The 72,089-nt window shown below is 36.5% G+C and overlaps 6 protein-coding genes, 2 long non-coding RNA genes and 2 pseudogenes across 8 annotated transcripts in view; 4 read left to right on the top strand and 6 right to left on the bottom strand.

Annotated features, from left to right (window-relative positions):
• LOC125195164 overlaps window positions 1-1,577 on the bottom strand; it is a 2,851-nt gene extending 1,274 nt beyond the window's left edge. Inside the window, exon 1 of the mRNA XM_048093353.1 lies at window positions 510-1,577. Within this exon, the coding sequence (XP_047949310.1) occupies window positions 510-1,577 (1,068 nt within the window). The remainder of the gene's footprint in view (window positions 1-509) is intronic.
• A 349-nt stretch (window positions 1,578-1,926) lies between these two features.
• LOC125195163 lies at window positions 1,927-3,066 on the top strand. Its single transcript, XM_048093352.1, has one exon. It carries the CDS (start codon window positions 1,927-1,929, stop codon window positions 3,064-3,066), a length of 1,140 nt encoding a protein of 379 aa, XP_047949309.1.
• An 803-nt stretch (window positions 3,067-3,869) lies between these two features.
• On the bottom strand, window positions 3,870-13,217 carry LOC125195162 (annotated as a pseudogene).
• Window positions 13,218-29,349: 16,132 nt separating this feature from the next.
• LOC125192452 lies at window positions 29,350-31,650 on the top strand (annotated as a pseudogene).
• Window positions 31,651-35,045: 3,395 nt separating this feature from the next.
• On the bottom strand, window positions 35,046-39,604 carry LOC125197517 (mitochondrial import inner membrane translocase subunit TIM50-like). The gene is made up of 10 exons (XM_048096271.1): window positions 39,219-39,604; window positions 38,965-39,053; window positions 38,110-38,146; window positions 37,893-37,954; window positions 37,676-37,789; window positions 36,956-37,060; window positions 36,738-36,836; window positions 35,971-36,127; window positions 35,792-35,894; window positions 35,046-35,338 (listed from the first exon to the last, which is right to left on the bottom strand). Exons 1-10 carry the CDS (start codon window positions 39,481-39,483, stop codon window positions 35,293-35,295), a joined length of 1,077 nt encoding a protein of 358 aa, XP_047952228.1. The 5' UTR covers window positions 39,484-39,604; the 3' UTR covers window positions 35,046-35,292.
• A 1,741-nt stretch (window positions 39,605-41,345) lies between these two features.
• LOC125195161 lies at window positions 41,346-41,789 on the top strand. The gene has a single exon (XM_048093351.1). The coding sequence runs from the start codon at window positions 41,346-41,348 to the stop codon at window positions 41,787-41,789; it is 444 nt and encodes a 147-aa protein (XP_047949308.1).
• Window positions 41,790-44,079: 2,290 nt separating this feature from the next.
• LOC125193313 lies at window positions 44,080-46,152 on the bottom strand. Its single transcript, XR_007171562.1, has 3 exons — window positions 45,917-46,152; window positions 45,187-45,255; window positions 44,080-44,318 (listed from the first exon to the last, which is right to left on the bottom strand). It is a non-coding gene; the product is annotated as an uncharacterized LOC125193313 (long non-coding RNA).
• Window positions 46,153-58,656: 12,504 nt separating this feature from the next.
• On the bottom strand, window positions 58,657-60,729 carry LOC125193312. The gene is made up of 3 exons (XR_007171561.1): window positions 60,494-60,729; window positions 59,764-59,832; window positions 58,657-58,895 (listed from the first exon to the last, which is right to left on the bottom strand). It is a non-coding gene; the product is annotated as an uncharacterized LOC125193312 (long non-coding RNA).
• A 4,039-nt stretch (window positions 60,730-64,768) lies between these two features.
• LOC125195160 lies at window positions 64,769-65,542 on the top strand. Its single transcript, XM_048093350.1, has one exon. It carries the CDS (start codon window positions 64,769-64,771, stop codon window positions 65,540-65,542), a length of 774 nt encoding a protein of 257 aa, XP_047949307.1.
• Window positions 65,543-71,179: 5,637 nt separating this feature from the next.
• The window catches only part of LOC125191639 (two-pore potassium channel 1), a 2,147-nt gene continuing 1,237 nt past the window's right edge, over window positions 71,180-72,089 (bottom strand). Inside the window, exons 2-3 of the mRNA XM_048089036.1 lie at window positions 71,895-72,089; window positions 71,180-71,544 (exon numbers count right to left, since the gene is read on the bottom strand). The exon at window positions 71,895-72,089 is cut by the window's right edge and continues 759 nt beyond it. Coding sequence (XP_047944993.1) covers window positions 71,382-71,544; window positions 71,895-72,089 — 358 coding nt within the window. The 3' untranslated portion in view covers window positions 71,180-71,381. The remainder of the gene's footprint in view (window positions 71,545-71,894) is intronic.

The following is a 72,089-nucleotide window of genomic DNA, read 5'->3' as shown; positions in this document are numbered from 1 at the left end:
TCATCCCTTTGATTTTCCTTAATCTTTAATTGATTTTTCATCCCCTTGGCCTAGGGAGGTTTGTACACAGATAACCGATGGGAGATAAGGGCAGATAAGAAAGGGAAGAGAAGAAATTTTTTTTAAAAAAAAAACAAACTTACTTATAAGAGAACAAAACAGAGAGGAATAAGCTACAATACATCCCTATGCTATGATATGGATGAGGAGGGCAGCCGACCATGGCCATAGCAAAGCGTGTCACTGGCTACTAGGGCCGGTGAAATGGCTACAGCGCCAGCAAGAGACGCTGTGCTCGACCAACCCTCACCAACTTGTCGAAATAGAGCTCTACTTGTTGCCAGAGTATTCTAATTGTAATTTCCAAACTAACAATAGTGAAATACTACTTAAAATCATAGTGCAAAACGTACACAATAAAAAACCAAAACTAGTGCATAAATCGTAGGTAGCTAGTGTTAATGTGGAGTTGGAGTGAACCAAAAGGTTGGTACAAGCCCCCTGGATACCTGAGAGGGATGAGAGGGATAATAGACGGAAGATAGTTTGGTATCCACATAATTAAAGATGCCAATATCATGGCCACCGTGCATAATCTCTCCATAATTTATTTCATTGAAATGTTCGACAAAATAAATAGAATCAGGGGTCAAGTTGAAGTCCGCCGCGGGCAGAGCGAATGAGTGGTTGGCTCCAACAAACATTGCCAAACCATCCAATGACGCTTCCATGTAGGTGAGTGTCCCTTTGTTGGGATCAATTTCATAGACGTCGAAACTAAGGGTTTTGTATGGGTAGTCGTTACCAAGACTGTAGATGGATTTCATGTGGGATCCGTCGCGCCCGACATGTCCCAAGACATCACGTATCACTAGAAATAGGCGGTCGGAATGCTCATCCATCACCAGATACTTGGGGTAAGAGAATCCGATGTCAATCATGTCATCCTCCTCGGAGTCAGAGTCGTCAAACAAGGGAACCTTCCACACAAAGGAGGGAGATTGGAGGTCCCAGCACTCGACCACCGAGTCACACGTTAGGCAGAAGAGGCGTTTGTGGCGGATGGAGTAGGCGATATCAAGGTAGTGGAGTTGGTTGCACACGGGGAGCCAGTTGGCGGTGCTGTGGCCGGGGAAGCAGAGGGCAATGCGGCCGGTTTGGTAGTAGGTGATGATGGCGCGGCAGTCGTGGGCATCGGGAGAGTAGGTAAGGATAATTCTGTCGGGCGAAGTGGGTACGGGCAAGGCAGGAAGCCTCATATGGCGAGCGGTGATGGGATTGGAGAGGAAAGTGTGTTGATTGTCTCTATTGAATGATGCCATCCAGCCGTGGGTACATCCCAAGTGTATTACACGCTCACCCTGTGCCCACGCCGGTGGCGGCGCTTCCTTCTTCTTGATGCTAATCACTTTCTTCTCTCCAAGGCTGTACAACTTATGATCATCCCAGGATTTGGATTTCGGTGCTGCTAGCATCAGCCATGGCTCCATGATGGTGCTGGTGCTCATCATCCTAATCCTACAGGAGTAATTCCTATTCATATTCCTACCACTACGGAATATAAGTTGGAGACTCATTGTCATCGGCATCTCAATCTCACTTCAATATGGTATCCCTCAAGCTCTAATTTATATAGGAAGATTAAATTGAATTTCAAGATTTTATTTGAGATATACTCCACTATGTAATTAGGGCTAAGATTTTATTTGAGATATACTAGTATATAATGAATATATTTATCCCAATCTTTTAAAACTTGCGCCTCAAGTTTTACTATTTGAGACCTACATAATTAATTAATATTAATATAGGAGGATTAATTTCAAGATTTATCCCAATCTAATGAAATACTAATTTATCGAAGATACGAATTAAGAGTATCTATATATATACCCTAGCTAACCCTATAATCAACCAATTACGCAAATGAAAATGCTAGTATTTGGAGGTGCGGCTGCCAGATTATGTGGGCGTGGGCGTAGGATGATGAGCACGAGCACTAATCCAAATCCATGGCTGATGCTGCCGCCCACATTCGACAGAAGGCGCGGTGGCATGGTGTACAACTTCTACAGGCTGGCCGACGAGGAGGTTGTGGTGATCAAGAAGTACGGCCAGGGACCGGAGCCTCCCGAGATCCCGGACGACAACGCCCGGGTGGTGGGGTCATCCCATGGGTGGCTAGCATTGATGAACGACCGCAACGACGAGCTGTTCCTCTCCAACCCCATCACCCGGCGCCACATCAGGCTCCCCCCAATCCAGTCCCTTCCTGACCCCGTGCTCAACCTCGACCACGTCAGCGGCAAAGCCATGGTGTCGAAGCTAATCCTGTCTGCAGCCTCCCCAGGCTCGGAGGAGTGCCGGGCCATGGTGTCGTACGGGCAGGACGATCGGCTGGCCTTCTGCTGCCCGGGGCACAGCCACGAGTGGGTCCCCATAGGGAAGCCATACATGGATCGAGAGAACAAGACTTTGAACGTGGTCTATCCCAAGTCCTACGATGACTTTGTGTATTCAAGCAAGAGCAATGTGTTCAGTTGCTTGACCAGGTCGGAGCTCCACGAATCGGGGCTGGAGGACTGGGACTTGACGGACATGGATTCTCCCAAATTAGCTTGGATTCGGACGGACAATGATAGCCCGTTGGGGCTGAGTGATGATGCTCTCTTGAGAGAGCAGCACCTGGCGTATGCGGAGCAGACGGATGAGCTGTTCCTGCTGTCACGTTTTATCCACAAACGCCGACACAAAACTCAGTTTTTCAATACATATAGAGTTAAAAAGGAGGAGGATGGATGGATGAAGACGTACCCATCTTCGGCTTCGGATCTCGCCTTGTTTCTTGGGACCAACCACTCCTTTGCCATCTCCCATTTCAACTCCAATTCTATTTACTTCACCAACCATAAACAACATCATCAACATCAACATCATCATCAACCAGATGTCGGAATATACCATTGCGGCCACCGTAATCTCTCAAATTGCTACTATCCCTTGCATCACACCAATACTACTAATGCTGTCCCTGCACCCATTTGGTTTACTCCAACACTTGCTTGATTCTAGTTTTTTTTTTATTTGATTATACTAAATTGGGCTGCAACATATTATTAAGTACATGAGTTAGCATATTTATAATGAACAATATATATTGCATTTATGCTAGTTATTGTGATGGTATGCTAACATATGTACGTACATTTTCCTCCCTGTAAATTTAAAGAGCAAGAATGATTGATGATGCATTAATGGGCAGCAAGAATTTGCTTCAATTGAATTTCTTGCTCACATTCCTCAATTTTTACCACCATTTTCAATTGAATAGTCATATCATATTTGATGTCATAGTATGTATTTCAAACAAAATTTTATTTATCAAGCTATGATCAGTCTCTATGGCATTTATAGAGTTGTGGGCAAAAATGTCAAGGAACAAAGAATGAATTATCAACTTGATTAATGTAGTACTCCTGTTCCATCTCAAACTTTAACTATATATAATTAATTAATGTAGTACTCCTGTTCCATCTCAAACTTTAATTATATATAATTATTTTTTCAAAATGAGTACGTAAAATGAAATAACTCTTATATTATGGAACGAATGGAGTATATATTATCCATCATATGTCGAGGAATATAACTTTTCCATTTTGGCATGTCTCCAAAATTTTGCCTCATCCCAATTTTTACTCTTATAATTGGTTTTTTAATCATTAAATTCCACATAATTTAATCTTTAAGAGATGGTTAATGATATAACTATTACAATTAGATTTAATAAATGAATATTTGCATCAGAATCTTTTAATTTTACATTATCACATGGTCTTTTAATTTTACATTATCACATGGTTACATTGTTGAGTAGAACTGAAAATTTTTCATTTACAAATACAAGAAAGAAACTAATTTAATGAGAAATATTAGTGTCAAGTTCTAACCTCAGCATATTACATAAAGATTAAAGACCACTATTCAACACACAAAGGTACTCGACACGAAGTGCTCACAAGAAGCTTGTGGCAACACTGAGGTCATTCAGGTTGGACATGATCTGCATCCGTGTCGTACCAATATGATTAGCGATTTCTAGTTAATCTTCGAGCGCCAGCATCTCGAAACTGCCAAAAAAGGGTAACTTTTTATTTATAGACAGAGAAATAGGCAAGTAAGGATGCGAAAGAGTAAGATACGTACTGCACGAGCAGCTCACAATCGACAATGCTGTCAGGACCTGGGTGATGACTGATGAGCCTTTCCATTCGAATGGAAGTGTCTGAAAGATCGTGGATTTAGTCCAGCGACATGGCAGACAGAATCTACGAGCTTTTTCTGCAATGACTGCAGACGGCGAAAGGTAAGTTCCTCCAGAGGTGCAATGCAGCCAATGCTGCCTTCCAGGGTACCAAAAAGTAAGGCAAATCGGTTTGTCTTATCAGAGCCAGGCATAGTTCGATCAGCAGATGTGGGAAGAAGCTGCAACCGTAGAAATTTGGTAATATGGGCCCCAACATGAAACTCAGCTCTCAACAGAAGCTTCTGTCCTTTCCAGCTCTCTGATACTTTTGGAGCATAATAGAATATCTATATGTTGCAAAAAAGGGTACCAGATATCACATATAACCATTTATATATATGAGCATATTACAAAATATTCAGAAAGAGAAAGAAGAAACACTATATTTATACATATATTTTTTAAACTAAGAAGAATATGCTTCATTTGCAATTACCAAAATAAAATACACATATAAAATAGTATTAAATAGAAAATAAAAAGGCAACCTGAAAAGGAAATAACACGCTCGAAATGTTTCATTATTCGTTCACAAATGTGCTAACCTGAACATTCTTCTGGTCATCTGAAACAGTGAGGCTGAGTGTGCTTCCATCGATCAAAAACTCAGTTGCTAAACAATCAAGTGACCCAAAATCTTTTGCCAAAAGATTGAGTTGAGAGCCCTGCTCTTTCCAACTAAGAAAATATATGCTTTTGTGAATATTGCCAAGAATAAAATTTTTAACCTGCACAATATTTATGATTAACAGCAAGTCCAGTAAAAAAGCTTGAAAGTTCATAATGAAGCTACACTGCTGCATCTCTTATAGAGGTTTATAAAACCAAATAGGGTATAACCGATTGCAACTAACAAGATAGTGCATTTTAAGTTGAAAGTTAAACATAGATTTCCTAGGAAAATTCGCCCAACCCATAAGCTTTTTCAATTCAAGTCTTAACAAAGATGAAAATCTAAGCAATTGAAAGAGCTTGTCTGCTATCTCAACTGGACAAAGATGCATCAACTGAAAATTTTACACTGGCAACATTCAGCTTCCTTGCAATTGAAATTCGAGGATGTTGGCAACACCATATTCAGTGATGAAAAACAGCTGACAATCAGTGCATAATTTAGTCTTTAGCAGAAATGTGGCATTATGACATTTGAAAGTACATTATTGCATCTTCTGAAGAGATAAGTTATACACTTCAAAACGGGAGAACAATATTTATGAGTCCAAGCCCCCAAAAGTCCTCTCCCAATAACACATACGCACACACACATGCCAGAAAGATGTTATATGGTGGTTAATCGGTAGACTAAGAAACACACCTTCCAAATAAATTTCCTGCAGCGACTGTAGTTCCTTGGACGTAATAGTCCACATTTTCAGTTACCTCCTCAAGATTATTAGCAGTTTGTAATACCTGTAGAGTAAAACAAGAACAGAATACAACTCTAAGAAAATAACAGGTCAAGGCAATAAGAGTTTTATACAACAGATAGTGATGAATTACCAAATGTTATCTTCTTCGAAAGGAAAAGGTGAACAACGGCATACCATTGTACGATTTTCCAAACTAATAATCAAGTATGCATGATATTCATCCTCATCAGCTACTCCTTTAGAGGAGTCACTGTGCAAATTCTTGTGGTAGACAGTCCAAATTCCTTTGCAACCAGGTAATGATTCCTTCAGAAACAAGGTATAAAACAAACTCATGAAACAATCTAGGAGAAACTAAAATTCTCTTAAAGCTTTACATTCTACGAAGAAGAAAAAAAAAGCTCTCATTACTAATACAAATTTAGCCTTAATTTAATTATACAACTTTTCTTATACATAAGACGTTAAGACCGATGTTTAGTACCCTAATAGAAAATGCTATGCGTCACAATATAGTTCGCAAAGATGTATGGAGACCAAATACCCATGGGGGCATTTGTAATATTCCAGACCCTACAAAAAGAACAATTTCAAAGTGTAGATCGAACATTTTATTAAGTTATTTAGCATTTTCTTTAGTATATGTTTTCTGCGAAGATAAGGGATATTAATCTAGCTCAAAACCAAACGGGCTAGATTGACATCCCAACTACTAAGTTCCAATGTCGAAAGAGAAAATTGACATTCACAGATTCTAAGAAGAGATATTCATATGTTTTTTTATCTTAACTTGACAGTTTTTCAAGAGAATTGCAATGAATTTCATATATGATATATATTGCCACAAGTGTGTATTCTAATAGTTTTACCAATAGAAAACTAAGTGCATAAAACTGAAGGCATCACATGAGTCTTGACAAGCTAAACAATGCAAGAATAACCACAACCTACATGATTTTTAACTTTTCATTTTCTTTTCTAAGAACACACCGACTTATTCACAGATGATTCATTCATATTACTACTAGACATTGGAAAAAAATCACATGTAGGGTATAACATCTTCCAGAATAATGTAAGAATTAACAAGAAGCACAGCAATAACCAGATATATTAAAGCCCATGTAGTGAGTAAAAGGAGGTGTACACACTTGAGTTATTGTATCTGGGCAGATTGATTTTTGAAGTACTGTGAGAGCACCATTTTTTCCATGGCCAGAACAGCATACCTAGATAGGGGATGCATACATGCTTTGTATATCAGATAACAAAGGACTGTAAATGTCTGAACAATGAAGGACAATTTAATAAATAACGACAACACTATTAGCAATGCACTGGTTATCAACTGATAAGCCAACTTAAACTGAAGAATGAAACTACAACTAACCAGTTCATAATTACTTTGCTTCGCAACTCCTGTAGCATTTGGATCACCATTAATTCTTAAACCATAAGAGAAATCCTTTAATGGACCAATATTAAGCAATGAATCCCGTACTGCAAAGGTAAATTTTTTCTGCAAAAACCAAATAACCAACACATCCTTAAAGAATAGAAAATTCTTAATTATATTTCAGTATTTTCAGTATTAATGCATTAAAACCAAATGTCAATTCAACAGCTTTGAATGAAATTTATCAGCATACTATGAGAGGTCTGACATGACATCCAATCAAGTTCATCAAGGTCAAATTACAACACAAACAGAACCCAAGATAGGAAACCATAGGATATCATCTAGTTAATTTATATGACTTCACATTCGAGATGAGTACAACTTCAAGTCTATAAACATAATATCACTGTTCTACAATTAGGATTGTGCTTCAGTAAGAAACTAAGACGCAAAGTCCAAAGCAGCTTGTCAATGTTTGGAATTTCGAAAGGCTTGTCAATGTTTGGAATTTATCAATTCTAGGGGAGAATGTGAAGAAAACCTTAAGGTGCCAAACTTACAATGAGTGATCCAACAATAAATGTAAGTCAGGGAGGTCTGGTGAAGTTGAATTATTAAATTCATCCTCAAAGCAATTGTTGAGCCTTCTGATTGAAATCTTTGATAGATATATTGTAAATATGGGCCGTAATTAAAGCAATGTAATTTTTTAGGCCCTCTTTTGAGAAAAATCTAAGAAGCTGCTTAAAGCATTTTCCCAAACAAAATTCAAGCTCGCGAAGAGTGGCTGATGTTATATAGAGCACCATCAACTACAAAAACAAACATCATATATAGGCTGAACAAGCATCTTCTACAATCCTAACGAAGCACTATTGTCAGTTTGTCACACACTTTAATCATTTCACCAGCAGAGAATAAATTACATCCTTGATACCAAAGCAATATATGATACATATAGAATTTTCTTGACGCTAAAACAATTAAAAATTTAAGGTTAGTTTTAAGAAAAAACAGGCCAGTTCTCTTTAAGCGTAGTTCTACTTCACATACACAAAAAATTAACACAATAGAACTCAGCAAAGAATGCAGGTCATGGTTTAACCTGAGCTATTTGAGCATTGTTTGGACCTGTGCCATAGAATGAAAGTTCCTCGCTGGTAATCAAATCCTGTAATGCATCAGAAGGAGATCTCTGCAGTCACTTCATTGAAGGGGTATCACTTTCAATATCCCCAACCTAGAGAAAAGGAGAACATGTACAGCCCATGTTAATTGTGCCTTAAGATGCATAAAAAAAATTAGAGACTTGCAAACCCCAAAAATGTCATGGCTAATATCATGCCAGCACTTGCAGAGTCTGCATTTCAAGATCAAGTCTTATTTTAAGAAAGCCTACTGGAAATATACTCATTCTGAGTTCTAACAGTCAAAATGACAAACCTCTTCCTTTACACCAGGACTTAATGTTGGAGCTCCAACTCCAGAATAGTAATGTACAAGCAGACTATCACCCAACCGACTGCCCAAGAAGAAAAATGAGCTTCCAATGGTAGTAATGTCCTACAACAAATCAAGTTCAATTGATGAAAAATCTATCAATGCAGATATTAATCAGGTAATGTGCAATAACATGAACTTAATGTGGCTAACCAATGTAAGGACTGAAGCTCTTGACTTCATCAGTTCAAGCCTCTGAACAACTCTGCAGAATTGAATAGGTCAGCATATCAAATATACAGTATATGACTACATGAGTAATGTCACCGGCCTAGTTTTTACACAAGCAAAGGCAAGCCAACTATGCACAGCCCAGGCATATTTATGCATCATATTCTACAATTGAAGCTTAAGTATCATATTTGTACACACTTCCAACCAAAATGATAACACATCACTAGGAAGTCTTTCAAACCAGATCTGCAGAGGTTTAATTTGTCAATATTTGAAAAGCTATAAACATAACATAAAGAAATTTCCAGATATTCCCAGTAACACGCTCCACCAATAGACCATAAGATAAAATTGTTGAGCCAGATAAGTCAGCAAAAGAATATTCTAAACACCCATGTCAGAAATATGCAAAATTAGATGCAAGGGTTGACTTAGTAAAACAAAATGAATACAGTACTTCCGTATGTCTCCAATAAGAGAACCAAGTGAGAGTAATAAATCGCCAACCTCCCATCATAAACAAGAGTAAGCAAACGCAGCTCCCCTGATTTAGTAGAGAACACAGCAACATCATTAGTTAACCATGTCGCAGTGGTGGCATCAAGCTCCGTAGTAAATCCAGACCTAGGCATCTCTTGACTGAAAGAGGAGTGCATATACATTAGAATAATGCAACTTCTTAGTAATAAAGGCTAGGTGGAGAAAACTGAAAAGAACTAGTAGATTATATTGAATGGTAATACATCCTTCTCCACATATTATAGAGAAAAGAAGGGGCAGAAAGAAATAGTGAAGAAGGCTGAAATTTCACCTTCCATCTGCGGGAACAGCAAAATTGTTCAACCCCAAGTGGCATGAAGCAGACTGACCAATTAAGCATCATCAGATATAGAGCAGGACAAAAAGAAGGGAATAGCAAGTGATACCAAAGATGCAATGCCAAAAAGAGCAAACCTGGCTATGATAATGAATTATATTTGCACCAATTACAAGAACTCCACCAATAGGTGAAGGAACTGCAAGGAGCTTGTATGCATCATGAGGGAGATTCTGAAAATCATAGAGAAAAATATAGTAAGTAGTTCAGATTAACATCGGTTGGAAATTAGAGGGTGGTCAGCTTTAAGTCAGTGTACAAACTCCAACGTTCTTCCTTTGTAATTTATCAATGCCTAAGAAAGGTACAAACAGAAGATAACTGAGGCATCATAATGAAGGTTTTCTCAACAATGGATGTAGGTCATAAAGTTAATCTCTAGCACCACAAAAATAAAAATGCTATATTAATGTTAGCACGTAAAGAAAAAGAATTTCTAAGACATGACCTGATAAGCTCTTTGGAACAATTACATGAGACCCTATAGGTAAAATAAGAGGATCATATTTAAAAACACTGACCATTGCTGACCATATGAGCGGGATGCTGCTTTAATGTTGTATTGACGCTGAGTGCTGAAACCATACAAGTGTGATGTTTCCAAGCAACCCTACCCACCCATGTAAGCTCATGTTCATGAAGGATTACCACAACAGGCTCAATATAACCTGAAAATTAGCTTTCAATCATTCAAAAAAGGAGTGGCTAGGAATTTGTTGAGGTTCATAATGAAATGAAGTTGCTAATAAAAGATATACAAACAGATCACAAATTAGTTGCCTCAATCTTAGAGAAATATAATCTGGATACTGAGGACCTAAAAGCAAAAAAAACAAAAGATTAAATAGAAATAGAACCACTGATTAGACCAAGCAATGGCTACAAGTAACACTACATCACAGCAAATCAGAAGAGTCCTCTTATAAGAGGCCTTTGGTGTACCCAAAAAAATTATGAAGTTGAGTTGAGAATTATTATAAATTGATTACCACGTAGTTGCCGGCGGTCAAGAGTGTCTCACTGAGTTGGAGTCGTCTAGAGACAGCACTGTCACTTAATTTAATCCACAACCACATTAAATTATAACTTCTAACTTTTAATTGAAGAAGGTGGAAAATCTGGTAACCACAACCTTAAAGCATAAAACAGATTTTTTCTTTATCAATAGCATCAAATTATCCAGGTTGGAGAAGGTTTCGACAATTCCACCTACTCAAAGGAAAATATACAGAAGACATCTATGTGGTAGACTTCCCAAACTAGTTTTTTTGCACTATAACCAATAAGCTCAACTTAAACTTGAGATTAAAGGAGCGGCAATGATGAGAAAGTCAATAGCACCAAACAAGTAAAAGTCAGTCTATATAATTTACATGCAAAAACTCCTCAACTGCTTTTTAGAAAACCACTTGTTAGAATTGAATAATGCAGTCATTTATTAACATTAGAAATCAAAAGCTATCAAAAAAATATATTAGGAATTCTATAACTTGGAAAGATAAAGATCAGATTAGCACCCAATTGAAAATACAGAACAGAAAAAAAAAATCATCATAAGCCTTTTTTCAGAATTCAGCAATTAAACATCGACAGTTACAAGAAAGGAAATTTGTGTGCTGTAGCCCATAAGAAAGTGCTGATTCTCAATCTGGTGCATGCCTTTTATTGACTATTCTGAAGTACACAATCAAAACTTTCCAGTGAAGTATGGGTAAGGAAATTACAATGATTAGGAAATCTATAGCAACAAAAAGCATACACAAATATTTGAGAATATATACTTAGCCATATTGGACTTTCTGAACCATACTTTTATTAAAAAGGATGCCAGAAAAACCAAATCAGAATTCTTACCATGGATGAAGATGAAATCTTTAACGTGCTTCATATCAAGCTCCGTAGTAAATCCAGACCTAGGCATCTCTTGACTGAAAGAGGAGTGCATATACATTAGAAATAATGCAACTTCTTAGTAATAAAGGCTAGGTGGAGATATCAAACATTCTAATCAAAGTTATTAACAGTAAGTACTATGTTTACAAATATCACCTTTAAAACCAGCAAACCTATATGTACAATAAGTAGTTTTTTTAGGAACGGGACGGAAGAACAATGTATAACCTATCCTAAAAGGTGGCACCGTGCTTTGTGATGCACTTATTCCTATTGTAAAATGTAAATCATTATAAGAGGCAAAGTCAGCAATGAACCAATAGTTAGTCTAATAATACATGCACGGTCTAACTTATAAAACTAGTAGATTATATTGAATGGTAATACATCCTTCTCCACGTATTATAGAGAAAAGAAGGGGCAGAAAGAAATAGTGAAGCTGAAATTTCACCTTCCATCTGCGGGAACAGCAAAATTGTTCAACCCCAAGTGACATGAAGCAGACTGACCAATTAAGCATCATCAGATATAGAGCAGGACAAAAAGAATGGAAAAGCAGGTGATACCGAAGATGCAATGCAACCTACACCACATTAAACAAAATTGAATTAGCATCTGAAATAACAAATAATATTGTTTTTTCATTGTAACAAATTACTCGAGGAAACTGACACTCATTCTTAAAAATTGTGGGTGCAACAAAAAAATCATTGCTAATATTAACAAAATTTACTCCAGTAAATAGCTACAAATTGTATGATAATGATGATGATGTTATGTAAGCTCAACCACAACCACTACTTTCTTAATACAATCTTAAACAATGTGAAAGACAATAGGTAATAGAACAAAAAATAAGTAATCATGATGGTACATTTGTTGCATTTGATGAATTTAGCTTCATATTAAGACTCTATCATGCAGAGTGGGAGAGCTAGTAACATTGTTGGAAGCAAAAATTTCGCAGTTTTACCTACGAACATTCAAACATTTCCGACAAATTTCAACTAATTCCTCCAATCATCAATTTGAACACATATAATATTAACTAATTAAAAACAAAGTATAGCTATGCAAGGCATCAAACCAAACCAAAACTAAAATGAAGAGGACAATTTCTCAATACAACATGTCCTGCAATACAGTATTTTCCTGGAGCATCCTCCTAGCAAAAAAGTGCGACAAAGCTTTTCAACATTGCACAGCTGAATTATTTACGACAAAGAAAAGGCATAATTCAAGTAAATACTAGATATAGGAAAAGAAGAAACCTATAATGGCAAACGAGCTCAAGTGAGGCACCGGAAATGCCAGCTAAGACGGCTCCACCACCCTTGGGCTCGGCAACAGCTTTGTGAGCTAAGGACGGAGAAGCCTCTTCCTGAATTCTTACAGTGTAAACTTCAAGAACGTTGGCGGCAGCAGTAATGAGGTTGGGACCCGGTCCAATCGGCTTGGAGGAGGTGGTCCAGTCCGAGTCGATGTCGTCGGCGGTGATCGGAGGGATTTTGGGCGTGGAATCTGCGGAGGAATGGGTGATGAAACCCGAGGCGCAGTGCTCGATGCCGGTTGCCCAATGCATCATCTTGAACGCCGCGAAACTCATATCTGCAGTTGATTGGATTCAGATGGTGGAACTGGAAGTGGGGATGAGTGATGATTTGGGGATTTAGGGTTTTGCTTAAAACCCCAGATGGCGGGATATTGAGGATAATTTTGGTTTTTTTTTTTCATTATTTGTGTAATGCCAAAATGTCTCAAGCACGGTGAATCGTTTTCGGAAGATGCCACGTGAATTACTACCTTCGTCCTTGAAAATTTATTTCATTTTTCCATTTCCGTCTGTCTCCCAAAATTTGTCTCATGTTACTTTTTTTTCATTTTTGGTAGTGGACCCATATTACACTAACTCATTTCTACTCACATTTTATTATAAAACTAGTATCACGCCTGTGCTATGCACAGATTAATATATTTTTAAAACATAAATTTTAAATTTTAAATTAATTAAATAAATTGGAATCAATAATAACAATTAACAATATGAATAACAATTATAAATTTGAAACAAATTACATAATATAATGTTTAAACATTAAATCATGTAGTAAAAAGAAAAAAAATCTATCACAATAAAGAATTAAATACAATGGATAATTTCTCATCATTTTAAAAACTTCTCTATATACTACATTAACTTTAAAATTAAAATCAATCATATCATTATAAACTAAAACCTTCAATTCTTCACAATTCGTCGCTCTTCAACAGAACTCGTAGGTAAAGCCGTCTGCCTCACCTAAAACTACAATAAAATAAAGAACAAAATCAATTTGCAATGCACAAAATCAATAATCAATATGTATTAAAACGATCATCCGTAGAGCAAAGCATAAGATGTATGAGACCCATAAAAGTACACAATTGAACAATGAACACCACATAATTTTGTGGAGGCTTCCTTAGCCATCCAAATCAAGAAGATAAATCCAAAAATCAACCTATTAATTTCACCAAAATCAAATATAAATATAGTAGTAATTGTATACTATCAAATTAAAGAAAAAAAATATTAATTAGAAAGAGAAATAGAAGTAAATACCGCATAGCCAAACTTGAGAAAAGAGTGTAGGAAGAAGAATAGCCATGATAATGTTGACACAGTTGGCCCGTAATCCTTAAATGAAAGATGAAAATGCTGTAATAATCCGATTCACACTACTAAAAAGGACGGTTCATAAGATGCAAAATAATGCATACCATATATTTTTGTTTGAAAGTGTTAATAGTATATTGTTTAATACAGGCTGCCTGCTTAGAATGATCATCTATTCTGAATGAGCTCTAGCAGTTGCAGAAATTTCAGAAATGGATGCTCTTTCTTGTTCCGACAACCCTGAGAATATAAATGATCTAAAATTTTCTTCCACATAAATCTCTTAACAGATATTGTGCGAGTAAAAAGTCTTACTCCATACAACAGTGACCTTAACAAATCATAAACAACAATGTATGTGCGTGTGTCTTGGTCTAGCAGTGGAGTGGTTAATGTCCAACGACATATCTCTTTATATTTAACATTACAATTAACAAATAAAACAATAGTAAGTGTAGAATAACTGACAGTCAAAGGAATAATATCTTTGCAACTCTCTTCAGCATAACTCTCGCAGATTCTATCTCAGCATTGCGTAGTTCATTACTCTCACTGAAACTCCTAAAGAGAAGGTTCCAGAAAAATTGTCATGCAATATTAAGTTTTCACTAAAAGCATGGCTTTCACTGCTAGTATATGCACATGTGCATTTAAGAATCTTAGATTTTGAGCAAATCCATACAACTGCATGTCAAACATATGCATGAAAAACATCCACTGTTGGAAACCTCAATAAAACTGAAAGTGCACATACAACAAAAGACGAAGACCAAAAGAAGCCGACCATCTCTTTATGTCTACGCATGCAGTCAGAAACTAAGGTGGTCACATCAGCAATAAGCTTCTGCGCATCTGTCCTGAACTGTTCCTGCTTATACAAATCTTAATAAGCTCGAAGAAATACAGTCAATTTCATTCTGACAATTAACCATTTATTCATCAAACCTCATAAGCTTTGGAAAAGTCAGTAATGCACTTTGTCTGAACTTCATCAACTTTAGTTGCATGACTCCCAAGCCTTTTTGATTCTTCAGAAAGCTTTTCAATAAATCCATGAAGAGATTCCGAGGTATTCATCATGTGCGCATTTTAATATAGGATGGTCATTGTGATAAAAAGATGTAAACCTTCTTATTTTGCCAATAATATAATTCATAGTGTAAATAACTTCCCACTCACTCACTTATGAAACATAGGATTCTAAGTGGATTATATATTTATTAGAATTAATTTCTGAATTTTATATTAATTGCATTTACATCCCTCAATATAAAATGATTATTCAAAACCTCCCAAAACTCTCCTTTTATATTGTATAGATAATATATAAAAGTATGACCCATAATTTATAACTTTTTCAACTTACTTTTCATTACATTTTTTAAAATTCGTGTGGTCAAAGTGTGACAAATTTTGGGGACGGAGATAGTACTTTTTTACTATTGTCGGCTAATGATCGAATTAATTAGTGGATAAAATTATTTTCGAAGTTGTATCTGTAGTAGGGGCAATAATTGTCACATGAATGGAGTAGTAAACAATGTAGTGGATAATTGAGAAATGTTGAAATTAAGACAATAATCTTCATTAAAATGTAAAAAAAAATGGGATATGTCCTAAACATTTATATTTGATAAAGTGAAGTTAAAAAGAAATGGGATACGTCCTAAACATTTATATTTGATAAAGGCATATTTGATTTGTCATATTGCTCACACTCCTATGAGGGTTGCTACAATGTTCATTACGAAAGACAAGGGGGAGGTGTAAGAGGCATGAGGACACGGGCAACTATCTAAAATTGGATAAATGACTATAATGCAGTGGTTAAAGGAGTGATGATAAAGAGGGGGGAGAAAAACATTGGGCAATGGAAGAGGCGGAGACCGCGACGCGACACAACACTAAAAGAAAAGGGCGGTACAACAACCGGAGAGATTGAATCGATAGGGTGCATGTTAGACCCTAACAATGTTACACATAAGTCAAAATGACAAAAAATGACAAAGTGACATATTTACTCATACACTAGTATCAGCACCCGTACTATGCACGAGCCTTATAGTTGTCACGTACAAATTATACACTCTCAATAAAGTGAGCTCTCTTGGGCTGATCATCTTATCATGGTAAGCCTTCATTCATTCCTTGTAGGTGGATGAACTGTCATAAGCTTCTATCCGAAATTCGTCTATCTCATTAAATTCTTGTCCCTTATTTCAACATCAAATTCTTGAAGTAGCAGAATCCATCTGATGAGCCTGGGCTTTGCATCCTTCTTTGCAAACAAGTGCCTAATAGTTGCATGGCCAGTATAAACAATAGTTTTGGTCCCAACAAGATAAGCTCTAAATTTCAAAAGAATACACAATAGCAAGATCTCCCTTTCAGTAGTCGTATAATTAGCTTGAGCAGAATCTAAAGTCCTACTAGCATAATAAATGACTCTAAAAATTTTGTCCCTCTTCTGCCCCAAACTTGAGCCAACTGCAATATCACTTGCGTCGCACATAATTTCAAATGGTTGACTCCAATCTGGGATGATGAGAACGAGAGCGCTTACTAGAGCTTTCTTCAAAGTTTCAAAAGTCTGCAAGCAATCAGAAGTAAAATTAAATTTATTTTAGGACTAATTATAATTGATATTCTAATGTTTTACTTGATATTCAAATTTCGTGAATAACTCATTGATTAAATGAACAAGATGGTAAGAAATTATTAATATATGTATTGATAGCATTAAAAAATTACTAATATATGTTTTGGATTGTATTGATAAACAACTAAATGTATGCAATTTGTACGAGTGTATATTTGGTTTGTATAATTTGCATAATTTGATTAAGTCTACAAAGTTGATAATTTCATAATAAGTGGTGGGTGTTTGTTATATTTATAGAAATTTTGTTATTAGGATTTTTTAGCAAATAAAAGGATGGATGAGAATAAATGACTAATTGATTTATTTAGATTCTAATAGTATTAGATTATTAAGCACTTATAAAAAAATTATTTAATTAAATACGAACATCATTATGATTTCTTTAATAAATTTAAAAAGGTTGGATGAGAATAAATAATTTATTATATCTTAAGTATATTAAAAATTTATTTAATTAAATAATAATCATTAATATTTCTATAATGAATTAAAAGGTTGATGAGAATAAATAGCTAATTTGATTTTTTTTTTGTTTTGCAATATTAGATCACAATCAAGACTAAGTCATTAGTATTTCTCGATGAGAAAATTTGTAGTTTGATCTCTTTTTTTTATTAAACTAAATTAAAATAAAATTTTATTTAAACAAATAATAATGTCGTTATGATTTCTCTAGTATATCATTTAATCAAATCACTAATTGATCTATCTGGTTTGCAACATTAGATTTCAATCAAGACTTATGTCATAGTATTTCTCGTACTAACCAAATAGTCGGATGAGAATAATTCACTAATTGTACTATATATTTGTAACATTATATCACAATTAAGACTAATGTCATAATTTGATAGTATTTCATTTGAATTGAACTATATAATTGAATATTTGATTCAATTAAACAATTGAGTTTAATTTAAATTCAACATGACTTAAATTTAATTGAACAACTAAGTTGACTCTAGATTTAATTTAACTTAGACTAATCTTAAATTCAGTAAAATTATTGAAATATTATGATTTTTTGTTTTTAATTCAATTGATCTATCTTAAACACAATAAAAATAAATATGATCCAATTAACTAAAAATAAATTAATAATTTCGTAACAATTTGAAAAAATATAAAAAATTTAATTTAAATATCTGAATATTAGCTTAAAAACATGAAACATAATTAAATAAAATATATGAGAATCAGAGTAAAAAAATAATTTAAAAGCAAATATCATTTACCCTCAACTATGATATTATTAAATAATTATTGAAATCGTAAAATATAAAATCGATCACATATATCTATACTTAACTTTTAGTATATCATCCAACTAATTGGTGGTGATTGACTCAATATCCTTGTTTACTTGACATATTAACCAAATATGCAAAACATATTAAATTATAAATATGACAGCCTTAAAATAATTAAATTGCATATAGTAATTACTCGTTCATATTCAATTATTTTATTATTAAATACTGTAGTTCTTAAAATTGTACATTATAAAATCAACAAGATTCGTATATATACTTAACGCATTAGTATTATTATCCACTAATCGAAAATAATTCAAACTATTTGCTTTTGTACTCGAAATATTGACTTAAAAATTACGAAAGATAATTAGATTAGATATATGATAGTTAAAAAATTATTGTTAATAGTCATTTGCATTCAACTGTTTTATTATTAAATTATTCTTAAAATTATAAATTATAAAGTCAATGTCATCTATATACATTTAAGTTATTAATATTACGGAGTATTATTCAACTAATTGATTATAGCTTTTATTTAGTAAATTTTTGTGTACTCAACATATTGATTTAAAATCACATAATATAATTAAATTAGAAATATATCAGTTCAAAATAATAAACTAAAAAAGTTATTTACATCCAATTATTTTATTGATATTAAATAATTTTAAAATTATAATTTATAAAATCAACCATATTTATATATAGTTAAGTTATTAGTAACATCTTCCGGCTATATGTATATTTGGATGTTACGTATCATAAATGAGTGATAACAATAAAATTTGGATGTGTAAAGGTGGGATCCAAATGGAATTCACCTCGAGCCCACAAAAATGGAACCCTGTGAAGTCAAGTAATTTTGCCTCAATTGAGATAAGCGTGTGTTGAGAACAGGGGCGTATCTACCCTTTGTCTGCATGGGGCAATTGCCCCTCCTCACCCCCACAAATCCTTCTATATTTTGGTACAAATTTCCAAATATATATCAATTTATTCACTAAATGCCCCCTTTTACAATTCATAAAATTACCCTGCATATAATTTTGCCCCCTTTGGCATGATTTTCTGGCTATGCCCCTGGTTGAGAAGGAGACAGGATCGAATCATTCAATGTTAGTGCTCCTTCGTTTAACTAAGTGGTCCAATACGGGTTAGTACAATGTATAATACTATGTACCGAATCAAAATTTTGTATGACCAATTTCAATATACTGATATTGTACTGCTTTTTCGGTATGCCATGCCAAAATTTGGTATACCAGAATTTTACGGTATATGGAATTTTCATAGTATTTTATATAGCAATACCATTATATCGCTATATAATATTATAGATTATTATAAATATATTTAGTATATATACATATACATTTGGTATTCACGAAATATACCGGTCTAACTGGATATATATATAGATGCCAGTAAGGCAGTAAACCGTTAGTATAACCAATACTACAATACTGTGATAGTATCTTAGAGTTGATACTTTCATATTCAAACATGTTTTATTACATGCAGCGAGAACATGCACCCCATTATGTATATTTCTTGGTTCATTACCTAACTGTTTTGACTTGATACATGCAAAGTTATATATGCTAATGAAATAACATGCATTGTTAACATAATTATCATCAGACTATCCAATCGTATATACTCTCCATCTCATTTGAAGTAGAGCATTTTTTTAGCAAAAGATCTTTATGCAGTATTATTTTGTGAGTTAAGTGAAAAGATAATAAAGTAGAAGAGCAAATAAAATAGAATAGTGATGTTTCCATAGTAAGAACGATGTCACTTCAATTAAGACATCCATTCTATAAGCAAAATATGTCACTTTGAATAAGATGGATGGAGTATATTAAGCAGGATTGATACATGATCATAGACTATTATAACGGGAACAAATAAATCTATATCAATATGAACATGAACTCATAACGCAATTTAGCATGTTTTTGGAGATTTGTAGCATTTTTATAGTTTGAGTTTAATTTTGTTTTAATTTCAAAATAAATTTTAGATACCCCAACTTGTAATGTCTCCGTCAATAATAGTAGTACAAAGTTTTTTTAGAGGGTAAAATAAATGTATGAGAAAGGAGGTCTGTTGCAGTATGGTTTTTGGACCTCAAATGTCACTTTTGAAAGGTAAGGCAAAGCAGACAAACAAAGGAAGGAAATAGGCATGTCCCTTAACTGTGAAACGTAGTACTTAATATAAAGGACAAGCATGTCTGCCCCATCACATAGATTTGGACTCATATTCCTATATAGTTACCAGTACTTTTTTTACTATTTAGTAATAAATAATACATCTAAGAATTCTTAATTTGCTAACTACGAAGTTAGTAGCTATAATTGACCAAAAACGCAGTGACACATTTGTAATTTCTGAAAACTGAACAATGGCTAGGATCAGAAAACATTTTGAGAAACGAATAAACTCGAATTAAGTTATGTTAATAAATGGGCTGGGCCTACTTCATTTTTATTTGGGCTGTCTACTAAATCGACTAATTCATTCAACTCAAATTTTACTGGAAATATATGAGACGCATGGAGTAATATAGTTGAAATCAGCATAAAGGAGAAAATGGCGGGGTGATGTGAAGACAAGTACTCATACTCATGGCTTGATGAGAATACATCTAATTGGCGATCCCTCGGCACCCACCAATCTCAAAGGCAGGCAGTGCACTGAATATATTCCTGCTTCTGCACCATCAAGTTTCAGCCCTTCTACTAGGATTATTTCCTGAACCAATTCCACAATTTCAAACTCAAATGTATGTGTATTCAACAATCAGAGTTTGAATAATCACACAAGAAATCCTCACCCTTCCTTCAAGGAAAACATAATGAGAAGGAAGTAGGTCGTCGAATGCAGCCACCGACAAGCAATCCACTCCTGCCATCAGAGACCAAAATGGTTTCATTTCAGCATCAGACTTACGTGGAAAAACTAATAGCTAAGAACATGCTGGTTCGGACAGCACTTTTTAAGCAGCAGGAGTTTAAGTTGACATTAATAGCCCTATTGAGAAGGGTGAAGCAACACTTGTACTAAAAACCAATAGAACTGGAAGCTGTGGCCAGGAGTAATCCAGTCAACATGCAGGGCGAGGTGCCTATTTGATCAGTGTAATAATATAGTGAAAAAAAAAATTGCACTTTCTTTGTAATCCTAGAAGAAGAGACATGAAAGAAGGGATCATCTGTTGCCAGCAAATCACTATAAAAACTGTGTAAGAATATACAACTGTGCACAAGGTGAAGGTACTGAAGCATACAGAACAAATATTAAAATTTTGAGCTTGAGGGAACAAAACTTTCTTCCATCTAATAGAACTTGATGGCGAAAAGATTAATATGAAGCAAAAACATTAAGTCTTACCAACAAGTTTGATGTCAGTATTATCGACAAGCCACTGTGCCCCATCTTTCATGAACCCAGCATAACTTGTGTCAAATGCCTTCTTGTACATAAGGCCTCTGAAAATAATTTATGCAACAATAATCCCAATTGGATGCTTTTAGAAACAACCCGATAATGTGCTGAAGTTAAAGTATACTGTCATGAAACATCGTGTTTAGAGACAATACTTCGTCCAGACATTAACCCAACGAAATTTTGTTTTGACATGTAAGACTAAGCTGTTTTACTTCATAGGAGTAGTAATTATTTGGATAAGAATTTTTATTAAGCATTCAGCTTACATTATACTGCCAACACTCTACTCCCATTTGGCTGAACCACAAAAGCAAAGCATTGCATTCTAAGAAAATAAATATTAACCAAAATGAATTTACTTCAGACAAAGAATTTTGTCTTCATAACTTATTCTGTTTCTACAGTTTGCTATCTAAAAGATTTTTGCCACTAAATCACTCAAACAATAGAACTTCTGGCACAACCATCCAAATATTGGAAAATCTCCACTTTGCCATGTATAGAACAATGATGATGAGGATGAACTTGCTGATGTCCAGAAATAAAATGTCAATTCTCACTCTATTAATGGAGAAAACTGCTGCCATTCTTGTTCAAGACTTCTCCATTATAAAAAGAAGGGTACAATTTCCCTCCACTAGACCCAAAACATGTCTATGGAACCCCAACACAATCACCCGACCCATCACCATACCCTCCTAGGTACACAACATCCCATGGTAGAATAGCCATACTCAGGCAAGTAATTGCTTGCATGACAGAACAAATCAGTAAAGCATGCAAATCACTCATTTCTATCACAGTTGAAGCATGCAAATCCCCATTTAGATAGATATATAAATTCAGTAGTTAATCTAAAATTTCATCACCTTAGTTTTATAGGATATGATTTAACCTTAGTTATACATATTTTCAGATTTAATCACTTCACTAATCTAAAAAATCAGTAATCTTAACCACAGTTATTTTCAGACTTATTCTTAAAAACTCTAGTTACATAAATCATAATTTATGCTAGATATAACATAGTATATAATATTTCACCAAACTGTCATTTTGGATGAGAATAGAGAGATAAATTTGAAACTACTAGAATTACTACATTCAGATATCATTCAGCAAAGTGTTTAACTACTAGTAGGCAGTATCAAAACACCGTGTAAAAATCGTTTATGAACACATTATCAAAACATCGTGAACAAATCTAGTTTATGAACACATCATCAATACATCGTGAAAAAATCTAGTTTATGAACACTTCTCGCCGATTCAGCATCAACCAAGATCTTCTTAACTACCTTCCCCATCACCCACCTCCAATACATCCACCCCCTTCTCCACCACCAGTACATCCACCCCCTTTGCCACCACCAGCACATCCACCTCCTTCGCCACCACCAGCCTCTTCATCATCATCAGAAACATCATCAGAAAAGCCAGCTTCTTTGCCAGAAACATTACCTTTTTTCCAAAGGTATTTCTTCAATTCCTTGCGCCTGACATAGTCGTCTGCTTCTTTGGCGTCTCTCTCCTTTGCACTCATTTGATTCATCAAACGTGGACACTCCTCCCCATAAGTGTTGCAGGGAAATGGTTCGGCAGTGCAATCCCACAAGCAGCGCAGAATTCACTGCCGCCGTACTTGTGCACTGACTTCCAATGATTCCTAAGATTGGGGATTGAAGGATAAGTCCTAGTGCAGTCTGGCTTGTCACATTTGAAGAAGCCTACACGCCGCTTCTTCTTTTGACTTCGTTCATTCTTTCGCTTTGGTGCAGCCTTTGCAAAGGGTCTTGAAAAGCTTGATGACAAAGCACCAGCATCTACAAACCAAACAATAATTTTAAATCAGAGTAATCAAGAAAGTAGACCACTATAATAAAGTTGAAAAATGAATACAAAATACAAAAGGAAAGAGCATCTTATTCAAAAAAAAAAACAAAAAGGAACCAACTCCAGAGATAAAAAGCAAAGAATGGAAAATTAAAACACATAACAGATAAATAATTCAATGAAAACAAATACACAACAACATCAGCAAAGCCACTGTCTACTTCTGCAAACAGAACCTTCCCTCTCTTCTTAATCACCGTAGCTTTCAATGAAAACTTGACATCCTCTTTAGCATCAGACATTTTGCTAGCATTAGGAAATTAGAGATTATAGGTAAGAAAATTAGATTCACTCCCTTTTATTTATGTGGAAGAAGTTAACGAAGAGTTTTTGTTTTTGTCTCTCTAGTTTCTAACATGGCCTTCTGCATTCTAGCAAGAAATTACTAAACCAAGATTAATAGTCTCCACCAATTCTTCCATTGCCATGACTAATTATCATGAGTTAATAACATGTATATTTGTACACCAATAAATTACTAAATCAAGATCAGCCAGGACTTTGCATGTATTAATAACATCCAAATGGACAATTAAAAAACATTAATTGCTCAATCAATTTTTAGCAACAAGTATCAACCAAACAATAGTTGGATACTGTTGCACCAACAGGTCACTCTCACGAAACATTTAAATCCCAGCAATACATTGAAATGTAAAAACAAACCAACGCAACAAAGTTACATTCTCAGAAAGATCAAAAACATTCAAACGAAAAAGAAACAAAAATTAAGTTAAAACGATGCACGAATATAAAATTGAAAGAAAATGAATAACAAATACAGTTTCAAAAAGAAACAAAAATAGCAAAACACGGAGATGGAACAGATTCAATTCATGTAGAACACAAAAATACAGAGATCAAATCAAGGAAAATGCCAAACGAAATCTTAAATTTTCAAAAGATTCAATAAATGATCATTGAAAACAAATTAACATCAAAATCGATCAGGAAATTTAAAATCATCAAAGAAATTAAAATCATGCCAGAAATTAGGTTGAGTTCGTACCTCTCTTAATGAGGAAAGTCGATAATGTCGACAGAAACTTCATGACTAACGCAAAAAAATCGTCGCGATCAGAAGAGAAATTAAAATCAAAACAAAAAAATCAACAACATTTAAGCTTGAGATTTACCTATCTTCAACCGGAAAGCAGAGTCGACGATGGAGAGCAGCACTTACTCAAACTTCAATAACCGCTCTCAAACTTCAATAACCGCTCTATATATATAGCAGTGAAAGGCGGGAAAATCATCTGTTTTGGGATGGGCGTACAAGTGCGAAAAAAATTATTCAATTTAAATGGTTCATATATTTAAAACATTTCCACATATTAAATGCATTTAAAATACTTGAAATATTATTACAAATTACTAAAAAATTAAAAATTACATAATTAAAATTCTAAAAATTGAGATTGAGAGAATTGTTTGGTATAGTGTGATTTTTTGTGTTGAAATGAGAGGTATTTATAGATAAAAGTGTGAATTTTGGGATAAAAATAATGAAAAGAATAAATTAAAAGTGTGGAGAAAACGGATATATTTTATTGAGAAGTGAAAAATATTTTTTTTTATTAAATCTGAAATTTTTCAGATTTTTTCAATTTTTTAAAAAAATGATAAGTCAATGGCCTGTCAGAGCATGCCACGTCGGCTGCTTGTGATCTTGCCGCGGCACAGCGGTGCTCTTCAGCAAGAGCACGTCCGTGCCGACGACCAGAGTGCAGCGATGAGCACGGCTCTTGCCGTGACGTCGGCACCGCGACAGCTCTTGCGGAAGAGCACCGCTATGGATGCTCTAAGAGCATCCGCAACGGTTGTCCGTGCGATGTTGTCCGTCCGTGCCAGTGGCGCGGCGGAGCGCTGACCGCCGCTGCAGGCTGTCCATTCGTGCCAACAACAAGACGGTACTCTTAAATAAGAGCACGTATGTGCCGCTGAACAGGCTGACATGGCGGCACGCGATTGGCCAACGGCATAGCCATTGACAAATTTTTGTTTAAAAAAAAAACGAAAATAATTCGATAATAATACCAAAAATAAAAAATATATATATTTTTGGATTCCCAAAAAATAGAGTCGTTTATTACCCTTTTTTGAAATTTTTTTGATTTTTTTTAATCCCAAAATCATCTATAAATACAATATTCATTATCCATTTTTCACATCAAATTATCTCTCATTCATATTTGTTCATACAACTCATCTACATCTTCCTCTCTCACTCAAACCCTCTAAAAAATTCAAAAATGGATTTCACCGATATCATTGTGGAAGTGAAGCGCGAAGAACTAGAATACTATGAACAATATCGTGCCGCCTATGAAGCCTATGTCGCTGCCAATACCCCCGCCCCTCCTCCTCGACCAACTAGATCAGCTCGCCGCTACATCCATCATGACCGGGAGGGAGCCAACGAAAGGCTCGTTGCCGACTATTTTTCCGACGAGCCGTGGTTTCCAGAAGATTACTTTTGGCGCCGTTTTCACGTGTCAAAACGGTTGTTTATGCGTATAGTCAACACATTGTATGCCCGTGTTGAATACTTTCAATCACGTAGAGGCGCAACCGGTCGGCAAAGTCTCTCGGCGTTGCAAAAGTGTACTTGTGCCATCCGACAACTTGCTACTTGGCAAACGGCTGATCTCTTCTACGAGTATTTGCATGTAGGTGAGTCAACTGGAATCCTATGCCTCAAAATTTTTTGCGACGACGTTCATTTTGCTTTCGGTGGGGAATTCCTTCGGGCACCCACCACCTAAGATTGTCAACGGTTGCTTCATCTTCACGAAACAGTCCACAGTTTTTTTGGTATGCTTGGCAGCATTGACTACATGCATTGGAAGTGGAAGAATTGTCTGACTGCTTAGAGGGGGCAATACTTAAGCGGCCACAAAGGCGGCGGCCCAATGCTTATCCCTGAAGGGGTCCAACAACGACTATAGATTTGGCATGCATATTTCGGTGTTTCCGGATCCAACAACGACTTGAACGTGCGCTATTCTTCACCACTCTTCGATGATGTTTTGAATGATGTAGCACCGGCTATCGACTTCACCGTCAACGGAAATGCATACCACATGGGTTACTATCTCGCCGATGGTATCTACCCAAGGTGGGCGACTTTCGTGAAGACGTTCAGCAATCCGCAAGACCCAAGACGGATTCTTTTTACGCAACGTCAAGAGTCTGCTCGGAAAGACGTCGAAAGAGCTTTTGGGGTCCTTCAAGGCCGATTCAACATTGTGAAGGCCCCGTCTCAGCTATGGTACGTTAAGAATATCGCCGACATCATGTAGACGTGTATTATCTTGCACAACATGATTATAGCTGACGAAGGACCGATGACAGCTAACTTTTACGAAGAGGATGAAGTCGGAAGCTCAACCGCGAGGTCTCCCCCACGCCGAGGTGTGCATACGACGGTGGGCGAGAGGATCGAAACAAGACACACAATGCGCGATACAAGAATCCACATTGAGCTACAAAAAGACCTAATCAAACATTTGGGTGAAATTCGGCAACAAGTAGTGGGTTTTTAAATTTTATGAATTTAATTATGTAACTTTTATTTTTTAGGATTTTAATTAATGTAATTTTTAATTTTTAGGATTTGAATTATGTAATTTTCTATTTTTTGGTTATTTTTAATAGTATTCCGAGTATTTTTAATGCATTTTAATATTGTGGAAATATTTTTATTTAATTTGAATAATAAAATGGTGGGACCATTGAGTCTGTCCTTGCGGAAGAGCATGAATGTGGGTGTTGTGCTATTGCCTAAGAACAGGGAGTAAAAGCGGAACCGGGCCCACTTCCGTGCTCTTAAATAAGAGCACGGATGAGGATGCTCTTAGTGCTCACTCACTTGACCCATTTGGCAGCCTTATTTAGTTAGAGCATCCCCATGCGTGCTCTTAAATAAGAGCACAGAGATGGGCCTGGACCCACTTTTACTCCTTGTTCTTAGGCAAGAGCACAATATCCACATCCGTGCTCTCCCGCAAGGACAAGCTCAAGGGTCCCACGATTCTATTATTCAATGTAAATACTTCAATTATTAAAAATATTTCTACAATATAAAAATACATTAAAAAATAAAAATTACTTAATTAAATCCTAAAAACTAAAAATTAGTAGTACATAATTAAAATCCTAAAAAATAAAAATTACATAATTAAAATCCTAGAAAATAAAAAATATCCACGTGGAAGATTAGTCTTCTATCCCCAATGTTCTTTTGAGACCCCGTATCATTGCCACATGTGTTGCAAGTTGGTCGGGAGTCATGTTAGACCTATCGATCGCATTGAGTTGGCCCTAGAGGGACACAACGAGTTGGTCGGGGGTTGAGGTGGCACAAAGGGAGCGGGAGCGGGGGCGGATGGAGTCGAGGCGCGACGGCTGTTTGCCGTAGCCTTCTTCCTTCCTTGCGGCCGACGGGAACTACTCGCGCCAGCGTCGGGGCTATCCAAGTTAGTTCCGGCAAGCTGGGTAACCACATCATCGGAGGCGCCGTTGGATAGGGCTACCGACCTCGACCGTTTGCTGGAGGAGGTGCTACTACGCCACCCCTATACTTCGGATGTTGGCGCCCCTCCTGCCAACAACTGAGGTACTTGAACGATTTCAACTCTAAGCTTTGGTAGGTCGCCAAGGCTACACTGATGATGTCGAGCTCGCACTTGTCGCTCCCCGCCGCCCGCTCTTCCTGTTGGTAATACCCCTGGAACTTACCGATTGCTTCGTTGGCTCTGAAGATGCAATTGCGCACCATACTATCATCGCGATAGATGGTTCCCCCTGCCAGGTTTCATTGTAAAGACGAGTGATGCGCCACCAATACGTTTCTCCGGTTTGGTTCGTGCCTACTTCTGGATCTTCGGAGACTGCCAAGTAGGCTTTGAACATCTGCATCATCTCCGTCGGAGTGTACGGGGTGCGGGTACCACGAGTAGGAGAAGCAGGAGTAGGAATAGAAGTAGCAGTAGGAGTAGAGCTGCCGCTCTCTCCCGATCCGGGTTCGGGTGCCCACCCGAACCCGGAGGCATTTTGGTCGTCCACTGGTTTAAGGCCGGTAGCCACCCGGAACTTGAGAACCTTGGGTTTGAGGAGGGGCGGAAAATTATGTTTCCGGACTAGGGAATGGCTCGGAGTCGAACCAATCGTGGTTCCAACCGCGATTGCCGGAGGGGTGATCTCGCCGGAGTCGGGCATTGGGTAGTGTGATGAGAATTTAGATGAGAGAATACGGGAAAAAAGATGAGAGAATAGATGAGAATGTGATTTTTTTTTATTGAAGTAGGAGTATTTATAGATGAAAATGTGAATTTTGGAGAAAAAAATTTGAAAAATAAATTAAAAGTGTGTAGAAAGCGGATATAATTTTTTGAGAGGTGGCAAAATATATATTTTTTATTTAAAAACATTTTTTAATTAATTTCGATTTTTTTTTAAAAAAAAGAAAAATTCAAATATGCTAACGGCTATACCGTTGGTCAATCAGGAGCTACCACGTAAGGCTGCTCAGCGGCACGGACGTGCTCTTATTTAAGAGCAGCATCATGCCGCTGGCACGAACGCACGACAACATTGACGGAAGGCAGGGTCCATACAACTGGCACGGACGGACAACATCCCGCTGCAAATGCTCTTATGTTGTTCCCACAATAATCTTTCATTCCTCATACTTTTTTGTCACCTTAAACTTCATATTTAAATAAAATAAAAATAAAAAATTAATTAAATTGATGTGTAAGAAAAACTTTTTTGTTAATAAAAGTTTAATGATTTGTTAGTTAAAACTCTTCAATGTATTCCTTCCTTCCATTATGTTTACTTGAATGAACAGCGATGCCACTTTCTATTAAGTTTTAATCTTTTGGTTATTTCATCTTTAAGAGGTAAAAATGGGGAATTGTATTATGACAGTTGCCCTAATTTATGCAATCATGTTTCTTCAATAAACTCTTCCTCCACTTTCCCAAAGATTTAGAGAGAGAGGACTCAATCCTTGTCGAAGAACAATGGGGAATTCCTTTGGCTGCTCAGCTTCGGGAGAGAGATTGGTGTCCGCTGCGAGAGATGGGGATTTTGTTGAGGCGAAGATGCTTTTGGATTGCAATCCATGCCTTTCCAAATACTCGACCTTCGGTGGTTTGAATTCTCCTCTTCATTTCGCCGCCGCCAAGAGCCACAATGAGGTTTTACCTCCATTTCTTCTTGATTAGCCCTTCAATTTTTCGAATTTCTCGGTTCTGTTGTTGATTTAACTTTATTAGGGTTTCCTATGTGGGTGAGTTTTGTTATTGATTTGTGGATGATTGGATTTTCAGATTGTGGCATTGTTGTTAGAGAATGGGGCTGATGTGAATTCAAGGAATTATTGTGGACAGGTAAGGGACAATCTCTATTTTGCTTCATTACTTTTCGAAGTGTGTAATTTTGGGGAAAGATTGTCATTTTCATAAAGCTATAATTGTTTCTTTCTATTTGATTTTGGGTTTGATTTTGACTTGTTCAATAGTGTAGATAGTTTAATTTGGAATTTTTTCGATGAACAAATGATGCTGGATCTATGTTAAATCATAAGGTAGTAGTCATTAAATACCATATGTTTTCCTTTTGTAGACAGCTCTGATGCAAGCGAGTCGATACGGGCACTGGGAAGTTGTTCAAACTCTTCTTCTCTTTAGATGCAATGTGAGTGAAAGTTGTGTAATACTTTATTTGATCTTTTGCAACAACTTTATGGTTTACTTGTCCTGCACTCCCGACTAGTTTAGCTGATATACGTATAGAGTTCAAGAATTCATACATGTAACTTTGATGACCGGCTCTGGGATACTTCAGGTTACTAGAGCAGATTATCTTAGTGGAAGGACTGCTCTCCATTTTGCAGCAGTCAATGGACACACACGATGCGTGAGATTGGTGTTTAGTGATTTTGTGCCAAGTGCTCCATTTGAGCCTCCGAATGCCCAAACAGTTGGTGATGGAAGCGATGGTTCTAAAACCTTTCTTGACCTTCACGCCAGTGTATCAGCTGTGACATTTCATTACGGAACATCGATGGATTTGATAGGTATATTCCATGGCCACATAATGCATGTTCAAAACCTTTCTTGTTTATCACATTATTTTATCATCTATCTGTGATTTTATAGGTGCTGGGAGCACTCCTTTGCACTATGCTGCGTGCGGAGGAAATTTAAAGTGCTGCCAGGTGATGATATGTAGTAATTTCATGCCATAGGTTCTTTGCATTTACTGCTGACATATTATGTGTTACACTTACAATTTTCTACCTCTGCAGATCCTTATTGCTCAAGGTGCTAGTCGTTTGTCGCTAAACTGCAATGGGTATATTCCCTGTAAATCTAATTTTTCGCACTCTGGCCATTTAAGTTTTTCCTTGCTATAATTAACTGTGTATACACTGTTTTAGATGGCTTCCCATTGACGTCGCAAGGATGTGGGGGCGTCTTTGACTTGAACCACTGCTGGCTCCTAATTCAATTTTGCCTCTCCCAACATTTCCACATTCTAATTATTTATCACTGCCACTTCTGAGTGTCCTAAATATAGCTAGGTAACTCCTACTTGAATTCCTTAATTCCTGGACTGCCTATCGATTGTTCTCTATACTGATTAGGCACTTGCTGCAGAGACTATGGGTTGCAGTCCTCAGCTACCGGGTCAGATGATGCAGATATGTGCGCGGTTTGCCTCGAGAGAGCTTGTAGCGTGGCTGCTGAAGGTTAGCTGTCTGTCTCTTTACCTGTGACATTTTCTCCTCCTACAACTATGTTCACCTGTTTTTGTTTTTTTCCATTAAGTGATCTTCATTGTTGGTGAGTCCTATACTGTATACCCTGGCAAAACTTCATTGAAACACAACGCAATCAACTGGACCTCCTCTAGTTAGTGTTACTTAATATGAAGTTATGTTCTCGCCAAGAGTATCAGGGTTTTTCTTGATGACTGAAAGTGCTTAGAATAATACTATAAACTACATGAAATATACGTCGTATCAAATGGACTTGCTCGAAGTGGATGGATCCCCTTTGCTTGTGGAAGATTTCAAAGTTGACTATATGTTGCCATACCACTGAGTAATATCTTAGATTAGAATGTTGTGAAAGTTGCATGTGACACAGAAAATTCCAAAATCTTGAAATATTTATTTAATTTATGTGGTTTTATGGCTGTAAACGCAAAATGATAGAACAAAGACATGAATTAATCCCAAAATTAAGCGCGTTGTTGAAGCAATTTAAGCGCGTTATTGAAGCAAATTAACACCAATTTTCACAAATACATCAACCCAGGCTAAAGCAATTATGGTAACTGAATTACAGTCTCGAATCCGACATTTGAATTGCAAAATGGTGTACCTTACGAGCGGCTTCTTCACCGGCCATGTATAATCGCGGAAAAGTCGATATTCCGCAAAAAAGTCGAGCTTCCCAGATGATTCCAACACTCTGCGTAGATTTCAAGATTTGTATCCATTAGAATTGAAGAATTCATTCAATTAAACGGCAGAAAACGGAGTGAATTACATTCAATCGTAGAGAATTACCTTAAATCGTCGCCGGCGGATTCGTAGGCGAATATTCTGAACAGAGACGCCGCGGTCGCCCAAATTGAATATGAAATTGAATGAGATATGAGGAAGAGGAGGGGTGTTTTAGACAACAAAGCCTTCAACCACAATATGGGTTTGTCGCACAGATCCTTATCACAGCTGAAAACCTGGGTCATGGTGTTTATCACGGGTCGTCGTATAATTGTATTGTACCAAACAAAAACTATATAGAACCTAGATAGAAGGCCATATCTATGGCTATCATACCAAACAAACGACCCCTAACTATATCATACGTAATTATTGAGTCCTATTATCCACAAATTCACTCTTAAAGACCGAACCACCGAACCCTACCAAATTAGGGCTTTTAGATCAAGTTTTTTATGGATAAGATACATAAATTTATAAATTATTTTCGCCTTCATCACGAGCTTATTTTAATTCATCTCGAAGGTAAATAAGTCATACTAACATGTTACGAAGATTTAACTTCGTTCCAGAATATATTACTTCATTCTAATAGGTTTTTACTTCATTCTAGTAGGTTTTTACTTCATTCCAGTAGGTTTTTACTTCATTCCAGTACGTAAATGTGGTTTCGCCGTCGGGTGCCGTTCTTTCTCTTTATAATATCTATCACCAACGCCATGACGCTAATATGGTATAATAAACACATGGAATAATGTAATAAATTATTGGAATGAAGTATGTGTAGAAGCATTTGAAGTACAGAATGAAGTAATAAACCTATATAATGAAGTAAAATGAGTTTGTAATGAAGCCGAAAAAATTTACACAGCAGCACATCTCATCAAAAAAACTAGATCTAATGGCCCAGATTTGGTCTCTAGTTCGGTCTTTAAAATTGGTTCGACATTGATCACAACTCCGTAATTATTTAATTGTTGTTTTTGTAACAACATTAGTATTAAATATCTAAATTCTTATCTATAAAGTCAAAAAAATATTAGTAGTAAAAAAATTGATGTTGACTTATTAATATAAATAAAGAATTACATTTCATTGCACTAATACTATCTGTTGTCACTATTCTCTAAAATATCAACAGACATATTAAACCAACCACGACTCTAATGTTAACCCTAACCACGAAATTGGCACCTACTAGCGGCAGATTAAGAAAAAGAATAAATTTTTAGCTATCTTTTGAACAGATGTTGATCTAATTTTCAAGTTCTTCGGAACACTTGGGTTTTTGTCTTCGAATTTGTCAAGTACTATGCCTCTCTCTAAAATTTGTCCACACACATCGTAGGTTGGGAATAAGTTAGAAGATTCACAGTTGAGTACACATCCGATGCATGGAGAAATTGCTAGTCACTATGACCCTTTGGAGAATAAAAATGTATTCAACAAAATCACATTTAATTTACGTATTCTATGTGAATCTTCATAACTCTAAATATACACATAAGCGAAATAATTCACGTAATCTTATAAACTTTTGTCGAATAGTCATGTAATGAAAGATTTGAACTGTACACAGCTGATGCAACCCCACTTTTGTTTGTTACAAAATATCAAGACATAGGAGGTTATTGAACGAGAAACTGAACAAAATAAAAGGGCAAACTGCCTTAAAAGTCATGAACTTTTGCCAAATTCTGGTTTTTCCCACGAACTAAAAAATTAGCGTATAATGTCACGAACTTTATAATCGGTCGTCGTTTTCCCATGGCGAGTTTTCTGACTATAATGCTAGCTGACGCGTCTTTTTCAGCTGATGTGGCTGCTAAGTGTGTGTTGAATGGATAACGTGGATGACAAATTTTAAGTTAACTTTGCCATATCATCCCCCACCACTCTTCCTCCTCTTCCTCTTCCACCAAACTCTCTGGCCTCCTCTCTCCGGCCTCCTCCCTTGCCACCACCTCCACCTAGCCCTCCACCACCAGAACCTCCCCCGAGCCCACCACCAGCTCCACCGCCGCCACCTACCCACTACCAGAACCTCCCCCAAGTCCACCACCAGCTATAGCCCCCGCCATTTCCTTTTAACTATATATTGATGTGTTTGTTATGCTCCAATAAAAGCTTCGACTCTATTTATAAATTTGCCTTCTACTCGACCTTTCCTTTTTCCGACCCCCTCTTTCCCGTTTCTCACTTTCTTCAAATTCCTGCAGCGGAGCTTCCTCCACCGGCGACAGAGGCGGCTTCAGAGCTGGGATTCATCAAACCAAAAGCTTCAGAGCTTCCTGCTCGATCTTCCCCCCCTCAAAGCTGCACCCTCGCTCACCACCCTCTTCACAACCTCCTCCGGCGGCGGCGCCGCCACCGGTTCTACCGGAAAATTTTTACCACCACAATGGGCTACACATAATACGATGTCGTTTTAGCTGTAGAAAACGACATCATTTTAAGAATTTCCGGCGATCTCCACGTCATCTTTCAGGCTTGCCACGTAAGCTTGTTTTCAACCGGAAAACTACAGGGTCGGGTCAAATGGGAAATACCAGCAACCCGGTAAAGTTCGTGACATTATACGCCAATTTTTTAGTTCGTGAGAAAAATCGGAATTTGGCAAAAGTCATGACTTTTAAGGCAGTTTGCCCCAAAATAAAATTATAGTACTACAACATGGATGATATAGCTCAAAAAGACATTGTAATGGTGTTTCACGGATCTGCTTATCTAAAGACTTCGTTTTGGATTCATAGGTTAGGACACACATCTATTATAGAGATATCTCATATCCTACCATATTTTGCATCTATTTTTTTTTACCAGAGTTACAACTCGTCTTTACATTTGATGTCATAAACTTCGTCTGCATTCCATCACTAGTCTATACAGCATCGGGATTATATAGTGTCTCACGATTATCCATCCAACTTAACCTCTATGCAACTACACATTACCCTAAAACCGAGTCATTTTTGTTAGAACGCTAGAACAAGAAGAGCAAAATCAAATATTTACCCAAAAAGCTGCAGCTAGAGCAGGAAACAAGGAAGGAAGAAGCAAATAGTACATGAAATAGTAAGCTTAAAATGTTAAATGACTTCCATTTCATTTGCACTAAGAATTTGGCTTCGAAATAATCCACCTCATCACAAAAACCATAAGCGAGCAAATATGGTGCCGCTAGTTTCATGTTTCAAAACTGAAAAGATTAATTCCGATGACAGAAACTGGTTTCTGTCAACCCAAGGTGAACACCTCAAAAAATATTTGCTTATTCAGAATTCGATCGTCCTCTTCATTTCTCAGAAATCAGATGCTAAAATCTATCGTTTCCATAAGCGACCCTGTTGTCTTTGCCCTTGCAAGCGCCTGCAGCTCAAAGATAAAAACACATTAGACATTCAGGACTGTAGTACAGCACATGTTTCCATCAGTGCATTGAACGCCAACAAAATGTGAAATGACAACACGAAATACCTTGCCCGTACAATAAATTAAAATATACTAGAAATTTTAACAAAGTCATAATGGAAAATAAATGAGGAATAGTAATTGAACATTATATATACCGAGATTAGCAGAATATATATAAGCTGCAGTACACATATTTGATATTAAACTTCACTAATCGCTACTTAAAGCGGTGAGATATTAACATAAACCAGTATTTCAGAAGATGCAACATTCATTTGGGAAAATAATTATTTCTCAACTACCAATCTTCCTACGTCAACCTCAATCCAAAAAAGAAATGGGGAAAAAAGAACTAGATGAAATTTGATTGGTTCTGGAAAAAAGGAAGGGAAAAAGAAAAAAACCGACCTTTGATGCTCTTTGGATCTTTCAATAAACTCGTTGGCAACATCATGCCCTTGGTATGAGGCTAGAACAGTTCTGATGTCAGCTGGTCTGTGCTTAGCAACATCTGCACTCAAACAAATTAAACTACATTTTCCAACAGAAGTGGAAAATGGATAGAAAACTGTATATTCAATGCTTACATTCAAGAAATGGAATGAGATCTACAAGTGAAGTATCTTCCTGTTCTCCTTGCCACGGTTTTACTTGAACAGAGTTTTCAGGCTGAAGGCTACTTTCAAGTGCATGACCACTAATATATATAACCTTTGCAGGATCCCGATTCAGCATTGATAGGTCCTATAGAAAGATTACATAAGAAAAAAAACAATATTTTACCTATTATAATATCCAGAGTATTGCGACTAAAACAATGAAAACCAAGCAAGCCTGCAAGCATAAAATAGATTGGCAATAAGGGAGAGATGGATTCTTTTCATTAAATCTTCACCATAAGCAGAATTAAACTCAGATGCAATGTTCTCATGATGCTAAATTGCCTTCACAAATCAATAGTAGCAGTTCTAAATCTTATACAGCAACATAGTACCCATCAATAATGTATTCTTACAATGTAATCTTAATTGATTACAAACAGCAACTCACATTGTTGATTCTACGCTCCTTGCTTCTTTAGCAACAAGCCTGATAGAAACAACTCAACAATGTATAGTGACAGCTACTATTTTCAGTAAGAAAAGAGGGAGTTATGGAAATGGTGAAAAATGAAGCCAACACTCAATAATTTGACATAAAGAAAAAGAAGTGAATTGCCTAGCAACTCAGTCTGCCCAAGAGTTGCATGATAATAACCAAGAAGGAAATGAATTGTCTGGCTATACAGTAACATTATGTGTAAATAAAATTACAAAAGATATCTAAACTCTAAAGTAAAAGTGAATAGATGTACCCTATAGTGCTTGCCATCAACATATTTTGTTTCACCCCTTGAAAGCCTATACCGGATACAGTGCTTTGTATCCAATCTTTCAACAACAGGATCCACATACTGTGATTTTGAGGACAGATGCAGCAAGTGCCATAAAAAAACAAAAAAAATGTCAGCAATATATAGGAGGTGAAAGCAACAATGTCTTTTATTTATCTCAAAAAAAAGTAAAAGCTTACCATATTTAGTTGGTCAGAGTATACTATAATTTCATAAAATTGAGCTAAATACTCGAGAAAAGCATCAACACCAGGCCTCTTAAATGTTCTCCACCCTCGGTCACGCTTCAAAAACACAATCAAGAAAAAATGCAGCGGTTAGTATATGTACACCATCAGAATTTTATCAAGAAAATAATTTGAAACCAATGACATATTTTTGTCTACTTATATAAATATATAGTGGATGGTCATAGACTAATAGTAAAAACTCCCCCTACCGCACCCCTCACAAAATGGAATTATGAATGATGTTTCTCTACATGCATATTAATGCTTCTTTATGCATACAATATTGCTTCTTTTATGTCAATATTTCTTTATACACACAATTATGATTCTTTTATTAATGATTCTATATGCATACAATGATACAATAATGGTTCTTTTATGTATGCTTTTTTATACATACAATAATACTTCTTCGATGTTAATGTTTTAGCAATACATAAAATTCTATTTATGACGACTGTGGATCATACAAAGGTTTATTTGATCCTCTCCCTATATGTATATGCATATCTTACAACAAAATTAAGGACGTAACGTCGCAACCAAATTAATGACAAGAACAGTGTATAATTAGACATAATGTAAAATTTAATCACTGCATATTCACCTATGAGGCAATAAATGTGACCATCAAGCAAAATAGTTGAAGAAAAAACACACAGATGTTACCTTCCAGTCAGAGTATATCAATGTCTCATTCAAATCTAGAACAAGGGTAAAAACATGCTGCTCCAAAGGGTGCAAATCAGGGAGAAGCTTATCTGATGTTGGTTCGGTGAAACCCTGAAACATATTGACAAGACAATCGAAGAATCTTTAAGTTGGCCAGAGATACAAACAAAATAATGATCTCTCGCACTCAAACTTGAAAATCTAAAATTATTACCTTAATATGTTCTTCAGCTAACCTCCTCAAATCAAGGTAAACATCAACTAATTTAGCAGGACCTGTAATACACAATTTCAAAATGAAACGCCCAGTGAAATTAAGACATAATCTTCAGGAATAGTACTGAAAATAATTGATTAAGAACAGATGAAACAAACTATTCTATCTTATCCAGTTACAACAAAAGAAGACCTTCAAAAGAAAACCACTTAACCTGACATTGTTGCAGCATGTAGATAAGCTTGAAATTTCTGCAGAAATAATTTGGTACATGGATTGACAGATTGTTAGTTCATGCCTCTCGATTTTCAGCATATCAGGAAGAAACTGAATCTCAAATTTTAAGAGTAATAATCCAATAGCCCAAGGGCACTCAGGAGAAGATCATGGGCACATGAGTAGTGAGTTTTCAGATCAAGGAAATTGCTACCCTTGCTATTTCCCCAAATCTCATAACATTTCATTGTCTGATCAAGCTCTAGGGTGGGTATCAGTAGTTGGACCAGAGCATAGCAACAATAAAGTAGCAACTATAGATTACAAGGCTCCAAAATATCCAACACTAATTAGATACTACTCCTACTAAATAAATCATAGGATGTATTTTTCTATAAGAACATATGCAGACTAATATGTACAAGAATTAAGCCTGTAACTTTAAAGCGTACTACGTGTTTTAGTCTTTAGAGTTTAGACTTATGTTCTAGTTTAGAATGCCATTATCAATGTATCAAGAAAACATTAAACCAGGAAACAGGTGACCCGTACTTGCCTTCCTTGGCGCCTTATTATGTCATAATCTAACTACCAATGGAATTTGTTACACACAAAGGGAAATAATGATGTAAGAACATGCCTCCTCCACTCTCATTGACGCTCACCCTCATCCATTGCATATTTCATAAATAATAGTAGTAAAATATATCTTCAGTCTTCCACATGATGAAAAATGAATTTGAGCAGATGCCTCTGAAGAGCATTTCCAGATGGCGAGAAAGAACTACAATGCAATAATCACATGAACTGACACATAGGCAAAAGCTAAACACAGAGGGGGAAGAAAACGCACATCTAGAGAAGTTGCATCATCGCCAACAGTGAACTTGGGCGATGCACGAAAGCTCTTTGTCTTCTCATCTATCTCATCGGTAGTGTAGGCTACAAATAAACATGTAGTAGTAGCATTTAATTAAGGCAAGAGCTTCAATTTAACAGTATCTCGTATACAAATTTTAAATGCAGACATGCAATTCCTACTCTGAGCCAAAATTCCATCATATAGCAATTGAATCGTCAATTAAAATGCGAAAGAGGGATACTAACCATAGGTTGCGTAGGCAGATGTGGCGACCCCACCGGTCAAGGCAGCAACAAGACCGTACTTGAGAAAGGCCCAGGAGCTATTCGGCGCATCGGCTACCGGCGGCGGACCGCTCGGAGGCTGCGGCGTCTGGTCAATGAGGAGCGATGCTGAGATGAGGGAATCTCTTGGGGTATCATTGGCGGCGCTGGAGGAAAATGGGCGATTACTCCTCAAACGCGAAATGATAGGATTTAACCGCGCACAATTCCGAGAGATTGCAGACATCGATCAGAATTATTTGATGGTGGGAATCAGCTAGGGTTTTGCAGTGTCGGGCTGTGTGGGGTTTTTCCTTGCTTAGAACTTAGTAATATTGCTAACTGAATACTCTGCCGGCTACAAATTTTGAAACTATTCTTAAATACACCAAACTTTACATTTTATTTGCTATTTTTCCAATCCAATCAAAATAAAATATAATCTGTCTTAAAAATAGATCATATGGTTCTATTTGTCACTCTAGGATGCCCCAATTTAAGAAAAAAAATTTCTCTCTTATTGAGTCTCATTCTCATTCAACAATATTAGCCTCCCATCTTTGTGCCTTTGTGTGAATGATCGACAATGACTTTCACATACTCTTAAACTATTCAATCAATAATCTTATTTTTTTCATGTTGATCTATCTTTAAAAATACTAGTTCCTTTTTTTTTATCTTAGTAGATGAGACTCGTTATCTAACGTATGCTAGATGATATGCGATATGCTTGAGAACTTGTGTTGGTCTATCTATTTTTTCAAAATACTATTAGTGGTTATAATTATGCAAATTAGAAATGTGATAAGGAAATATGGAACTTGAAATGGAGGCCCCTACAAATTATCCACACGGCCACATTTTCACTTGTATGCGTCTTCCACGGATATGGATCATCTGCTGCTGAAATGCACAGCAGGGCTGTTGCCTTTAACAAGGAAATAAAATAATCAAATTAATTAAATAAATAAATTAAATAAATATAATACTCCCTCCGTTCTATAGTAATGAAGACGTTTCTTTTCGGCACGGAGATTAAGAAAATTGTGTTAAGTAAGTTAAGTAAATGGAGAATAAAGTGGAAAATGAAAAAGGTAGAGAGATGAAGAGAGAATAAAGTAAGAGAGAATAAAGTATGTGTGGAAAAATGTGTTGACATTTGACTCTATTACTATAGAACGTATCAAAATGGCAAAATGACTCTATTACTATGTGACGAGGGAATATTATTTTAAAGGTTTGTGAGGAGCAGCGGCCCTATTGTGCATTTCAGCACAACAGAGGATCCATATCCCGTCCTCCACCACAAATATTCAATCATACTAATTCTTCATCCAATATCATAAATGTACATTGCACACTGTTTTAACCACGTCATCTAATACTATGTGTTACCAAATCATGGCCCCCATATCTTATAGATATCACAATTCACACGTTGTAAATTTATAGTATTACAGCATACATGTACTTATAAAAATCAGTTTTCATGATTTAACTTAGAAATCATGCTTAGTTACGTTACGTTTGTATATACAGATTGTTTAATTATATGTAATATACCTATAGGCTATAAATATCCATCGTTCAAACTTCAGATAAATTATTACTGTACTTAATGCTACAATCATATTTCATTTTCTATTTTAATAAATTTTGTGGTATACATTAATATAGAAACAAAACTTGCTGTATTATATAAAGTATACTATCCAGAAGTGTTTTTTAATGGATCAATACTGATTCCTAGTTTACTTCTTATCCACAAATTAATCATATCTAGTTTCTAATTAATTGTCGATGATCAACATTTTTACTAATTAGTTAGAACTCCTATAAAAGGAATCCACCTCTCACATTAGGTTTCTCTCTCTCTCTCTCTCTCTCTCTCAACATCTCTCTCTCAACATGTATTTGAAAAGGTTGTCTAGAGATATTATGCAAGAAATAGAGTTGAAGCGCTTGAGTAGGCTCTTGCCTTTGAAGAAGACCATCACACACTTACTACTCTCTCTTTCAATACTTTCATTGTTGAGCTCCTCTACTTTAGTTTACTACAAAAACTTGCACTACTTCTCTACCAACACTTGCCAACTCATGAGAATCGCAATGAACAAGAACTTAATTTTTCTAATCTTCAACGGCATCCTCTTCTTCCTCGCCAAAACCTCCTCCTTAGTCCGCCCTCCTTCGCGTTCTGATCTTGACCACGCGCTCCACAAGAGAATCAGCAACGCCCTGGAGGAAGAGACAGAGGCAGAAGAAACCCTTTCAGATAAACATATAAACTTGGGAGATGAAGAGGCGATTAATCCTTATGAAGGAGAACATGTGGATGGTGAATTAGATGAGATTGAGCTCCGAGGTTGCTGCCTTTTCGAAGATGTGGATGGTCGAGATCAAGAGGTTTGTAATGGAGGGGAAGAAGTTGATGAAATAGAGAAGCTGAGTGACGATGAATTGAACCAAAAATTTGAAGATTTCATTAGGAGGATGAAGGAGGAGTTTCTAATTAATGATTATCAACGAAAACAACTAGTCTTGGTTAACTAAATTTTAAGGTATTTCTTTGTTTATGACGTACAGCGTAATAGAATAATAATAGTAGAAATTAATACGGTGTATGCATATTTGTAAAATGAGGCATATTTAATTTGTAATTTTGGAGTACTAAATGTCAGTAGATGTAATGTGTTTTTTCTATCCTAGTTGTTTTATTGAACATATGGGGGATGGCCATTTGCCAAATCAATTAATGCAACAATGACATTATGTTTGTGTTGACGTGACACAATATGATACACTGAGAAAAATAAATTAAAGTTAAAGAAGAAAATAAAAATAATATGTGTATATATTGTGGTGTTATATATGAACATGATGGAACACAAATACAAAATGAAATGATTGTGTATTGTTGTGTTCTATTTGTGTCGAGGTAGATAATTATGAAGTTAGTACTAGTAATGCCAATTAATTCAAATATGATAGTCATTAATTCACCGACACACTAACATTAGTAATCTAGAATCTACCGAAAACGGGTGGCTACAATTCTCACCATGTTAATTAGTAATTATTAAAGATGCGGTGTTAAGATTTAGGTATGTGTCTTTGTTATATCATTTACTCTTTGAACTTGAAGAATATAATTTAGGAGTAATAGTATCTGACAAGTGACACGTATTTTTTCAATTTGACGACTGTTCCTCTTCCTCATGCTACCAGTAGTATTTCAATTTTTTTAATGCAGTTTAATTACATTGTTTCTCTAAAGTACTATTGTGAGGGGTTAATATCAATGTATTTTATATGTAATACATATGGCGTGTCTTGCAAAGTGTACCGTAAATAGTGTCATAAAATTGCAATTAGATAAACGAAACCATCATGTGTACACGTGTATGACTCTATATAATTATATTAGTTCGTCCACGTAATGATTATAAGTAGATATTAGCATTAGCATATGATTCCATATGTATCATCGTAATTGAAAGTTTAATTTTGTCTTTTGGGGAAAAGTTTGTATATCCATGATTAGGGATCGAGATGGTTTTATTTTATCTGCGGACAGATTAAGATTAAAGGTGAAACAAAAATTGAGAAAAAATAAGAAACAAAATTAAATTCGGCGTGGTGCGTGATTGACCTCAAGAAACAAAATTAAATTCGGCGTGGTGCGTGATTGAGGGGTTGTTCAGAATTGGACACATGTAAACTAAAGTTGTATGTGTGATTGTGTGTAGAATGGTGTTTGACATTTAGAGCAACTAGTTTTACCACCCGTGCTATGCACGGGCCAAGTGATTTTCAAAAAATAAGAAAATATATTTAAAACAAATTAATAAAAATAAGGAATATATAGGAAATATGTAAAAATTATTGAAAATCAAGAATAGAAACTATTTATATTTTGTATTCAAAAGATTATAAAGATTTACAAAACAAATGATCAAGATTACAAATGAACCATTTTATATGTAGCATATAATTTATATAATTATAAATCATAAACAGTTACTTAAATAAAAATATTGCTACTATTAACAATCCTTCAATCATGAAATATATGAAATATAGTGTAATAAAAGGACATGAAGGAGGAGAGCCAGCGGAGAAAGGAAATGCCCTTTTCCAAATACGGCTTCAAATTCATAGTTTAAGACTTGGAAATAGTCGAGATGGTGGAATCGAATTAGATTGCGTTCATATTTTTCTACATTTGGGGATTTTGGAATGGTTTGGGTCGAATGTTTAATGTCTAGATAATCTTAATAGCGCATAATTTTACCAGAAGTTTGTTAACGTGGAGGAACTATGAAGCTGTGATTAACGTCATAGCTTAAACAAAAAAATCTTAATTAAAATTACATAAACTTGGGAAGTGCAACATTCTACGGTAGCAAACTACCAATCAAGTGGTAATTTTGACCATGTAGACAAAAAACAGGAGGCGAACGACCGGTGTTCATACTATTATCAATTTTACCTCTCAACGAAGTAAAACAAAACATAAAATTATATGAACGAATATTTTTCAAGAAGTGAACACTTTTGGCATCATTAGAGAAAAAAGTACAAACGCAACAAAACTTCAGTAGGTGTTATCATAAAAGGAATCTCAATATTCCCACTCATACAACAAAGGGAATATGTAACACCCTTACTGGATTAATTTAATAGTTAGATAATTGATGTCATATTCCAGTGTAAATCTCCAATTAATAGAAAGTTCTAAATTTTTCTTTATTTGTATATTTATATATATACATATAAAGCATAAGATATATAAAGCATATTATTATACTTAGCGAAATAAAAGTGATATATAACATCTGGATTTAAACCATCAACCTGTTTCCAAAAGTCATTGCATATATACATATATACACAACCCGAACTATTCGCAAAATATACATGTTTAACACAAGATTAGGAAGTTGTATAATGTCTGAGATATGTTACACTTCCAAAATATGCCATATTTAGCAACTCTAAAAAGGATTACCCAAAATCAAAAGCTTGGCTAGGAACTCGACTTGAGCAGCACAACAAAAGAGCTAGTCTTAATCACCTAGTCTGCAAGATGAAAAGCAGGAAGTGAGCTTCCACAATCATAGGGTTAAACTCTCCGAATTAAGTAGATGATTTGAAACATATACTATTAAACAAGAAGTCATTTCAAAGCTGACATTCTCACATCCACATACACTTGTGTGGTAGAAATAAACATCTAAATCATGAATTTATATCCTCACTCTTTGCGACCTTGTAGAATTCACCAGATTTATAAGTTAATAATAACCCACTACTCCGAATATTAAATCAAGCACATAATATTTTACAAATTTCATACAACCTCGAGTACTTAGTGCGAGGTTAGAGTACTCGGTTTAGGTCAGAGACAATTTCATATCAGATGCATACTCGGATTTTTGTCACTTGGAGTGCTCCGCACAGACCACCCATGAGGGCGTACATATATAATACAGATCAGAGATATCTCAGAGACAGAGGTATAGACATCTTACAGATATCAGATAGAGATAACAGATGTCAAAGGTATCAGATATCAGAGACAGAGGTAGATATCTCTGACAGCAGAGATAACAGATGAGCAGAGATATCAGATGATCAGAGATCAAGATCAGAGATATTAGATATCTGACAGATATCAGGCAGAGATAAAAGAATCAGAGATCAGAGTAGACAGAGCAGATCAGAGACAGAGATATACAGCACGCACTCAAGCACGAGGCGTAAATACAATCAAGTACACTATTTCTTGCACATTTGATCACATATGTAATTCAACTCCTCCAATATTATTACATTTCATATCATACACACCTAAACAATTCACATATTGCATCACCTGAATATACTTTACCCAATCACATAAACTTAATTTAGTTATATAAAAAAAAATTATTATGTGACTTATTACCTTGAAATCCAAAATGCTTTCCCGGATCACTTTACTCCATCACGTTCTCTTTGCTCGTGTCAGGATTACCTTTCAATACATAATCTTTATCAACACCATCACCAAAAAATATAATGTAAGCATAGTCACTTTTTATCAGTTAATACACATAGCTTATGAAAATAATCTTATATTTGTTCCAAAAGCCATAACAATAATTTGTAGCCAAAAATAGATAATATGTTATAAACTTAAGTTCTTAATTAACTACAATAGTTGAGTATAAGGACTTCATTTATCCACTAACACTGTCCAAACATTCGGAAAATAATCCTAGATGTGCATCACTAACTTATTATAAACATCTTTCAACTAAAATACATAAAACTCATCAACTTTCACGTTCAGCTACAGGCTGTCCCAAAATGTGATTTACAAATAAAATATATATTTCTCAAATATTGATTTAACTTTTGTAAGAAAAGTAATTTCTCAAAGTAAATCAAATTGGTAGGACAAGATTCCAATCGGAATCACAATTCCATATTATCCCAACATCCAAGCATCATACTCAACAATTATATTCCATTCACTCAAAATAGACTTAGGAAAGCTAGCAAACAATTGATTTATTAAATTCATACCCAATTTGCTTAATATCCCAAATTGGGGAAAAACTAACTTAAGAACCCTAGCTTTTAAATTTTGAAGCAGGAATTGAATACATTGATGATGTGAGGGACTTGCTTACTCAAGAGAAGACAAGTCTATTCTAGAATTGCCGGAAACCGGCGACGGAAGTTGTCGGGCAGCCGACGACGATGGCGATGCAGCAAGGAGAGAAATGGTTCAGCGTGTGGGTGTGTAGAGAGATATCAAGTCAGGGAGGAAGATGAGGGGAGTTTGCTCACTGTCGCCGGAGGAGCATCGATCGTCCAAAGGGAGCGTTCCTCCAGTGTGTTCTTTTTTATGAAAAGTGGGAGTGAAAAATAATGTAGAATGGGGGTGAAGAGAGATTTTTTTTTTTTCTTTTTTTTTTACGTTGCTTCTAGAAGGGAGTAAAAAATCTTCCACCTCTTCAAATTCTACTTTACAAAATAAATAATTATATACACACTTCTAGTATTTAGTACATACTTCTTGCTACACCACACACTAACTTATTCTAATTAAAATCTTATAATTTAATTTATTCAAAATTTCAAAGCATTTAAACTATTATTATTATTTAGCTATTATTTTGTTAGATTTGGGTCGTTACAACTCTACCCCCCTTAAGAAATTTCGTCCTCGAAATTTTTACCTGATTCAAAAAGATAGGGATATTGTTGTCTCATGATATCCTCGGGTTCCCACGTGGCCTCTTCTACCTTGTGGCTTCTCCACAATATCTTGACTAATGGAACCTTTTTATTTCGGAGTTCTTTAACCTCACGAGCTAATATTTGAACAGGTTCCTCTTCATACGTCAAATCTGGTTGAATCTGAACTGACTCTGCTTGTATAATGTGTGCGGGGTCTGATCGATATCTTCTCAGCATTGATACATGGAATACATTATGAATTCTCTCCAGTTCAGGTGGTAAGGCTAGTCTATATGCTACTGGACCAACACGTTCGAGTATCTCATATGGTCCAATAAATCTCGGGCTCAACTTACCCTTTTTCCCAAATCGAAGCACTTTCTTCCATGGGGAAACCTTCAAAAAGACTTTGTCACCTATACTGAATTTGATATCTTTTCTCTTCAAATCAGCATAAGATTTTTGCCTATCAGATGCTTCTTTCAACCTATTTCGTATCAGTCGAACTTTATCTTCTGTCTCCTGTATCAATTCTGGTCCCACAATCTTTATCTCATTCATTTCTGTCCAGCACAATGGTGTCCTACATTTTCGACCATACAATGCTTCATATGGTGCCATCTGTATGCTGGATTGATAGCTATTATTATATGCAAACTCAACCAACGGTAAGTATTTCTCCCAACTTCCTTCGAAGTCTATGATACAACTCCGAAGCATATCCTCAAGAATCTGAATCACCCTCTCTGATTGGCCATCTGTTTGTGGATGGAAAGCCGTACTGAAGTTCACTCTAGAACCCATAGCTTCTTGTAACTTTATCCAAAATCTTGATGTGAACCGAGGGTCTCTGTCGGAAATTATGGAGATAGGTACTCCATGTAACCGTACAATCTCATTTATATATAATTCGGCCAATTTCTCTAAGGAATAATCTATTCTTACAGCGAGAAAATGGGCCGACTTAGTAAGTCGGTCAACAATCACCCAAATCGAGTCTTTCTTTCGGGGTGTCAGCGGTAGTCCTGTCACAAAATCCATGGTGATTCGTTCCCATTTCCATTTAGGTATTGTGATAGGCTGCAGTAATCCGGATGGAACTTGATGTTCAGCTTTGACTTGTTGACACGTCAAACACTTCAAGACAAATTCTGTGATATCTTTTATCATGCCGGGCCACCAATAGGATTCCTTCAAGTCTCGGTACATCTTACTGCTTCCAGGATGGATAGAATACAAGCTATTATGCGCTTCCGTTAGTATCTCCCTTTTCAGCTCGTCATTATCTGGTACACACAACCTCTTTCTGAAATACAAACTCCCATCAACACCTTGCTCGAATTCCACTTCTTCTCCTTTGCTAATTTGTCCCAGTTTAGCTTTCAACTTCTCATCAGTTCTTTGAGAATCTTTTACTTTTTCTATCAGAATTGGTTTCACTCTTAGTTCGGCTAAGATGCTTCCGTCACTTGATGTTTCCAAATGTACATTCATGGCTCTCAAAGCCGATATTGACTTCCGACTGAGTGCATCAGCCACGACATTCGCCTTGCCAGGATGATAATCAATTATACAATCATAGTCTTTGATGAGTTCCATCCATCTTCTCTGTCTTAGATTCAACTCTTTCTGTGTGAGTAGATATTTTAAGCTCTTGTGATCTGTGTATATATAGCACTTCTCGCCATACAAATAATGTCTCCATATCTTCAAGGCGAATACTATAGCTGCCAACTCCAAATCATGGGTGGGATAGTTCTTTTCATGAATTTTGAGTTGCCTCGAGGCATAAGCTATTACTTTGCCCTCTTGCATTAATACACATCCCAAGCCGTTATGAGATGCATCACTGAAAATTGTATATTCTTTGCCTGATTCAGGTTGAATCAGCACTGGCGCCTCTGTGAGAATCTCTTTCAGCTTTTCAAAACTCGTTTGACATTTTTCACCCCAATGGAATGGAATATTTTTCTGAAGCAACGAAGTAATTGGTTTGGCTATTATCGAAAATCCTTTCACAAATCGTCGATAATATCCAGCTAGTCCGAGGAAACTACGAACTTCAGAAATATTCTTTGGAGATTTCCACTGTATTATTGTTTCGATCTTCTTTGGATCCACTCGAATTCCCGCTGCTGATACAACATGACCGAGAAATGTGACCTCTGACAGCCAAAATTCACATTTGCTTAACTTTGCATACAACTGTTTTTCTCGGAGTGTCTGCAAAATTGTTCGCAACTGTTCTTCGTGATCACTTTTGGTTTTAGAATACACCAGAATATCATCAATAAAAACTATCACGAACTGATCAAGATATGGTTGAAATACTCGATTCATCAAGTCCATGAAAGCAGCAGGGGCATTTGTTAGCCCAAACGGCATAACCTTGAACTCGTAGTGGCCATAACGGGTTCTAAATGCCGTCTTAGGAATATTAGAGTCTTTAACCTTTAGTTGATAATACCCTGACCGTAGATCAATTTTTGAAAATACACTCGCACCCTTTAGTTGATCAAACAAATCATCAATTCTTGGCAAAGGATATTTATTCTTTATGGTCACTCTGTTCAATTGCCTATAATCGATGCATAATCTCATTGATCCATCTTTTTTCTTTACAAAAAGCACAGGTGCCCCCCATGGTGATACGCTAGGCCGGATGAAGTCCCGATCAAGCAATTCTTGAAGTTGGGCTTTCAACTCTTTAAGTTCAGCAGGGGCCATTCTATATGGTGCCATTGAGATAGGTTGTGTTCCTGGTGCAACTTCGATGGCAAATTCAACTTCTCTATCAGGCGGCAAACCAGGTAATTCTTCAGGGAACACATCAGGATAATCACGTACTATAGGTATGTCCTGTAACTTTGGATCAACTACTTGCGTATCTCGTATATATGCCAGGTAAGCCTCACAACCCTTCAAGATCAACTGGCTAGCTGTTGCGGCTGAAATCACATTAGATAGGTAATTCGATCTTTTTCCAACCACTACGATCTCATGATCGTCTGGCGTATAGAGCGTTAGCCTTTTTCTAGAACAATCCACCATTGCACGATGTACACATAGCCAATCCATTCCAAGTATGATGTCGAACTCATGGAAAGGTAGCTCCATTAAATTCGCTGAAAATAAAGATCCCTGGACACTCAAAGGACATTCTCTATATACTTGATTCACTATTATACTTTTTCCTAGGGGGCTGGACACCTCTATATCAAATTCAGTCTTTTCTAGTGGCAGATTAAATTCTTTTATAAGTTTATCACAAATATATGAATGCGTAGAACCAGGATCAATCAAAGCAGTAACAGGAATGTTAAAAAAGTGTAAATGTACCCAATATCACGTCTGGCGCATCATGTTCCTCGTGGGCCCGGATAGCATAGGTACGTCCTTGTGCTCGAGATCCAGCTCTGCTAGCAGCCTCAGATGTTGCCCCTTGACTCTTACTCTCCCCAATACCCCTTCCAAATCCATGTCCTCGCTGCGCAACTGGTTCAGATCTCACAGATGTGGGTGTTGTAGGTGCTGGAGCATTCCTAGGTATTGGACAATCTTTCGCAAAATGATCACTCGAGCCGCATCGGAAGCATAGTCCTGTCAACCTTCGGCACACACCAGAATGACGTTTCCCGCAATGCTCACAAATGGGCACTCCATCGAACCCTCCTGAACTAGCCACTGAAGGTGTCGGTGCCCTTTGTCTAAGCTCAGATCCTTGGCTTACACTTCTTCCTTGGAAACGTACTGGTGCAGAATACCCAGTTCTGTTGGAATCTTTGAACTTCTTGTTTGGAAAACGCGACCCATGATGAGATGACTCCACATGTCTTTTTCCCGCACTCATATTACCTTTCTCAATTTCTTCCTTAGAATCTAATTCCTCCATACTTTGAGCCAACTCAGACAATTTAGTCAAATCATTTTCTCTTGCTCCTAACACTAACTTCTGGATATTATCATTCAACCCTCGCTCAAATCGTCGGCACATCTCCTTCTCATTAGGTACGAGCTCTCGTGCAAATTGAGACAAACGTCGAAATTCACTTTCATACTCAAGAACGGACATGTTGCCCTGTTCCAAGTGGAGGAATTCCCTTTTTCTTGCCTCCATAAAGCGGACCCCCACGTATCGTTTTCTAAACTCCTTAATAAAGAATTCCCAGGAGATCATCTCTGGCGTACAACTTTCCACTTTGCTCAACCACCATATATAAGCCTCTTCCTTTAGCAAAGCTATAGCACCCTGTAGCTTTTCCTCTTGAGTACATGGTACGAAAGTGAAGATTCGCTCGAGTTGCTGCAACCAATATTCTGCTGTATTAGGACCATCAGTTCTTCTCCCCCTAAACTCTTCAGCTTTGTACTTATGTAATTTTTCCACAACCGAAATTTGGGCAGGAGTTACTGTCCCTGCTATCTGGCGTAAAGCAGTCGCCATAGTCTGTAATATATCTTGCCCCGGGATTGGGACATCATCGCTATTTACAGGCTGCTCTCCAGATTGAGAACCTTGCATCATACTTTGGGCTTCGTCCTCAGCCATAGATAGATTCACAACTTCAGATTCACACACCTATATATAACAACTGCATCAGGTCACTTAGCACAGACACAACAGACTCTGCTGAAGCACGTAAGTATAGTATACACATCAGACCTTGTTTAGTCCTAGAATCAATCAAACCTAGGCTCTGATACCAAAACATGTAACACCCTTACTGGATTAATTTAATAGTTAGATAATTGATGTCATATTCCAGTGTAAATCTCCAATTAATAGAAAGTTCTAAATTTTTCTTTATTTGTATATTTATATATATACATATAAAGCATAAGATATATAAAGCATATTATTATACTTAGCGAAATAAAAGTGATATATAACATCTGGATTTAAACCATCAACCTGTTTCCAAAAGTCATTGCATATATACATATATACACAACCCGAACTATTCGCAAAATATACATGTTTAACACAAGATTAGGAAGTTGTATAATGTCTGAGATATGTTACACTTCCAAAATATGCCATATTTAGCAACTCTAAAAAGGATTACCCAAAATCAAAAGCTTGGCTAGGAACTCGACTTGAGCAGCACAACAAAAGAGCTAGTCTTAATCACCTAGTCTGCAAGATGAAAAGCAGGAAGTGAGCTTCCACAATCATAGGGTTAAACTCTCCGAATTAAGTAGATGATTTGAAACATATACTATTAAACAAGAAGTCATTTCAAAGCTGACATTCTCACATCCACATACACTTGTGTGGTAGAAATAAACATCTAAATCATGAATTTATATCCTCACTCTTTGCGACCTTGTAGAATTCACCAGATTTATAAGTTAATAATAACCCACTACTCTGAATATTAAATCAAGCACATAATATTTTACAAATTTCATACAACCTCGAGTACTTAGTGCGAGGTTAGAGTACTCGGTTTAGGTCAGAGACAATTTCATATCAGATGCATACTCGGATTTTTGTCACTTGGAGTGCTCCGCACAGACCACCCATGAGGGCGTACATATATAATACAGATCAGAGATATCTCAGAGACAGAGGTATAGACATCTTACAGATATCAGATAGAGATAACAGATGTCAAAGGTATCAGATATCAGAGACAGAGGTAGATATCTCTGACAGCAGAGATAACAGATGAGCAGAGATATCAGATGATCAGAGATCAAGATCAGAGATATTAGATATCTGACAGATATCAGGCAGAGATAAAAGAATCAGAGATCAGAGTAGACAGAGCAGATCAGAGACAGAGATATACAGCACGCACTCAAGCACGAGGCGTAAATACAATCAAGTACACTATTTCTTGCACATTTGATCACATATGTAATTCAACTCCTCCAATATTATTACATTTCATATCATACACACCTAAACAATTCACATATTGCATCACCTGAATATACTTTACCCAATCACATAAACTTAATTTAGTTATATAAAAAAAAATTATTATGTGACTTATTACCTTGAAATCCAAAATGCTTTCCCGGATCACTTTACTCCATCACGTTCTCTTTGCTCGTGTCAGGATTACCTTTCAATACATAATCTTTATCAACACCATCACCAAAAAAATATAATGTAAGCATAGTCACTTTTTATCAGTTAATACACATAGCTTATGAAAATAATCTTATATTTGTTCCAAAAGCCATAACAATAATTTGTAGCCAAAAATAGATAATATGTTATAAACTTAAGTTCTTAATTAACTACAATAGTTGAGTATAAGGACTTCATTTATCCACTAACACTGTCCAAACATTCGGAAAATAATCCTAGATGTGCATCACTAACTTATTATAAACATCTTTCAACTAAAATACATAAAACTCATCAACTTTCACGTTCAGCTACAGGCTGTCCCAAAATGTGATTTACAAATAAAATATATATTTCTCAAATATTGATTTAACTTTTGTAAGAAAAGTAATTTCTCAAAGTAAATCAAATTGGTAGGACAAGATTCCAATCGGAATCACAATTCCATATTATCCCAACATCCAAGCATCATACTCAACAATTATATTCCATTCACTCAAAATAGACTTAGGAAAGCTAGCAAACAATTGATTTATTAAATTCATACCCAATTTGCTTAATATCCCAAATTGGGGAAAAACTAACTTAAGAACCCTAGCTTTTAAATTTTGAAGCAGGAATTGAATACATTGATGATGTGAGGGACTTGCTTACTCAAGAGAAGACAAGTCTATTCTAGAATTGCCGGAAACCGGCGACGGAAGTTGTCGGGCAGCCGACGACGATGGCGATGCAGCAAGGAGAGAAATGGTTCAGCGTGTGGGTGTGTAGAGAGATATCAAGTCAGGGAGGAAGATGAGGGGAGTTTGCTCACTGTCGCCGGAGGAGCATCGATCGTCCAAAGGGAGCGTTCCTCCAGTGTGTTCTTTTTTATGAAAAGTGGGAGTGAAAAATAATGTAGAATGGGGGTGAAGAGAGATTTTTTTTTTTTCTTTTTTTTTTACGTTGCTTCTAGAAGGGAGTAAAAAATCTTCCACCTCTTCAAATTCTACTTTACAAAATAAATAATTATATACACACTTCTAGTATTTAGTACATACTTCTTGCTACACCACACACTAACTTATTCTAATTAAAATCTTATAATTTAATTTATTCAAAATTTCAAAGCATTTAAACTATTATTATTATTTAGCTATTATTTTGTTAGATTTGGGTCGTTACAACTCTACCCCCCTTAAGAAATTTCGTCCTCGAAATTTTTACCTGATTCAAAAAGATAGGGATATTGTTGTCTCATGATATCCTCGGGTTCCCACGTGGCCTCTTCTACCTTGTGGCTTCTCCACAATATCTTGACTAATGGAACCTTTTTATTTCGGAGTTCTTTAACCTCACGAGCTAATATTTGAACAGGTTCCTCTTCATACGTCAAATCTGGTTGAATCTGAACTGACTCTGCTTGTATAATGTGTGCGGGGTCTGATCGATATCTTCTCAGCATTGATACATGGAATACATTATGAATTCTCTCCAGTTCAGGTGGTAAGGCTAGTCTATATGCTACTGGACCAACACGTTCGAGTATCTCATATGGTCCAATAAATCTCGGGCTCAACTTACCCTTTTTCCCAAATCGAAGCACTTTCTTCCATGGGGAAACCTTCAAAAAGACTTTGTCACCTATACTGAATTTGATATCTTTTCTCTTCAAATCAGCATAAGATTTTTGCCTATCAGATGCTTCTTTCAACCTATTTCGTATCAGTCGAACTTTATCTTCTGTCTCCTGTATCAATTCTGGTCCCACAATCTTTATCTCATTCATTTCTGTCCAGCACAATGGTGTCCTACATTTTCGACCATACAATGCTTCATATGGTGCCATCTGTATGCTGGATTGATAGCTATTATTATATGCAAACTCAACCAACGGTAAGTATTTCTCCCAACTTCCTTCGAAGTCTATGATACAACTCCGAAGCATATCCTCAAGAATCTGAATCACCCTCTCTGATTGGCCATCTGTTTGTGGATGGAAAGCCGTACTGAAGTTCACTCTAGAACCCATAGCTTCTTGTAACTTTATCCAAAATCTTGATGTGAACCGAGGGTCTCTGTCGGAAATTATGGAGATAGGTACTCCATGTAACCGTACAATCTCATTTATATATAATTCGGCCAATTTCTCTAAGGAATAATCTATTCTTACAGCGAGAAAATGGGCCGACTTAGTAAGTCGGTCAACAATCACCCAAATCGAGTCTTTCTTTCGGGGTGTCAGCGGTAGTCCTGTCACAAAATCCATGGTGATTCGTTCCCATTTCCATTTAGGTATTGTGATAGGCTGCAGTAATCCGGATGGAACTTGATGTTCAGCTTTGACTTGTTGACACGTCAAACACTTCAAGACAAATTCTGTGATATCTTTTATCATGCCGGGCCACCAATAGGATTCCTTCAAGTCTCGGTACATCTTACTGCTTCCAGGATGGATAGAATACAAGCTATTATGCGCTTCCGTTAGTATCTCCCTTTTCAGCTCGTCATTATCTGGTACACACAACCTCTTTCTGAAATACAAACTCCCATCAACACCTTGCTCGAATTCCACTTCTTCTCCTTTGCTAATTTGTCCCAGTTTAGCTTTCAACTTCTCATCAGTTCTTTGAGAATCTTTTACTTTTTCTATCAGAATTGGTTTCACTCTTAGTTCGGCTAAGATGCTTCCGTCACTTGATGTTTCCAAATGTACATTCATGGCTCTCAAAGCCGATATTGACTTCCGACTGAGTGCATCAGCCACGACATTCGCCTTGCCAGGATGATAATCAATTATACAATCATAGTCTTTGATGAGTTCCATCCATCTTCTCTGTCTTAGATTCAACTCTTTCTGTGTGAGTAGATATTTTAAGCTCTTGTGATCTGTGTATATATAGCACTTCTCGCCATACAAATAATGTCTCCATATCTTCAAGGCGAATACTATAGCTGCCAACTCCAAATCATGGGTGGGATAGTTCTTTTCATGAATTTTGAGTTGCCTCGAGGCATAAGCTATTACTTTGCCCTCTTGCATTAATACACATCCCAAGCCGTTATGAGATGCATCACTGAAAATTGTATATTCTTTGCCTGATTCAGGTTGAATCAGCACTGGCGCCTCTGTGAGAATCTCTTTCAGCTTTTCAAAACTCGTTTGACATTTTTCACCCCAATGGAATGGAATATTTTTCTGAAGCAACGAAGTAATTGGTTTGGCTATTATCGAAAATCCTTTCACAAATCGTCGATAATATCCAGCTAGTCCGAGGAAACTACGAACTTCAGAAATATTCTTTGGAGATTTCCACTGTATTATTGTTTCGATCTTCTTTGGATCCACTCGAATTCCCGCTGCTGATACAACATGACCGAGAAATGTGACCTCTGACAGCCAAAATTCACATTTGCTTAACTTTGCATACAACTGTTTTTCTCGGAGTGTCTGCAAAATTGTTCGCAACTGTTCTTCGTGATCACTTTTGGTTTTAGAATACACCAGAATATCATCAATAAAAACTATCACGAACTGATCAAGATATGGTTGAAATACTCGATTCATCAAGTCCATGAAAGCAGCAGGGGCATTTGTTAGCCCAAACGGCATAACCTTGAACTCGTAGTGGCCATAACGGGTTCTAAATGCCGTCTTAGGAATATTAGAGTCTTTAACCTTTAGTTGATAATACCCTGACCGTAGATCAATTTTTGAAAATACACTCGCACCCTTTAGTTGATCAAACAAATCATCAATTCTTGGCAAAGGATATTTATTCTTTATGGTCACTCTGTTCAATTGCCTATAATCGATGCATAATCTCATTGATCCATCTTTTTTCTTTACAAAAAGCACAGGTGCCCCCCATGGTGATACGCTAGGCCGGATGAAGTCCCGATCAAGCAATTCTTGAAGTTGGGCTTTCAACTCTTTAAGTTCAGCAGGGGCCATTCTATATGGTGCCATTGAGATAGGTTGTGTTCCTGGTGCAACTTCGATGGCAAATTCAACTTCTCTATCAGGCGGCAAACCAGGTAATTCTTCAGGGAACACATCAGGATAATCACGTACTATAGGTATGTCCTGTAACTTTGGATCAACTACTTGCGTATCTCGTATATATGCCAGGTAAGCCTCACAACCCTTCAAGATCAACTGGCTAGCTGTTGCGGCTGAAATCACATTAGATAGGTAATTCGATCTTTTTCCAACCACTACGATCTCATGATCGTCTGGCGTATAGAGCGTTAGCCTTTTTCTAGAACAATCCACCATTGCACGATGTACACATAGCCAATCCATTCCAAGTATGATGTCGAACTCATGGAAAGGTAGCTCCATTAAATTCGCTGAAAATAAAGATCCCTGGACACTCAAAGGACATTCTCTATATACTTGATTCACTATTATACTTTTTCCTAGGGGGCTGGACACCTCTATATCAAATTCAGTCTTTTCTAGTGGCAGATTAAATTCTTTTATAAGTTTATCACAAATATATGAATGCGTAGAACCAGGATCAATCAAAGCAGTAACAGGAATGTTAAAAAAGTGTAAATGTACCCAATATCACGTCTGGCGCATCATGTTCCTCGTGGGCCCGGATAGCATAGGTACGTCCTTGTGCTCGAGATCCAGCTCTGCTAGCAGCCTCAGATGTTGCCCCTTGACTCTTACTCTCCCCAATACCCCTTCCAAATCCATGTCCTCGCTGCGCAACTGGTTCAGATCTCACAGATGTGGGTGTTGTAGGTGCTGGAGCATTCCTAGGTATTGGACAATCTTTCGCAAAATGATCACTCGAGCCGCATCGGAAGCATAGTCCTGTCAACCTTCGGCACACACCAGAATGACGTTTCCCGCAATGCTCACAAATGGGCACTCCATCGAACCCTCCTGAACTAGCCACTGAAGGTGTCGGTGCCCTTTGTCTAAGCTCAGATCCTTGGCTTACACTTCTTCCTTGGAAACGTACTGGTGCAGAATACCCAGTTCTGTTGGAATCTTTGAACTTCTTGTTTGGAAAACGCGACCCATGATGAGATGACTCCACATGTCTTTTTCCCGCACTCATATTACCTTTCTCAATTTCTTCCTTAGAATCTAATTCCTCCATACTTTGAGCCAACTCAGACAATTTAGTCAAATCATTTTCTCTTGCTCCTAACACTAACTTCTGGATATTATCATTCAACCCTCGCTCAAATCGTCGGCACATCTCCTTCTCATTAGGTACGAGCTCTCGTGCAAATTGAGACAAACGTCGAAATTCACTTTCATACTCAAGAACGGACATGTTGCCCTGTTCCAAGTGGAGGAATTCCCTTTTTCTTGCCTCCATAAAGCGGACCCCCACGTATCGTTTTCTAAACTCCTTAATAAAGAATTCCCAGGAGATCATCTCTGGCGTACAACTTTCCACTTTGCTCAACCACCATATATAAGCCTCTTCCTTTAGCAAAGCTATAGCACCCTGTAGCTTTTCCTCTTGAGTACATGGTACGAAAGTGAAGATTCGCTCGAGTTGCTGCAACCAATATTCTGCTGTATTAGGACCATCAGTTCTTCTCCCCCTAAACTCTTCAGCTTTGTACTTATGTAATTTTTCCACAACCGAAATTTGGGCAGGAGTTACTGTCCCTGCTATCTGGCGTAAAGCAGTCGCCATAGTCTGTAATATATCTTGCCCCGGGATTGGGACATCATCGCTATTTACAGGCTGCTCTCCAGATTGAGAACCTTGCATCATACTTTGGGCTTCGTCCTCAGCCATAGATAGATTCACAACTTCAGATTCACACACCTATATATAACAACTGCATCAGGTCACTTAGCACAGACACAACAGACTCTGCTGAAGCACGTAAGTATAGTATACACATCAGACCTTGTTTAGTCCTAGAATCAATCAAACCTAGGCTCTGATACCAAAACATGTAACACCCTTACTGGATTAATTTAATAGTTAGATAATTGATGTCATATTCCAGTGTAAATCTCCAATTAATAGAAAGTTCTAAATTTTTCTTTATTTGTATATTTATATATATACATATAAAGCATAAGATATATAAAGCATATTATTATACTTAGCGAAATAAAAGTGATATATAACATCTGGATTTAAACCATCAACCTGTTTCCAAAAGTCATTGCATATATACATATATACACAACCCGAACTATTCGCAAAATATACATGTTTAACACAAGATTAGGAAGTTGTATAATGTCTGAGATATGTTACACTTCCAAAATATGCCATATTTAGCAACTCTAAAAAGGATTACCCAAAATCAAAAGCTTGGCTAGGAACTCGACTTGAGCAGCACAACAAAAGAGCTAGTCTTAATCACCTAGTCTGCAAGATGAAAAGCAGGAAGTGAGCTTCCACAATCATAGGGTTAAACTCTCCGAATTAAGTAGATGATTTGAAACATATACTATTAAACAAGAAGTCATTTCAAAGCTGACATTCTCACATCCACATACACTTGTGTGGTAGAAATAAACATCTAAATCATGAATTTATATCCTCACTCTTTGCGACCTTGTAGAATTCACCAGATTTATAAGTTAATAATAACCCACTACTCTGAATATTAAATCAAGCACATAATATTTTACAAATTTCATACAACCTCGAGTACTTAGTGCGAGGTTAGAGTACTCGGTTTAGGTCAGAGACAATTTCATATCAGATGCATACTCGGATTTTTGTCACTTGGAGTGCTCCGCACAGACCACCCATGAGGGCGTACATATATAATACAGATCAGAGATATCTCAGAGACAGAGGTATAGACATCTTACAGATATCAGATAGAGATAACAGATGTCAAAGGTATCAGATATCAGAGACAGAGGTAGATATCTCTGACAGCAGAGATAACAGATGAGCAGAGATATCAGATGATCAGAGATCAAGATCAGAGATATTAGATATCTGACAGATATCAGGCAGAGATAAAAGAATCAGAGATCAGAGTAGACAGAGCATATCAGAGACAGAGATATACAGCACGCACTCAAGCACGAGGCGTAAATACAATCAAGTACACTATTTCTTGCACATTTGATCACATATGTAATTCAACTCCTCCAATATTATTACATTTCATATCATACACACCTAAACAATTCACATATTGCATCACCTGAATATACTTTACCCAATCACATAAACTTAATTTAGTTATATAAAAAAAAATTATTATGTGACTTATTACCTTGAAATCCAAAATGCTTTCCCGGATCACTTTACTCCATCACGTTCTCTTTGCTCGTGTCAGGATTACCTTTCAATACATAATCTTTATCAACACCATCACCAAAAAATATAATGTAAGCATAGTCACTTTTTATCAGTTAATACACATAGCTTATGAAAATAATCTTATATTTGTTCCAAAAGCCATAACAATAATTTGTAGCCAAAAATAGATAATATGTTATAAACTTAAGTTCTTAATTAACTACAATAGTTGAGTATAAGGACTTCATTTATCCACTAACACTGTCCAAACATTCGGAAAATAATCCTAGATGTGCATCACTAACTTATTATAAACATCTTTCAACTAAAATACATAAAACTCATCAACTTTCACGTTCAGCTACAGGCTGTCCCAAAATGTGATTTACAAATAAAATATATATTTCTCAAATATTGATTTAACTTTTGTAAGAAAAGTAATTTCTCAAAGTAAATCAAATTGGTAGGACAAGATTCCAATCGGAATCACAATTCCATATTATCCCAACATCCAAGCATCATACTCAACAATTATATTCCATTCACTCAAAATAGACTTAGGAAAGCTAGCAAACAATTGATTTATTAAATTCATACCCAATTTGCTTAATATCCCAAATTGGGGAAAAACTAACTTAAGAACCCTAGCTTTTAAATTTTGAAGCAGGAATTGAATACATTGATGATGTGAGGGACTTGCTTACTCAAGAGAAGACAAGTCTATTCTAGAATTGCCGGAAACCGGCGACGGAAGTTGTCGGGCAGCCGACGACGATGGCGATGCAGCAAGGAGAGAAATGGTTCAGCGTGTGGGTGTGTAGAGAGATATCAAGTCAGGGAGGAAGATGAGGGGAGTTTGCTCACTGTCGCCGGAGGAGCATCGATCGTCCAAAGGGAGCGTTCCTCCAGTGTGTTCTTTTTTATGAAAAGTGGGAGTGAAAAATAATGTAGAATGGGGGTGAAGAGAGATTTTTTTTTTTTCTTTTTTTTTTACGTTGCTTCTAGAAGGGAGTAAAAAATCTTCCACCTCTTCAAATTCTACTTTACAAAATAAATAATTATATACACACTTCTAGTATTTAGTACATACTTCTTGCTACACCACACACTAACTTATTCTAATTAAAATCTTATAATTTAATTTATTCAAAATTTCAAAGCATTTAAACTATTATTATTATTTAGCTATTATTTTGTTAGATTTGGGTCGTTACAGAATATCTCGGACTCTTAGTTATAAATAAAATTCATACTTATTAAAAATAAAATTCATCCATAATATTAATAACATTGTACATGATATACTTAATTAGATGCTATTATGAATAAAATAAATACAACAAACTTTATAATTAATATATAAATTATTAAATTAAAAAAATTAACCAAATATAATGAAAAAAATAATTTTCTTTTTTATATATAAATACTAATACACAATTAAATGGCCCAACACATTAAAACACAGCCAAAAAAGACTCTATAAGCCCAATCCGATTCATTAAATTGGCCCATACATCTAAATAATGCAGGCCCAAATTATAATTTCAAACTTACACAACAGATTAGCTGTAAATTAAGAAACAAAACCATAATTTATAGTACATCATATATAAGCCATTTTCTCCTTATTCCTTGTCGGTGCCGTTCGAGAAACCCTAACTACACACTCATCTCCTCCGCCGGAAAATCAGATGCTCCGTTTAATCGCCGGCGCGGAGGACAACACTAACCTTTACAACTCCGAACTACGATTCCTCTTCAGATTTGCAACTAAAATCCTAACAAAACAATCTCAAACCCTAGAAATTTGACACTGAAAAACCTCAAATTCATTTTCTTCTTCGACAGCTTACCGATGCCTCCGTCGTACCTTCAACCTAGACGACGGAGACTGGCGTAAAACGGTAAACCACAACAAAAGGCCATAGATATGCTACTAAATCAGACCAAATTCGGTTTCTATTACAGGTATATTCCAAGAAAATTTCGACTAATATTCAAAAAGGTCGAAGATTGGGTGTATTCTGACTTTTTTCATTGTCTTTTTTGCCAGAATCGGAGAAGAAGTGGATTCAACAAATAGATCGAAAATTTGGAAAAAAGACCACAAATATTTGGAAAAACTAACTGATGAGATAAGTGTCCTCACACAAAGTTCATTTATGGAATATTTTTCTCAATTGCATTCGGAAATATAGTTGATAGACTCTATTCAAGTTACCAACTTTGTGACTATTGACAAAAAAAATTTAGTACACTATTAGGTTTCCTATTTAGCAAAATCATTGCATAAATGAAGATTTTAGTGAATTTCAGAATGTGTATAAGGCTTCTGTTGATAGTGCTGGGAAATAAAGACTACATAACCATCTACTTCAAATAGAAAGTTAATGGAGGTTAAACTATTATGCTTTTTAATTAAAAAAAAATACTTACACTTGTTTAATGACAGGAAAAAAACTGAAAGACAATGAAATATGAAAGAAGAAGAAGAAGGAAAAAACGAAGTAGCAGTCGTTCATCAAGCCAATCAGAGGAATAATACTCACCTGAAGCATCAGTTGATACACCTTCATAGGAGATAGAAAAAATATGAAGAGATAGCAACTAAAATCAGTTTTAAAAGATTACTAAAATAATTGCTTGACTTGTAAAAAAGAAACATAGTTTGTGATCTGATCTAATCTGAGTTTGAAAAAGCCAGTAAAAAAGTATATAACAAAATAGTACAGAAGAGTCTAGCAAAAAAAAAAGGTGTTCTTAAAAAGGTATTTACTTAAAAAGGTGTTCCAACATGATCTTTCAATTGCCAAAATATTAGGGTTAAAAAGAAAATTGCAGAATTTGAATATTGGGACAAATAGACAATGATCTGTTTCTGAGAATGATAGGAAAATTTAGGTACTTCTATGGAAATGTGCATTGACTGATAGTTTCAGATCTAAAATGTACTCCCTCCGTCCCGGAGTATTAGACTCACTTCTTTTGGGCACATGATTTAAGGAATTGATATTTAAATAGTTAAAGTGGAGAGAGTAAAGTATGAGAGAGGAAAAAAGTAGGGAAGAGAAGAGAGAAAAAAGTAGGTGGAGAATAAAATAAGATAGATGCTTTTTGCTAAAAAAGGAAATGAGTCTAATATGTTGGGACATCCCAAAAAGGAAAGTTGATCTAATACCTTGGGACGGAGGGAGTAGTATAATTAGAGCAACAACACATTTAAAAATATTTATATCTGCTGAAAGGGAAATTCTTAGCTTTATCTCATAGTTACTCAAGAGGCTTAGATACATATATAAAGTACTATTGTGAGGGGTTAATATCAATGTATTTTATATGTAATACACATGGCGTGTCTTGCAAAGTGTACCGTAAATAGTGTCATAAAATTGCAATTAGATAAACGAAACCATCATGTGTACACGTGTATGACTCTATATAATTATATTAGTTCGTCCACGTAATGATTATAAGTAGATATTAGCATTAGCATATGATTCCATATGTATCATCGTAATTGAAAGTTTAATTTTGTCTTTTGGGGAAAAGTTTGTATATCCATGATTAGGGATCGAGATGGTTTTATTTTATCTGCGGACAGATTAAGATTAAAGATGAAACAAAAATTGAGAAAAAATAAGAAACAAAATTAAATTCGGCGTGGTGCGTGATTGAGGGGTTGTTCAGAATTGGACACATGTAAACTAAAGTTGTATGTGTGATTGTGTGTAGAATGGTGTTTGACATTTAGAGCAATATATAATGCAGAAAAGGTTTGGACCTCATGAAATAGTTTTAAAAATCAAATTCATCAAAATGGTATACTTCCTATATACGAAGTATGTTATATGTCGATACAATCTGCAAGTGCTAATTATTAACGTTATTTTGTGTCATATAATAAAAAAATATTGTGTATCTTCAATCACAACCTTCTTTTACGGCAAAAGTCATGTACAGATAATATTTTCCTACATCAACTTAATAATAATCATGTCTTATTTTTATAAGTATGAATAACCCCGCGTTTACAAAAAATTTAAGGGGCGAGTGATACATTTCTAATAGTTTCACTATCCATTTTAATTCAGTATTCCATGTGATCTAAATTTGAACATCGACTTGAATCTAAGACCGTTAGTCTTAGACATTAACTTCTCTATCGCTTGACCAATTCACGCTAAGTTATTTTTTCTTTTCTTGTGGGCAATGTAAGAGAAAAATCAAGGCAAGATGAACACACGTTCAAATAAGATGTCGACTACAACTCTATAAGTCGTATATCATTTCATAGATAAGAACGAGACCAACAACCAATGTGCGATTGTATGAAAATAAACACACAATATATATGGAATGCTCCGATAAACATTATTGTTGTAGGATCCTGATAGGGCAGGCAGGTACGTGGCTGGAGAAATGCTATTTTTTGGACTAACATATGTACTATTTGTAATGTGGTCCCACCTATCATTTTCATATACTTAAATTTTAACTTGTGAAGATATAAATACGAAAACTAATATAGACAAAGATATACAAATAACCTAAATATATTATTCACTAAATACGACATCTAATGAGTTGAATACAAAATTGTTGGAAGATATCGTACAATATTAGAACTCATCCCTAATTGATCTTCTTCCATAGATAGAGCATAATCTCTGTAAAATAGGCAGAGATTATTTTCCTTATGTAAATATTTCTAGACCTATAAATAGGTGAATCATTGTAACGATTATTATTCAAGTAAATACACAATTTCGATCTCAAACTCTTTCTTTCATGGCGTCAGAGCAGGTTTTAGGGCTCAGAAAAATTTCATCCTAGCCCTAACCATACCAAAACTCGGCCAAGAGGCTGAAATCAAACCCAGAAAATCCATCCCTATTCACAACAAAAATATGTCAAACACCGACGATGAAAAACCCATAATCGAACCCTCGAAATTGAGGTCAAGCAAGAACGTTACCATGGCGTTCAAACTCAACGGGAAGAATTACCCGTTATGGTCACGACTTATGAAAGTCGCGATAGGAGGAAGGAGAGGATATTCCCACATAGTCGATGAGCCACCAGAACCAAACAGCAAGGGATATAGAGATTGGGAGGAAACCGATCTCGTGATTTTCTCGTGGATAATCGACAATATCGAACATGATATTATTGCCGATTTTGCTCACCACCAAACGTCCAAAGCTCTGTGGGACAACCTTCGAATCACGTTCGAAAGCAAGGCGGATTCATTCCATATCTACGACCTGGAAGACAAAGTGTTATATATCAGACAGGGGAACTTAGACCTTGAGACATATTACCGTCGAATCCATGGATTATGGATCAATGTCGACAGAAGCCAAAAACAACCAGTGACGTGCTGCGATAAGGGGATCAAACAGTTCAGAGACTTCACAAGCGAGAAGAGGCTTTTCAAATTCCTCACTGGATTAAACCTGGAGTATAATGCAATCCGGCGAGATATCCTCAAACTCGAGCCGTACCCCTCAGTCGAAGAGGCCTACGCGTTGGTGAAGAAGGAGGCGACTCGATGCAAAATCATGTCACTGGCATCCTCTTCACCAATCGGAGATGCCACTGGCGTAGGGAGCACCGATACATCATCGGGGGAGATCGGATATGGATTCGGAGCTCAAAGAGACCGACCCAACCGAAACGGACCGCAGCGTCCTCCACCTGCCGGAGCCGCCGCTCACCAAGCCGGAGGGAAGCCGGACAAGAGCAAATAGTGGTGTTCTCACTGCGGCAAGAACAAACACACGAAGGAAAGTTGTTTTCTCCGAGTAGGATACCCAGAATGGTGGGACGAACGGCAGAGAGCTCGAGCCCAGGCGAAGTTCGCCGGAGTCGGCATAACCGAACAACAGAACCAGAGCTCGGTTCCCAGCCGCGAAGGTGGAACCGGAGGGGGAAATCTACCGCACAACCCTTCGAATCAAGAAGCCGGCACCGAGAGCGGCAGCGGCGGCGGAGTCGGCAGCCTACGCGTCGGGAATTTTGTGGAAAGGGCCGGCGAGACAGAATCGCATAGATGGGGAGGAGGCGGCGGATATTTGGGAGGTAAAGGGTTTGACAATTTGTCAAACCCTAATCAAACTCTGAAAATTTTCTTTTGAACCCCCTATTATGCCTAAATTACATTTGAGACCCCATTCTGTGAACAGTTATGAGAAATACCACCCGAGAACCGTTAATTTCAAAATGACCCCAGATATTGACCAAATTAAGACCCATAATCGTTTTGCACCGTTATTGAATATTTCCGCTGCATTTAGTGTGCAAAATATTGATAGTGCTAGAAAAAGGGGTTGGATTTTTTATTGCGGAGCCACTGATACCATGACTCCGGAACGATCTGATTTTATTAATTTTGGTGAAATTACTAAAACCTATATCCGAACTGCAAATGGGGAGTTAATTACAGTGGAAGGGTCTGGAACCATAGAAATATCTCCAAATCTCCAGTTATCGAACTGTTTATTTGTTCCTAGCTTATCTCAACGATTGATGTCTGTAAGTCATGTAACAAGGGAGTTGAATTGTACACTGCTAATGTACCCAAGTTTTTGCATATTACAGGATATTCGGACGAGGAGGATCGTTGGGCGTGGCACTGAGAACCAAGGACTCTACTATGTGGACGGGGTAGCTCACCATGGGAGTGCAATGCTGGCTCACGGATCCACAAAAGAGGAGGCTTGGTTGTGGCACAGAAGACTAGGACACCTTTCCCATGGTTATTTTAAACTTTTGTTTCCCAATTTTTTGTTGCCTAGTGATTTTTCGTGTGAGACATGTGTTTTGGCCAAGAGCCACAGACAATCGTTTAAACCTTCTAATACACGTATGCAATCTATGTTTGATTTGATTCATGCTGATGTGTGGGGTCCTGCACCTGTTATTGGGGGGAATGGTTTTAGATATTTTGTGACCTTTATTGATGACTGCACACGAATGACTTGGATATATTTCTTGAAACATAAATCTGAGGTAGTTGAAAAATTTATCCTGTTTTTTCAAATGATCCAAACCCAATTTCACACTACCATCAAAGTCCTTCGGTCAGACAATGGGAGGGAATTTGTTAATAGTACCATGTCAGAATTTTTTAAGGAGAAAGGCCTAATTCACCAAACCTCATGTGCCTATACACCCGAACAAAATGGGGTGGCAGAGAGAAAAAACCAAACAATCCTAGAAGTAACTTGTGCTCTCATGATTGATTCCAATGTCCCTACCTTTCTTTGGCCAGAAGCGATAGCCACCGCCGTTTACCTCATAAACAGACTCCCTACCAAAATCCTAAAAATGAAAACACCCCTTGATATTCTTTCCAAACAAGCCAACATCCCAGAATCCCTTAGCATGACACCAAAAGTTTTTGGGTGTACTGCTTATGTTCACATTCCCAAACACGAGAGAACCAAACTTTCCCCATGTGCGACCAAATGTGTCTTTGTGGGTTATGGGGTAAATCAGAAAGGGTACCGATGCTTCGACCCAAACACCAAAAAAATCATCACCACCATAAATTGCAATTTCCTAGAAACCGAGTTCTTTTACTCACACCACCTTAACAGTCAGGGGGAGAGAGAACCTGAAAATAATCATGGGGACTGTCTAAGTTGGTTTGTGTCACCTCCAAGCCCTTTGATTGAGGGACCAACAGAGACTGTTCCAGTCACTCCTGCCGAGCAAGCCCTGTCAGAGTCAGCTCATCCGCACCCTACTGTCCCTCCTCAACCGATATCCGAGGTATGTCTGGAACCCGAAGAAAATACTACTGATGATACTAACAGTGCAGAAACTGAGGAAAATGCAGTAGATGGAGATACGGACGGATATATGCTTCCACATCGAATCAATCGGGGAGTTCCACCAAACCGATACTCTCCTGGTAAAATAGGGGCGAAAAGTAGGTATGGAGTGGCAAACTTTGCACAGGCTAATCTGACGAAGATGGCCCGAGCTTTTGCGGCAGCATTATATGAGGAGGAAGAAATACCACAAACTGCCGAAGAAGCAATGAAAATCAAGCATTGGAGAGAGGCGATGTTCACAGAGATGAAAGCCTTAACGATAAACAATACATGGGTTAAAGGGAAGTTGCCAGAAGGAGTCAAGGCAGTGGGTTGCAGATGGGTGTTTACCATCAAACGGAGACCCGACGGGTCAATTGAGCGATATAAGGCTCGACTTGTGGCGAAAGGATATACACAGACATACGGAGTTGATTATGCGGAAACATTCTCCCCAGTGGCAAAGATTAATACTGTGAGGGTGCTATTCTCCGTCGCAGCAAATAAAGACTGGCCCCTCCACCAATTTGACGTGACAAACGCTTTTCTGCACGGGGAACTACCAAAACCTGTGTACATGGTTCCTCCACCGGGGTTTACTGATGATTTCCAACCAGGTGAAGTGTGCAAGCTTGGAAAGACGTTATATGGTCTAAAACAGTCTCCAAGGGCGTGGTTTGGTCGATTCACTGAAGTAATGAAGAAGTATGAGTACAAGCAGAGCAACTCAGATCATACATTGTTTATCAAGAAGAAGGATGGAAAGATCACATGCCTAATCATTTATGTAGATGATATGATTATCACTGGGGATGACGAAGAAGAAATAAGTGAACTGCGGAGAAATCTGTTCAAAGAATTTGAAATGAAGGATCTAGGCCCTCTCAAATACTTTCTGGGAATTGAGGTCCTGAGATCGAGACAGGGAATCTTCATCAGCCAAAAGAAGTATGTTCTTGACTTGCTGGCGGAAGTCGGAATGATAGATTGTAAGCCGGCTGACACTCCTATGGTACAAAACCATGGATTGCAGATACTCGAAGGGGCGAAGTTAGCTGATAGGGGGAGATACCAGCGGTTGGTAGGGAAGCTTATCTACCTTTCTCACACTCGACCTGATATAGCATATGCTGTGGGGATAGTCAGCCAATTTATGCATGCACCACAGGAAGATCATTGGGAGGCAGTACTAAGAATAGTTCGGTATCTGAAAGGTACGGTTGAGCATGGGATATTCTTCAAAAAATATGGCCACTTAGAAGTGCATGGATTCACTGATGCAGATTGGGCTGGTAACCCAAATGATAGAAAGTCAACCGCCGGATATTTCACTTTTGTTGGAGGAAATCTAGTCACTTGGAGGAGCAAGAAACATAAAGTAGTTGCACTCTCAAGTGCTGAAGCAGAATTTAGAGGGATTAAGAGTGGTCTTACAGAGATTTTGTGGTTGAAGAGACTCATGACAGAGCTTGACCTTCAGTCGCCGCAACCTTGCAGGTTATTTTGTGATAATAAAGCTGCAATCAGTATTTCAGAAAACCCAGTACAACATGATAGAACTAAGCATGTGTAGGTGGATCGACACTTCATAAAGGAGAATCTTGAAGCTAAGATAATCGAGTTTCCTTATGTCAAGTCAGAAGATCAATTGGCAGATATACTGACAAAGGCTGTGAACTCGAAGTCATTCAAAGAGGCATTGGGCAAGTTAAGTATTCGTAACCCCGTTACTTAACTTGAGGGGGAGTGTTGGAAGATATCGTAGAATATTAGAATTGATCCCTAATTGATCTTCTTCCATAGATAGAGCATAATCCCTGTAAAATAGGCAGAGATTATTTTCCTTATATAAATATTTCTAGACCTACAAATAGGTGAACCATTGTAACAATTATTATTCAAATTTCGATCCCAAACTCTTTCTATAAAAAATGATGGCATTTTATTTCAAATATTTGACTCCAATGTAGATGCGAAATATAAAACATGTTGCGACTGATCCAGAACATGACTAAAGCTATATTATGAAGTGACAAGTAATCCACATCTTGATGCACATGTTTCACCACCGCCGAATGAGATTAATATACAAATCTTTAGTGAAATTCTTTTAAAAAATAACATATCCTCGTATTATTATTTAAGAATATGAGTGAAAACAGGGGAGTGTTATATTACTAACTCATAACTTAATTGCTAACTACAACAAAATAATAGTCATTAGATATTTAAATTAAGGGCTTAAATCATTAATTTCTAAATGTCAATACGATCAACGAAAAACGTCAATAAGGATTAAGGCTATAGAATTAATTCCAAAAATATCAATAGGGGTACTAATGACAATTAACTACATGTTTAGTTATAACTAACTTTTAAAAGAAATCCTAAAACTTTAAATTCATATAACATATATCAAATTAAAGATAATTTCATAAGTATTCCAACGATATCATACATGCCTATGTTCCGACGTCAAAATTTGAAAAAAAATTCGAATTTTTTTAATTTTTTCGTACAAGTAGAAATGTCAACATACTATATAAAATATATAAATATAATACATATAGAATGTCAATATAAGCAATGGGTTAACATTCTTAAAGCATTGTGTTGACATTCTCAAAGCATTGTGTTGATATTTTTGAAATACTATATTGACATTTTCATCCAAAACCCTAATTTGAAGTTTTTTCTTATCTTTTTCAATTTTATTAATAAAAACGAAAATTACACGTGCCAAATTGTAGACCACACGTTTTCTAAAATCCTATGGCCTTAAATTAGTTGTAGTTAGCAATTAAATGATGAGTTAGACAATTGATCACTCCCCAGTAAAAACACATGTAGTTTTGGTTTTTAAGTAAAAAGTTGATACAATTAGAGTCAATATTTGATTGGATCAACGGAAATCTTTTCGACCATTGTCTCAAATTCCAAGCATGATACGGAATTCAGCATAATATTCGAGGTACTAGAGAGAATCGGATACTGTCATCTTAGAATCAAAGCCATTAATATACTGTTAATACTCCTATGATAATGTGGTTTGTATTTTTTTTAGAAAGGTGTTCAATAATGCTTTCCCATTTATCTTGTGGTTAAAGAAAAAACATTTATCAATTAAATCACGCTTGACTGTCATAATGTGTTTTGTATTGGTGGTTAATATTTAAGTAAATATAAAGTGGTGATCTATATTAATATAAACTGTAAATAAGCTGATGTATTGAGCTAGTATTATTGTAAGGTAGTATGCCGCGGCTGCGCATATAGAAAATGACTAATTTTCGTATATGTGCCAAAATAACAAATTAGAACTATATTTTGGGAAACGATGAAGAAATTAAGAGTCATACAACAGCTAGCATATTAGTATTTCGAATCAAAACAGAAGTGTAAATACATTCCTTATTCACAATGAAAAAATAAATGGGGATTGGGGAGAACACAACTTCAAATGAAAGTTAACAGGGGTTTCCAATCACAATCAATTCATCAACCTTGAATGCTAGATCGTAAAGTTCCAAATCACTGGATCAGTTAATCAAAAATTTAACTAAAATCAACGAAAAAAATGTGATTTCTTGAATATATGTTTGGATGTAAAAATGTCAAGTTCTATGATCCAGATCCAATTCCAAATTGTATATTCACATGTATACGACAAGCAAAAGAACTAAACGACGTGTTAACATTATTTTGCCATACAAACTTAAATGTAGAAGAATCGTAGCTTAGGAGTACATGTGAGTGAGAATAGGGATAGTCAGGGTCCGGTTTGACATGATTGGGCAAGACCTATGTCGGAGGTGGACAGAGTCCCAGATTGATCAACATCCAGGTATTCGAACTCGGCCAGCAGAAGAGAGATGTCTTCTTGATTTATCTTCCCCATCTCTTTTAATTTATATATCACAAATTCAGCTGCCCTGCAACGCATCACCAACATAACTTCAATCAAACGGCAATATAAGGATCTCAAATAACTCCAGACAGGTGTATTGACTACCGAATTAAACGACTAAATTTATTTCCTTTCTTGTACAGACTAAGCTAAGCCCCTGATCAGCCTATCAAATTTTATGTTTTTTAGTATCATTAACTACACCTACAAGGCCGATGGTTAATCCCCGAGTATCATTAACTACACCTAGTATGCTCCGGGTTCCTTACAGAAAAGGAATTAGTATTGTACTGCTTCCTAACACACAACTGCAAATACATATTTTTAATTGAAAAGGAAATAATCGAAATCATCACTCAGTAGTAAAGAACTTACCCGACAATCCCATTTTCATCGACATCAGCTGCCTCCAAATCAACATTGGTCATCCTCTTGGTTAGGACAAATTTGGCAAGTGCTTTCTGTCTGCTCTCAGTGTTAAGCTCAGCAATGTAACACAAGAACTGTGCCAAACAAACAGTACTAGTTAAGATCCAAAATATAGCAAAGACACGTCCGGCCTTGGTGGAG

The sequence above is a fragment of the Salvia hispanica genome, chromosome 6, assembly GCF_023119035.1.
Source record: "Salvia hispanica cultivar TCC Black 2014 chromosome 6, UniMelb_Shisp_WGS_1.0, whole genome shotgun sequence".
NCBI classification, from domain to species: Eukaryota; Viridiplantae; Streptophyta; class Magnoliopsida; order Lamiales; family Lamiaceae; genus Salvia; species Salvia hispanica.
This window is presented reverse-complemented; position numbering and strand designations above follow the sequence as displayed.

Excerpts from the sequence above, each read along its gene's own strand:
- LOC125195163 (XM_048093352.1), top strand. The coding sequence starts at position 1,927 with ATGAAAATGCTAGTATTTGGAGGTGCGGCTGCCAGATTATGTGGGCGT.
- LOC125197517 (XM_048096271.1), bottom strand. The coding sequence starts at position 39,483 with ATGTCTGCAATCTCTCGGAATTGTGCGCGGTTAAATCCTATCATTTCG. Across the intron at positions 36,128-36,737 it reads TTGATGGCAAGCACTATAGG|GACCTATCAATGCTGAATCG; the intron begins GTACATCTATTC and ends ATCTTTCTATAG. Across the intron at positions 35,895-35,970 it reads TCTCATTCCATTTCTTGAAT|ATGTTGCTAAGCACAGACCA; the intron begins GTAAGCATTGAA and ends GTTTGAGTGCAG.
- LOC125195161 (XM_048093351.1), top strand. The coding sequence starts at position 41,346 with ATGAACAAGAACTTAATTTTTCTAATCTTCAACGGCATCCTCTTCTTC.
- LOC125195160 (XM_048093350.1), top strand. The coding sequence starts at position 64,769 with ATGGCGTTCAAACTCAACGGGAAGAATTACCCGTTATGGTCACGACTT.